Here is a 57,374-nt window from a genome sequence, read left to right as displayed (position 1 = left end):
GCCACATTAGTATGTCTTTCACTCAGCATATTACTAATTTAATTTGTGGACACTTAGATTCACGTGCATAATTTCTTTATAATTGAATTTTTTCTCCAGTATGATAGTGGAGAAAAAATGAATCAAGACCTATGTCACGAATAATAGTTTTAAATGCAATTTCAGATTTCATTATATACATAACTCGATTAATTTACCTGAATGCCTTTGATTATTAAAGCGTTGGTGTCTTTTTAAATTTCTCAAAGCATGTCCAGATGGAATAATAGTTGATTCATGATCTCCTAAAATAAATATATACTTTAAAAAAAATAATGTTTGGTTTATGTAAAAAATGTTTATTAAATTACTGATTTAAAAAGTTTCATATAGTATCTCAATAGACTCCAAACTTTATGCTTATTTAATTTTGAAAAGTCGTTTTTATATTTTTAACCCGCTCCCCCAAAAAAAATAATAAAATCATAAGCCATTTAATCAAATATTTTTAATTTTCAGTCTATAGAATCTAGCTAATGTTGAATGCATTACTTATTTCAAAGCCAATGGATAGCGGTATGCCGGTATGCAGGGTTCGCCTGGCCAGGGCCGGAGGGCCGGGATTCCTGCCTGGGCCCCTGTACTGGCTGTACTGTGTTACCCCAAAATACAGTATGAAATTATTATTGGGCTCCAGAAAATAATTCCTGCCTGTGCCCTCAGGTACCCAGGCCGACCCTGCTGGTATGGCGATCGCCCATATAGATTTGATTTTATACGTCATACAGTAACAAAAACTAATTTACTCACCTACGTGCTACGACCTACGTTTTATACTTAAAACAATATCCTAATGTACATTTATAAATGATAGATTTTTTTTGGTTCACTATTTTTCCATAAAAAAAATCTCAACACAAAATACTTTAAACAACTTGTATGCTATATGACATTTTAATATATTATTATATTGATATTAAGATTCAAAGTATATTATGTTGATTTTTTTTTTGTTATTCAACTTAACTTGCCAATACAAATTAAATTATACAATTTTTAGGAAATTAAATCTAGAATTTAAAATATTTCCAATTTTCTGTTTTAAGTCACTACAATGTAATGCAAGTTTTGCTGTACATTAGGTTTTGAGTGGGCCACTACCATAGACGTGTTAAATTTGAAATAAATTATGTACCTATCATTGTGCATGAAACATAATTTTAAATTAAAGTCTGTTAGTTTATATATCATATGAACATTTCATGATATTATATTTTTTTAATATTTTTATTTAAGTAATTCATTTTCCTTTTAGTGTTACGGACTTACGGTAGATTGATTTAATTTTTTCCGAAATCATTGCATTGATTATATTATTAGTAGAGCGTGGATTTTTATGCACTAAAAAGTATCAATATATGCCATATATTATGCAGTCAAAATCATAAAAATATGCAACAAATATGTAAATACGCGAAAAATATGCAATAAATATGCAAAACAATTTTAATCATTTGTATTACAATTTTTACAATATTAATATTGGTACTTATAGTTAAATAATGTAAAAAAGATATTATAAATTAAAAATAAATATATATTTGCTTATATATTATAGTATATAAATATATTTATTATTAAAATGAATAAACATATTATGCGTTTCTAATTTTTCTTCAATAAAGCTACGACGTTTTTTGTTAATATATTTTTGAATATAGATGAGAACAATCGTTAGATGTCAAACCCAAGTGGTTAGGGCATATTTGAAGCAACTTATGTAGTTAAATAGTAATAAACAATAATATTAGCTTACATTTTTTCTTTTATTTCATCAATTATTTAAATATTATTATTATTTAATATTCATGTAATGTCATATTTTGAGTTTCTCTATAGGTAATTACTTTATTGCTATCGCTAAAAATTAATTACTATAATTACTTCTAAGACTAAATACAAGAATACATTTACTTTAGTTAAAAAAATATTATTATGAGCATTATATTATTAGGTCCCAGAAAAAAAAATCATTTTCCTTCCTATTTTTACAAACTTAGAACTGTCTATATGTATAACTGGACATTTATTTAAATCGTTCTTCGTCTAGTTATTTATATAGATAATAAGTTAATAATTGGATTGAAACTTATAAAATACAGATTTAAAAAATTGTTAGCAATTAATTTTTCCTAATATATTTCCTATCATTTTTTCCTTTATGAAATTTTTCCTTAGATATTATACAGTTTCTTCTTCTTTCCTATGGATTTCTCATTTTAATATTAATATTAATTTGAATATTTTTAAAACGTGTATAAATTGAAATATATTTAGATGAGCACAGTAAAACATGGATAATTGAAGTGTGAATTAAAGGACTCGCATGCATTTGTAATTCTTATTGTACTAGACTTAAATTTAGACCATAATATTGGAGGGTACTTTATGTCAGGATTAATATATTTCTTAATAAATCGTTCCATGCATATATAGTTTGTCATTATTGCTAAAATGGTAGCGCCGAAAAGTCCCAATAATTTAAATCAATTTTTTGGAAGATTCAAATTTTTAGATCTCAAAATTGTTAAAAAAGAATTTAAACAGATTATTTAAATTCAACACATATTGAAGGTAAAATAAATAATGGTGAAAATACTAAATTGAATGTAAAAAGTATCTCTAAATGTATTAAAACATTCTCAGTCTAAAATGTCCATGATGTAATGCTCAATTATAAAGACTACTATAATAATCAAACTAAAATTTAAAATCGCACATCTATTTGATCGTTAGTAGAAAATATGAGGTTAAATTTAGAAACTATGAGTTGAAAGAATTATAAAGAAAAATTGGTCAGTCACTTAAAAAACCAAAAATGATTTAAAATAATCATGTCTTTACTATAATGAGGGAAAAAGAATTAAGTATTGAAAACGTTTTAAAAGCGATAGGGATAATATTATGAGATGTTTAAAATATTAAATTAATAAATTGTTTCATTTAAAAACGAGATGAGGTAAAAAGCTTTTGGATAACATGTATGATTTTTTTTAATATTGATTTTGAGTTAAAACATTTTAATATTAGGTATTATATATTTATATATCATAATAATACGTAGCCCGACGTAGGCCCATTATTACATAATGTAAGTACATGTACATTTTTCGTTTTAGATAATATTTAATATTCCTTTTTTTATTTTTGGTTAATATTTTCTTGTATATTACAGATATATATATTTGTGTTATAGATACTCAAAAATCTCATGTTTGATAAAATATTCACCATATATATTTTTTATAATAAAAAATAAATAAACACAATACGTTTTAATAGTTTTATGTTTATAGGTATATATAATATTTTTAATTTGCAATAATTTTATATCTCCCCGTGAAAATGTACACAAAACACAAAGTTATTAAATAATCTTACAATAATAAAACAAAAACTTATTTTATAAACACAAGGTACGAATAATAATAATAATAATAAATTGTTATTGTACAAGATAATTTTGTATGTACGTAATTGAGCGATATATGACATACTCGGGAAAACGAGCGTTGAATAATATATAGGTACACAAATCTTTTTTAAATTGTAATCATATTGTACTTCAAACGACGAGAAACGAAACCCGAAAACCTCGACCGCATGAGCGGTTAATCAATAAAATTATTTATATATTATATTTTTTAACAATAATAAAATCATTATATCATAATGTTTACGTTTAGAGCGCATGTTTGTTGTCCCCCGGCTCATCAAATATATATATATATATATATAGGGTAACCTACTAATTTTTCTTTATGAAAGTGTAAATATCACGTTTGCACCTCTTAAGTTGATCATGGTGAAAACAAACTGCACAACGTTTACGATAATAAATTATAGAATATTTTAAAACCTAATAAAAGTATAAGTTCCTCCGAATAATTACTATAATAATATTAACTATATACACGAGTCAACGAACGAAAAAAAAAACACATAAAATAATAATAACCAATGACAAAAAAATAAAAATAATAATAATAATATGAGCATTTTTCCACAAAAACAAAAATATTAATCATAATATTATATTATATTAATAATAAAAACGTTAATTTTTTGACAACAAAATTTCGTTCTATGTACAAGAAGACAGTATTACACGTCACATATTTCTCGTATAGATACGTCCGGATAATTACATAATAATAATAATAAAGATAATTATTATCATTGTCGAAGTCGAAATATGTCGACGCGGAGAAGAAATGACCCGTTGGCACAAACAACCATCATCGCATTTTTATACAATATTTAATATACGCGATTATGATCGTTTTCGTCACTCAACTTGTCGACCACGTGCACTCGCGTATTATACAGTTGTAGTAGTCGGTTGATAGAGAGAGAGAGAGTTCAGTATTTATATAATATATAATAATAATAATAATAATAATATAAAATTAATAATAATAACGACAGACTGGTCGAGTCATCGCCAGTCATATCCATTATATATCATCATTAATGTATGTACATCGCGATAGATCTCATATTATCTAGAGCGGCATCGGTAGCAGAATGACTACATGGGCGTCACCCAAGCGATGGGTTTTCGGTTTTCTCGTCCGGTGGTCGTCCGTGCAGCGCCGTCCCCGTTGTCTCCCGAACTACTGGAGCTATTCGTCGTCGGCAACGTAACCGGCGTTGGCCTTGGCGGCAGTCCCGTTACCGTTGGACAACACTGTGGTGCTCATGGGCGCGGGCGGGATCGTCTTCTTGGGTTTCTTCTTTTCGTCCTGGCTGTAGTGCGCTGTCCCTTCGAGGGACATGGTCTCTTGACGGTGCGAGTTGCGCACCAGACACCCGAGAGCCAACAGCAGCAGCACGGCTCCCGAGGCGAACAACGCGTACTGCAGTGCAGCCTTAGCCACTGGCGGCGTTTGCGTGGCCAGCTTGAGCAGTTGGATCACGTTGTCGGGCAGTTCATCGATACCCTGAATTGGAAATAGACAAACACATATTATTATATTTGACGGGTACGGAACAAAATAAACAGTTAATATTAACTTAATATAGGTAGTATCTCGTCGATATTATTATTATTATTAACTATAAACAAAAAATCACACACAAATACGAGTGTTTTTGATTGACCTATTTGGTACTCATAATAATTAATCAAGTTCAGTGGCGATTTTAAAGGAGATCAAAGAGACTCTTTCCAATATGTTAGCGCTTGTATGAGGGTTTAGGGTGAATGTAAGTTCTCTCACGAAGCATACTAGGTAAAAATTACTGATACGTGTGTCAAGTTTCTTCGCAAAAAAAATACACTGAAAATATCTATACAACAAAAAATACTACAATATGTGAGTTTCTACACAAGTAACTAATACAATTAAAGATAAAAACTTAAGATATGTTTCAAAAATATTTAGCATATTACAGCCGCGAGATCATTATAATTTTAATATTATAATATCGAACAGGGTCGAACTAGCTCAAAGAGGCCTACCATGCAGTTTAATAAAAAAGGCTCACAAAAAAGAAGCTTACAATTCAAATACAAAAAACAAATCCATCTTAGTTATTACATATTTTACATATCATTAAAAATGAAATCATAAATATAATTACATAAAATGTATACTTTTATTGTTCAAATAAAATTTATAATAGATTTATAATTTATAAACTAGGTATTTAAAATAAAATTTTTAGAATTTGCAAACACACGGTAACACTTCTTACAATAATTTTCAGAAGCACACGGTTTTATGTAATTTTCTTCTTCGTTATCTGATATTTCTTCAGAATCAGAATTTGATTCATTCGGAGTTGATTTATTAAGTTTATTTAAGTTTTATGATGGAGGCTGCTATTTAGTTAACTAAAATATGTAGTTACAAAAGACTTCAATTGATCAACTAAACAATCGTTTTTAATTCTTTTTTATTCCACTTATTTTTGATAGCGATTTTAAAGCATTTTCTGGTAAATTATTTTAACAGTTATCACTTATCACGATATAATATTTACAATACTACCGTGTAAAATTATGTTATTGACTGATGACTGAATAATAATATAATTATTGTGATTTATCATTTATTTTAATGTAAAGTGTGCACTGCACGCATATATGGAAAAGCTGTGAGGGCCCACACGTTTGGGGGCCTGCCGTGCAATTGCACGTTTATACCATAGGCCAGTCCGACCCTGATATCGAAAATACATACGTTTGCTGGATTTAATATTTGTTTTGAGTAAAATAACGTATGTCTTCTTAATTATTTATTCCCAATTATAAATTTTATACTTGATTGATAGCAACAATATAGAATACAAAATATATATATTTTTGTGGTGTGCATTACATTATGTAAAAGTCAAGTTTATCTAGTTAATTTTTTTTTATTATTATTAAATTTGGTTTTATGAAAAACGTTTCCGTGTAAAAACTCAGAAAACATACTTAAGTTTATTTTCTCAAGTCTGATTCATTTCTTTCAATTTTATTGGGCACCGAAGTGTCATATACTCATATTTTTTTGTTGTGTAAAAATCGTTTAAAAAATCTTTCAAGCTACAGTTATAGTTAAGAAACTAAATTTCTGCACTATACAAAAGACAGTATTTATTCTTACGTAATATTTTCACTTTTTTAATATTATTAATTATTACAAAAATAGTTATTACTTGATTTTTCAAACCAAAATAACTTTATTTTGTTTTAATTATAAATGGCAGCACACAAAAAAAAATTGTATTTCTCAACTTATTATAACTGAGTATAGCTCGAGTGGTTCTTTTTCACGAGAAGCTGTTTATTATGTATTTTATCTCATAATTACGCAACGACTAAGTATGTAGGTACTGCTGACAATTGATTACTTTTAACATATAAGATATTAAATTTAATTACTGAATAAGTATTAACATAAATTTAATGTTTTGATTTATTCTAATATAATATCATTGCCTATATCAAAATTATGTGAGTTGACAAATTTTTGGGATGACTGTACTGATGTAATATTGTATGGACATTTAAATACATTGGCAAAAATAGTGACCGATACCCTGAATACTCTATACATGTATCTTAATTCACAATACATACCTCTTCGAACCACATAATCGGGAACACGATGTCGGGAAATGTGGCAACTTGTTTGATATCTACTACTTGGCTCACGGCCAGATTAATTTGCACACGGGCTCTGGCACGCATAGCCACTCCCATTTCCTGTACAAACGAATATTGCAAATTATTACTGTTGGTGATTTAAATCATACGAATATCATAATATAATATAATGGACTTACAGGTTGCACATCTATGTAAAACTCGTGGCGTTCAGCGTCTGGCTCGTCCATGCCAAGGACAGCTTCTCTGAGTCGTGGATCACCCATGTAAAAGTGAGGGAAAGACAACAACACCGGAGAGTCTGCAAACAAATATAGCGTTTATATGAGCGCGGTTAACTCATGAAGATTTCCATGCGCATGCGTAGATAGAGTGACTCACCGTATTGACACAGGCTCACGTTGAACGTGCCGTGAGGTGCGCACTGTGGAGAATTCATTTTTGTCGACACCATAGGCATTGCTGTGGTTGAACTGCTGGTACCAGAGGTACTGTTGCCACTGGGACTGTTCAGTGAAGGGCAGTAGCAACTATTCTCAGGCTCGTGGTCGGGGTCAGCGAACGCTCGATGGTCAGGACCGAATCGGTAGGCTTTCACTCCTCCCTTAGCTTCAACTTGCTTCTTGAACCTGTACGGAAGAAAAATCAAGATTTTTCATTAATATATTAAAGTCGTATTAATTAACACCAAAACGCGCTTTTAGTAACCACCTAATTTGGAGAAAAAAATTAGTAAAAATAATATATCTAGTAAAGCTAATATTTCTTAATATGTGTAGAAACATCGCGATTACTATAAGTTTCATAAATCACTAAATACGAAATATTATTTTAATTTGAATCATCCGAAGTTAGCATGACTGATAGAATTACAATAATATATATATATTATATTAGTGGTATGGTATGGCACTCACACTAGGGGCAGTTTCCGGCACATGTCCTTATCGAAGACGTGTAGAATTGTGTCTGGTTGGATCCTTGGAGGGAAAAGGGAACCGTCGCTTCCGCCGGACATACGATTGCACGAATCGGTGGTCCAGTGTGGCAGATGTGTGCGTCCATTGAACTTGTCTAGAGCGGCAAAGAGCCGGATATCTGTGGCCCCAGTGAACACAGTCATATTATCACGAGAAGTTCCGTTTTTCTGTTTTCAGAGAAAGTCAAACAGGAGAACCCAACATAACATGCAAAGAAAAATAACACGTTTTGATTAGTTCAATGTATAGCACACAAACAAATTGTATTATGAATAACAATGCAGTGATGGCAGTGATTGCGTACAATATATATATATTTCAAAACGACAAACAAAAACAGACAAATGGTGAATAGTGCGCAGCGGTTGCAAAAAAAAAAAATTGTAAAACCAACAGTGCAGTGTGGACTGCAATGAGTCTTTGTCGGCGGGTGGGTGGGTGGAGTAAAACCAACAGTGGACTGAAAACGGCAAGAGATCACGTGTGTCTGCAGGTTGGTGGTCAAACTGCCAGCACGTGACACGGCTGCGGTGCACGTGGTTTTGATAAAATTTTTTGGTCCTGACCGGCCGTCCCATTAGTGACATCCTAGTAATCTTGGTTGGATGCACCACCTGGTACCCGCGCTCTGGCTGTAGGTTGAAGTCCTTAGAAATCGGAACCCTCTGGATGGCAGTTGACCACTTACTCCCACCAAGTATAATGCTGGTACCGGCTGACAGGATTCCGTCTAGCAGTGGACCGTCCGCGGATAGCAGTCGGTCCAGACGCAGATATCCCAACAGTTCGGGCAGTGTCGTCACGTCATATTGGTCAACGATATACTGGAGCTATTGTGGTATACACACGACGTAGTGTAATGTACATGTTTATCATCATTACGAATTTCAAGGGCGGAGAAGTGATAAAGGTAAAATATGTGCTCGGTAAAATACATTTCAGTAATAGGAGCACTCGGAATTAAAAATTATAATAATATCACGTTAATTGGTACAATAAAATAAAACATATGAACTTGCTGTTACATTTTTAAAAAAAGTAATTGGGTTACTTATGTCAAATTTATTTTAATCTACTTTACAATACTACCCAACACTATGCATATCACATATATTATTAAAGTAATCAAATATAGTAAAAATTGCGCTTGCTACAATTTCCAATTAATCTTTTCCGTACTCCCGTTACAAACATAGTAAAAAAATTTAATAAAGAACAATAGTTCTTTTTCCACAGTTTCATAAAATATTTTACTCGATGAGTACACGTATTTAAACCGTATATGCTATGTAAGGGGGTGGGGTAATGACTAATTAATACATCATTTTAAATCATATAAATCTACATAATAATTTCTAAGAAAAAATGTACAGACATAATATTTTAAAATTTAATAACTCGATTGAAATAATAAGTATTTCACGGGGATATATTTAGGCAATTTGAATACATTGTTTTAAATGCATGTTAACCAATATGCTTTTAACAACATTTGGAACCAGTCTCACGTTAATACTGCTTTTTGATTTTGTATACTGTTGTATGTTGAACAATCTTAACTTACTAAGATTACAATTTAAATCCACAGAATAAATTTAAAACGGTTACATGGAGGAAAATTAATATTTTAAAATCAAAACTACAAAAATTATTGTATATACTGACCCCATACAGTAGACCAAACTCTTCGTACGGCAACTTCTGTTCCTTGGGCACCACATCCTTGGCCAGTTTCAACAGCGGGTCTTCGTAACCCCACAACAGCTGACCGACGCTCACCTCGACGAACGGTTTCACCTTCAAGATATCCATAATACTGGCCATGGCCAGTCTCAAGAATCGGGCAGCGTGTTTGCTCTGTGACGTGGCTGACTGTAATAATAATATACCGTTTATAATATTTCTAACTCATATTATGAAGCAAGTCTTTATGGAATCAGTAAAACTGCAAATATATAACGTAGGTATATAACTCACCAACATCGGAATATTCGGTACTACAACTATATCGTCTTCGGAACCTACGCTCTGTTCGGGGTCAAACCTGTAAACCTTTTGCTGGTTGTACGTGAGCGTGCCGTTGTCATGGAATGTCAGGTTGACTTTTTCCCATGTTTCCCTGCAAGGGTAGATATCAGTTAAAGGTTAGTCGTTAGTATGAAATGAGACAAAAATGTTGAACAAATATACAACCATACTACAAAGACTATGTCCACACAGTATAATATATATTATTTTTTATGACATTATACTATTTATACTCACACGTAGACGAACGGACCCAATTCATCCAAGACCGGCTTCTCGCGTACCTCACCTGGCGCGACCACATTCAAAAACTCGTCAGCATTAGTGACATTGTATATGTACACTTTTAACAAAGGTCGTACAGGCGGTTTACGCCACATCTCGAACGTCTGAGAACCGGGCCGTAGAGTGATTTGCTATAAACGACACGTGATCGATATGAGTCATAATAGTTTTATTTTTCAAAGAATTATGTAATAAAAAGTTATTTATAGTGACGTGTCTCTTCCTACAAATTATAATGTATACGCCTTAAGTACTTCATGACTCGTAAGAATTAGATAACTTTATAGTATAGGAAGTATAAAAATTCTAGGTTTTAGCTGTAGTTCATACAAATACGATTTTTTTAGTAAATAGGATACTATATATAGAATTACCTATCAATTTTAATTTATCTAAATTGTGATATTAATTATTAATTAAGTTTATGGCTGGTAAAAGAGTACTAAAATTTAAATATATCGCCTCAATGCCCTATAATTCAAATAGTTTAAGATTTAAACCGATATTTCCAATTTTCGGACTCTTATTAAATTTTCAAATAATCTAAATTAATATGACTGCACATTTTATAAAATAATAATAATCTAATCAACGAGTATCTATGTAAACAATACGCAACATTCATTCATCTTAAGTGTATTTGTTAGGTTGTACACAACATTTAATAAATTACTAAAATTTAATTTATCAACTATTATGGGTCATTTAAATCATATTCAAGTAACCATTAGATTACTATTTATTCATTAAATGTTTAGTGATTATTTATGCAACTCGGCAATAGAATATTGAATATATATTTATTAAATATATTAAAACCTAATTAATAATCTATACTCTATATACTACACATCTGCAGACTTAGTTAAACGACATTGTACAGAACAGTGTTCCTGTTTAAATTTCTAGTGCACAGAACAATTATTATTATCATAGTTTAAGTTACTTTCAATTATTTAGTTAACTACCTCTCCCTCCCTATTTTTTGGCCGTAAGACAATTTGACGGAAATTATGTTTTTGGTACAATATGTATGAATAATTATTAAGATACTCACGTCATCGATAACCAGTTCAACTGCTGCCGTGAAAAATGCCACCACTAGTAAGCCGCCGACTAATAGTGCTACGGCTATGGCAAGTACGACCCCTGAAAATATAAACAATTATTAATTTATAAAATAACATTGATTTTCTAAGGGAATTTATATATATTATCTACAAAGGTTAGGAAAGTATAAAACACGGTATATACAAATTAAAGAAGCGCTGCAAAATTTGTTTTAAATTGATAGCTATTACACAAAAATAATAATATTCCTTTCTTAAACCAGTTCACACAGCACACACACACACACACATATAAATATTAGGTACGTATAAATAAGCTTAATAATATGCGCCGGGAACGCGGAACGAAAGTGGATTCTAACCGTTAAGGTAGTTTATATAAGTTGTAATGAAGAAACCAGCCACCGAGTCCTTGCCGTGGCACGTAGATGTCACGAGCGCGGAAGCGGAAGTGTCGGCGGCCAGGTTACTTGCCTGCCAACCATTCATAATATACGAATTGAGGGATTGTACAATAACGCACGACGACATAGGTATATTGTTTGTTATTATACATACGCAAAGCGTGTGCTTTTTTACGGCGCTCAGCATTGAATCACCATCGACGGAAATATGGATTTCAGATGATTTCCCATGATGACCTTTTCCCACAATAATCGGTCGAGCTGAGTCATTTCCGCCGTCCCCGAATTATTACTATCACGCGGTATAACTATACGTATAGTCATCGTCATCCGAGTGCTGACAGTTCTGGTTTGGCGGGAAAATATGACGCGAAACCCGAAATGATTATAGTTAACATATAACGAATTATTTTATAGCATATTATTATCCACATTTTATAAACAGCGTCGGTGATGCTTAAATTATAATAATATATTATATTCAACGATCGCATATTCACATCTACGGTGCTATATGATTATAATGATTTTTTTTTTATAATAACATTATTACCATCACGATAACGGCCTTATAATAATAACAATTTTTTTCATCGCGATAACACAATAATTATGCGTATCTACCGCAAGTCGATTGAAAATGAAAGTTACTTTTCTATTAATTTCAAGTGTAATGATTTTTCAAGTATTAATATTATGATGAATAGGTAGAACAGACACATAAACGAATATCAAAAAAATATAACAATTATAGGTAATATATGTACCTTATTATGAATCCATACATTTACGCTCACAATTCCTTTATTAGGTTTACTTTAAAATAAAAAATAAGGTTCAACAATTGCCGAGAACATGCATATTATTTACATTGATAATGTACAAAAAGTTTATTTTTTTACTAGAATTCCCTTACTGTTGTACCCTCATAACAAGTTAACTGCCTTGAATATCATATTTGAATCTTGGGTTTGATGTAACATGATGATAAGTGAATATTATTTTTTATACACAAGGTTAATTTTAAATGTTAATTTAAATAATAGTAAGGCAGTCAACTTGTTGCAATTCTATAGTTTCTGATCGATGTGAGCTCTATAAGGTTAAGTATATTATATAGATCTAAAACCGCAAAGAGTACCTACACAAAAATGTTACAAATTTATTTGATCACATATTATAATCAAAAATGATTTATAAATATTATTGTGAACATCGTAATTGCATCTTGAGTGGTTAAAGGGACAGATAAATAAGTTTGTTAAGTTGTCATAAGCTTAAGCCAAAAAAGCAATTAAATCGAGCTGTCAAAACATGTTTCCGTCGATGGTGACTTGTAATAGAATAGTAATTTATTTTATTTTTATAGAGGTAATCTTAATTTATGTTTTGCTAGAGGCTTTTTATCACATATAAAAATATGTACATATTATTTTAATTTATAATTAAAAATGGTGATAATTATGTTTAAAACATAAACTAAAAGAACATAAACAGAATAACTCGCAAACAAAAACAACCTTAGCCGAAAAAAAAATAACAGATTAAATTCTATTCTTTTCGACAAATTAAACAATTTTAATCTACTCAAGTCACGACCGATGAAATGTGTAACACGTGTTTTTTAAACAAATTTCATAATAAAATAAAAACGTAAATAAAATAAACTACCACCGTGGTGTAGATTTCTTTGAAAAATGACGTATCAACAATCAACATGTACAATAACAATATTATAGGTACTCGTATTTCAGTGTACGTCGGAAATTGCCTATGTAAAATCCCTTAAGAATCGTAGTTACACTGTTTCGTCCGTAATACATCCACCTTAATATTGTTCACGGTCGGTTTTGCGAGCCATGCAAGGACGATGCGCCGAGTTTTATTTCGGCGTTCACAATTAGGGAAATTAGCAGTTCGTTAAAAATTGAACTCGATTTGGACATGTGTTGTAGTACTACACGCATAATATTATAAATGTATATGACAGATATTATTTCATATTATAAGTATATACTTTCTGATTATAACGAGCGTGAAGCAAACCAGTTGTTATATATTAAAACTGTACTGCCGATAATGATATACCTACGTATTATATTATGGAAATAGAAAAGTATCTATCACATCGTTAGCCAAATCGTCTATATATATATATTTATATAGAAGTATAAACGCCATTCGTATTCAATGTTTGTATGGGTACAAACCACGCATACCTATAACCAAACCGTAAAAACAAATTACTCGCAGGTCCGTACACGCGCGAATAAGGAGTTATCTAGCGACTCGTTATAACCACGTTTTTGTGCATTTGGACGTGAGCGAGGGGGTCCTCCCTACGATTCATCGAGTTCAATCCGAATACTGTTTGCGCTAACGACCATGATATGCGACATAACGCATTCGAGTTGAAAATATATGCACTACAACATTACGACCATCTCGCGATGAATAAATACGTCCACTTAATATTATAATATTAATATGCTACGTATTTTGGACGTGCAGTACTCGTCCTCGGACCTGATTGTATAATATACACACACACAATCGAGGCAGTCGTCGTGCGTTTATACGGTCGTAAATAGTCGTGTAAACCGCACCGACCTGCCGTATAATTATTGATATTAATTTATGATGATGATGATGATGATGATAATATAATAATATGCGATATCTGCCGAGGACATCGCGGACGTCTGCGGTCGCCGCGCATACCTATAATACCTGCAGTATATGTTATACCATTAGTTCGCCTGACGTCCTTCTCCGCGAAAACTAGTATAACAGTGCCTAGTTATATTATTGTTATTATATTATTGCGAGTGCCAGAACGACGGCGATGACATTCCGGTTTTCTTTTTTTTCCCCGTACCGCGTAATATGTATCATTATTCATTTTTAATATAATGTCATTATATTATTATTATTATTATTATTATTATGTACATAAGCGGTAGAAATACGCTTTCCAATATGGTCATAATTTTTTTCACTCGTTCGGTGAGTAGTGTTCACCTCCAAAAAATAAAAAAAAAATATGAACACTGCCGAAAAACAAACAAACAAAACGACGATTTTCCGCCGGTTTTTTCGCGCTTCCGTCGCTTTACCGGCGTAAAAGGCCATCACATAACACCGTCGCGTGACAGTCAGAGGTCGACCGCGTTTTTATTATCGTCGAAATTTTTTTCCACCCGCCACGTTTCGTTCCACCGAGGAAGGAGTGTGCAGTAATGAAAATAAAATCGGAAATACGACAAAAAATTGTCGCCCAACCTTCCGCTTTGCATACGGAATATTATACGAAATACCGGCAATGTTATTATTATTATAAACGAACAATGACTGTATACGCCACATACTTGCAAGTTGCAGCAATACAACAATTATACGCGATTATTATATTATATTATTATGTTCTACTGTGTATTGTACACACGCGCGCTATAAGTCGACATTTCCGATCACGCACCGTATCGTCGTAATACATTTATCATTACGTACGGCGATGAGATCGGATTATGGTTTTTGTGTCATCAGCGCGCGGTGTCCGTGACCGATATGAAACGGCGCGGGCTAGTTGTCATGATGAAAACCAAAAAAAAATATGCAATAGCAAAAATATGCCGCTGAGGCTCGACGTATGATGTAATGATTGTGTTATGTTATGATTACAACGCGAACGGGGGCCAACCGCGACTCAAGTAAAAATATATATAGTTTTCGTTATCCAGCGAGGCGGCGCTGACCGTCATTTTGCCACGGAACATTTATAGAAGTGGTCTATGACCCAAGAATTAAAAGATTTTGTATAGTGATTTTTCAGAAAGAATTTTAGCATAATGGTTATTCAAATATTTAGTTGAAAAAATTTCAATATCTACTTATTCGTAAGCAATCTATATCAAATTATTCACGACGTAGAACCTTGATAATTGATGAATATTTGTTTGTTACTTATTAATTTAGTATATTATCCTTAAATTCAATCAAAACTTAATAGAATTATAGTTTATGTTTATGTAGGAATTATGACTTTCTAAGTAATTTTTTTCAAGTACCTAATCAAATTTTATGATAAATCAAAGAATTAGGTACAAGTATTATACATTATGAACGTTTTGCGTTTCCTAATAAACACATAGAGCCTTTTCTTTGGTCATGTATATGTATAGCGGCTGACATAGCTGATAGCCGATAGGTACGTGATAAAATTAAAATGAATTCAACCGAAAATATAAGAAAATTGTTGCCACTGTTGAGTGTAATTAATAACTATACTAATTAACTACTTACATTATACGCAGTAAATAATAGTTATCTATAATAATAAACTTAAAAGTTAAGACTTATTAATGATTTTCTGATCTTTTTCCATACCTACTAAAAAAAATATCAAAACCCATTTCGTAGGTTGTATAACAGATAATTAAAATGCATCGTCTTAAGGACCTAAGGTCTTAGGTGTTCTACTTAAATTAAACGTAATTAATTGTATTGGCCGTGATGTGTGTATATATTCGTTAGAAAAGCATAATAATATTATTATTGAACTTTTTCTATGAAACTTACAATTTGATTATATTTTGTCTTGATTTTTTTTTTTTTTTAAACATATTTTGAAAACAATATTTTGAGCGCCACTGATTATTTATTTACAATATTATTATATACGTCACAAATACCGTTGAATGTGTGAGCGGAACAACGTTTTACTCTACACGATATTGCAGTGACGCGCGCGTGGGAAATCCACATGGACGGGGCCAATAACCGGTCGACTTCCGCGATGTGAAAAAATGTTATCGCACAACGTAATATACGTAAAAATATCTACGTTGATAAGTACGCCGGTGGCTGTATTAACGTCACATACTAACTGGTTACGATATATTATATGTATATATCATATATATGCTGTGCGTCCCACGTGGTTTGTCCTCGTCAATAATTTTTTTTTAATGCTCTTTTCCCGAGGTGCTAAAAACAGAAAACATTTTTCTGATTTCTTAAAAACATTAGAGCTCAAACTTCGGATTCCAATAATCGGCGGATAGTATTGGAAAGCCGGAAAGGTATGTATTTCAAGTTTAGAGAATATAGTGCCAACGCCTATATAATAATGCTGAGTGCTAAGTATACGGCGAATGAGTGTATAACATGACGGTATATTTGTACGAGCACCGGTGACGTTGTTGAGACACCCTGTGCATACAATATTTATTGTCATTTTAACCTACATTATCATACACGGGGACGACATATTATCGTACACACGTAGTAAGTATACAATAATAGTCATTTGAGATACCTATATACAGGTGATTCCTACGTACCTTTACCTATATACCGTTCGTCGACTAACATATATATATTATACTCGTATATGTAATATACGCAATGCGTGTGCGGTTTGACCCGGCCCGACCGGAGACCGTGCGAATCGTCCTCGCGCCACAGTCTTAAGAATACTATAAAATTTCTATATATTATTCAGTTCGCGTACCTACACCATAATATACATACATATTATATGCTACAACTCACAAATGTACTTATATATATATATATATATATCGTATACTGTGGCACGACGCGTAGGAACGGCTGGAGATTATATTATTATTGTTATTACTGAGATACGGTGGGTCATACATTATAGTGAGTGTACGTATAATACACGAGTACCGTTACGCCGCCAACAATATTCATAGGTATACATAGGTGCAATCGAACCGCGAGCGCCGCGCTGCGTTCCTTAATCGTCGACTTCGCGGTGTACACGGGTACACCTAACCTATAATACTGGTGTTTCGATGATCGCAAGGATTTGATGAAAATCTCGTACACGCTAACGCGTATCGCATATAATTATTTTGATTATATATTGAAGATGGCGTGATCGTGTCGACGAGTGTTTTGCTATTTTTTTTTGTTATTGTTGTTACTCGAAGTATAGACACGCAACGCTAATATTTTGTTCCGCAGTCGTACGTCGACCCGTAGAAGATTATGGCTACCTAATGTTTATTTAATTTTTTCGCGTTCTCTCGAGTGGGTATTTAATATCAATTTTTTTCCTTCTTCGCGAAAGCTTTCGTCGAAATCGGTCGTGACGCAGTTTTGCGCTTTGCCGAGACAGAACTCTGTAATTAACAGAATATAATATTATTATCGTCGAGATAAAACCAGAGAGGGAGGGAGACTATCGTCGATACTATATAATAATAATATAATATAAACCGATACTGTCGGTCGGGCTTACACGCAGCCGCCACCGCGGTCTTTGCATAACGTCGACCGATAGAGGTGACAGAGGCCAAGCGACACGGTCCTTCGTCCTGGCTGCGACCGACAGTTTTCTCTTGCGGGCACACGCCAGCGCTGTCGCATACATTACATATTATTATTGTAACGGCGTTGTATACGCGCGCGCGTAGTCGTTATGTTCGCGACAACGAACGTCCGTTGTTGATATAATATAACGTTTGGGTCCAATAGCAACGGCATTAAAGCATCGTTGTACGCGTTTCTGCGGTAGGTGTTGTAGTAACGCTATATAATATTCAAATGATTAATGCTCGAAATGTAATTAAGACCGGCGTCACCTCAGCTCATTAAATTATTCTGATCTCGAAACGGTCCGATTACTGCGCGCAATATATATTATGAGTGCGTCAGGGCGAGACTAGACGTCTCGATTGTCTCGGACTAACCGGCATAATAATTGACGGTCTCGAAAAAAAGAAATTGAAAAATAAAGCGTATAGACTATAGGCACACACAGTATTTAAAAATCAGACTAAATAATAAGTCTTATATTGTGCTCATCTGGACCTTATACGACGTCTTTACACGACCACTATCGGTCACAAACGATAATCTTTTTTTTTCTGTACGATTGCTTTAACGCTTGGTCGGCACTTAGTTTAAACCGGGAAAGATGAGACATCTATATAATTATACTATTATAAATATTATAATACATTACATAATTGCACAGAACGTATATTGTATAGGTACCGAATGTCAAATTTGACTTCTTCGCGTTCACAAAAATCACATAATATTCTGACCTTATTCGTATTCTACACCACGCCATCACTAGCCAGATTCGAATAGGTGTATCACGAGATACGCCTTTATTACCAGAGCCACCGCTTATTATGCTTATAAGTATAAACATACAGAAATAGTGATACCATATTTAAACAAATAGTATACTCGCGAGTACGTGCCGCGCCACAGTTACACATATTATTATATTAACCGCAATCGTGTATCCGATGCGAACTGTTACGATTCATTCATCGGTGTATTGAACTTGAACGATTTCAATTTCTCTGTTAATTCAATTATAAATAGGTACTTTCAAATACCATAAAATAAAAATAAAACGTTAACATCCGTGACACGGTTGTTTTCCCTGTTCGGCCTATAGGAAATATTACGAGTATAATAATATATGTATACGCGCCGCCGTCGTCTCATCGCCCATCGGTGTACGATTAATGCGAATCGAACAATTTTTTTTCTTTCGATCAGCGCAAAACAATAAAAACAAATTGGTCACTCGTCGGTCTACTCGGATGTGTACAACATAATATTATATACCTATAGACGCGAGCGCAACACGGAGAAAACATAATAATATTTCATGCCACGCGAACGATGGGAAAATAAGTACAGATGGTATTTGGTATTATATAGAGATGGCGGCATTGACCGCGATGTCTTGCAAAATTATTCGGACGACCGACTCATAAACATGTTTGTCTTAAGAGTACGTTATACCCGCAGGCGTTGTCTCTGTCCTACTAATGTAGATCAACATCAAATTTTCGTTCAGCAAAACACATTTTGTGATGCCTTTTATCAAATTTAAAGGTAAAAATATTATCTAAAAAATGTGATACGTTTTTATCGATATCGTCATTTTTAAGTGAGTTATTAAAGCTGTGTAAAATATTACAAAACTTTAAAACACTCGTACCACTCGCTTTAAACTTGAAATATCAATAAAAGCACACGAGAGATGGATAACACCGTTACCTTTAAGTTTGATAATAGTCGAATCGACTGATGTTAAAGCTGAAAGCATAAAATCGATTTAAATCCGCCGTGTTTTACGTCCGTAAGACGGAGTCAACGCGTCCGGGTAAACTTAAAACATTATGTTAAAACCTGGCGAGTCGAACAAACGTCGTTATTTGTGTATAAGTAGGTATACACGACATTCGAATGGAATATTATAATAATATAATATTATTATACAGCGATAATGCGTGTGTAGGCGCGTGTGCGCGCACGTACGGAGAAATTTAAATATCTTATTATTATAGGAGAAAATCGAAACGAAACCGAACACTGAGACGGTGGCACGCGCCCCAAGGACGCCGTCGCCCGTTCGACCGTGTCGCGCGCTACACGCCAATTAACCCGCCGCCGCCGCCGCCGCTGTGATACATTTTCATAACGGTCGGTGTTGTACTACACCACAACACAGTTGTTGTCGTTGCGCGCGGAAATCTGCGGTGCGGGGGCGCGCGCGTGTGGGGTGGCGGGTTGCGCAGTGGCCACTACTGTATGGTATAATATTAATGTCGTTACATCGGCGATCGCGGGCGCGTGACGGCTCGCGTGGAAAATCGGTTTCGTAACGATGCGACGGCCGGTCGCGGGTGTGATATTATTTATAACGATAACAATGCGGGTAACAGTAGAATAGAATAATACGACGTATAATATTTCGTACGCGCGCAATATTTTTATTGTGATCGATTCGGAGGCGGATCGATTTCCCGGAACCGCCCGCGGCGTGTTATCACGATAATGAGTTACGATCGATCGTACGTGAGGCGTATTTCGTAATCGACACGTCGTCATAAGCGCGGTCGGGGGGGGGATTTTTTTAGCGTTTCGGCAACCCCGAAGTATATCGGCGTTTGCGTCGTGTCGTGTGTCGACCCCGTGATGTTTTGCCCGGACCTTTAAAACGAAAGTACACACATATTATATTTTGGTAATAAGACCGTAACCGTCGATTTTCACCTATTCGCCGGTAACGGATATATGAACGGTGCGAATCGTGACGTGTATGCCATGTACGCTGTACGAGGGCGCAAGTGTGTCGGTCGTTGTATAATATTATTCTTATAAAAATTGAAATATTGAGTTCAATTCGAATTTCATCGTTATCCCTCGAGAGCACGTTGCACCCACACGCGACGTGTTTTCTTCGTATCGTACATAACAAAGACAATTTTCGTTAGGTAGAAGCATAGAACCGTTTTTACGTCGTTAGCTTTAGTGCAGTATTAGAGCGAATTGGCCTATTATCAAACTTAAAAACATTTTTTGCTACCTGTCTACCTCTCTCGTCGACATAGTACGATATTTTGATTGTTAAACGTTTTATGAACATGCAGAACACTGCGATCTTTACCGGATTAATTATTTAACGACGTCAAACACACCTAGTTAGCTAGAAGAGGTGGTTGTGAGAAGGGTAGGCATTTAGTTAGCAGAACAGTTATGTTTAAAACGTTAAAACTTATGATAATTTATTACTTGTGAAACAATAAAACAAATTAATACGGCTTATACTGCTATTACAAAAGTTTACCAAGACTGTGGGAGTGGCTATGTACTCGCGGTGACGTGGCTGTGACAATGTCTTCGTCGAGCAATAGTCTTATGTATATGGGGTCTTTACTGCTGACTATTTAGTCATTCCAGAACTGTGACTACCTTCTGGTTAAAGCATCGAGCACTATTCATAAAAGTCTTATAACTGCTGTATAGTGGCTTGATGTTAATAATAATATGCCTATTATGGAAATCTACGTGGTGTCCCGCGGTAAATTACAATACTCGGCGTAAAACGGAAAAAACATGTTATTGCAATGTTACCCTTTAACCTCTTTATTTTTTGGAATGTATATCTTACTTGCATGTACACCGTATGCTAATTTACTGGAATAATGTACTATACTATTGGGGGTTTACAACATATATAATAAAAATTAAAATATATTGTTATAAAACCGATGAGAAATAACAAACCAAGTTCTTACACCTTTACATTTCATCGTAGGTCAGTCCTGTCTAATACTAACACGCTAACAACGCAAAAACGGTTCCATACTGGAAGCCAACACGTCGCTGGTGCGGGTGTATGCCGATCAGTATTTTTTAAAAATACTCTCTTCCGGTATCTACATCCGACGTACCTATATTTGCGTAGACGTTCAAAAATGTAAACGATTTATGCGAAATTCGACCTGCGGGTTGCTTACTGGGATCCCGTTGGGCCTGCACAAACGTAATCCGCGAACGGCCCACGACGGTGACCGCCGCTCTGCCGAGTATGAACAACAGGTTTTTCTTGCGGGACCGCACGCGACGACGGTTCGGCGACGGCGACGACGTCCAGCGCGACCGCCGACGGACAGGGCCGCTCCCCGTCCACGGGTGCGCCGAAGTCGTCGCGTCGCTGGCCCGTCGCCGCTGTACGCGCCGGCGCATCTTCTGCTCGGCGCGGGCGGCCGGCGGCCAAGGCATACAGAAATCGGAGCGCACCGCGGAGGAGCCGGTGGACGAGGTGTCGCCGTCGCTGCCACTTTTCACGTCCAGCTTCGGGCCGCCCGTCGCGGTCGTCGACATCGCGCGAAACGAAAAACGCAACGACAACGCGGTAACGATGTGTAACGATAAAAACGTGTGGTGCGTGCGCGCGCGCGCAGATGATGAGATATCGTGTGCGACCGTCTCGCCGTTGTGCCGTCACTGCGCGACTGAGCCTTTGCGGGCGCGCGCCGCGGCGACTGCGGACGGGACGTGCGCTAGTAACACTTACGGGTTTTCCCGGGACCGTCACGTCACGGTATACTCAGGCTCGGGCGGCATTACGACGAATTCGTATGCCGAGACACATATTCGTCTAATGTCACGATGTTAATGTATTCATGTGATTCCGTCGCAACGACGACAACAGCGATCGTAACAATGTATAATATAACACGTATAGTGTAATATATAATATTCGTGGGTCACCCACCCCACGGCGGTACGTGTGCGCACTCACGACATTAAGTCTCCGCGCTGTGTACAGATTTACGAATATGTATATATATATAGGTTTTGGGAAAAAAAGAAAAAAGAAAACAAGACTCGCTCGTTTTTTACCGGTCCGTTTTTTGTGATGTCTTTACCTGTCGTGTGCACATATATATATATATATATTATGTATAGTATAATATAGTAGTAAGTAGTAGGTATATACGTTGCATTGGTTTTTGGTTTTGAAATATCAACATCGCTTGTAAAATCGAAATCTGCAGCAGTATTTACCTACTGTATAATTATCATAAGAGAGTACACACGGTATGATAATATATTATTATAATTTATAACACAAAACGGTGATTGATGGACATTTTTATTTTATCATTATTATCATTATTATTATTTTTTTTTTTTTTTGAAAGAACGCGCAACAATTTATTTATATTGGACTGAGAAATGATTTGTGAATTCTGAAAATTGGCGAGGGACACACTTTACTACGCGCGTTAAGATCTATATCCATAAACTATTTACAATAACCTATTATGTTCTAGAAAATAAAATTGTTGATGTATCTCTCGTTAGTGGAAATTACCGTTCATTGACGTAACTTCAGTAACTATACATGGTTAGGTCTAAATTATAGGGTCACTACAAAATGTTCGTTCGAGGCGACAAGGATGCTGCGAGTCTTCACGTAGATAATTAAAAGCCGAGTTCTCGACTCGAAATTAGAGAATCCGAATATTTGTGGGATGACCGACACATATTTCACGTAAGTACCGGAATGGAACGGTTTTTCGAAAACGTACCTAACATAAATTATATCGAACACCCTGTATCCGTTATAACACCATATATATATACAATGTCACACGTGCACATCAGCGCAGTAGTAATACTATAGGTATGCACGTCGGCCGTAAAACAATACCGGTCGACATTTTTACAATAACGGTAAGTACGTATATTTATTATTATTATTATTATACATATTGTATTAACACGGAGATAATATGCAGACGACTACGACGTTATCGTGTCGACGGAGTACCTATGGAACATTTTACGGCGATCGCGCGCGCGGCACTGCAGCACAGCGTGCGCTCACCTTAAAACGTTAACTGTTATATCTACGCGTTTCGCGGTCGAAAAAAAAAATCGCGAGTTCCTATCTATAATAATTTACAGTATTATGTATATACACTCACGCACGCACACGCACACACACACGAGATCATGCGCTAATATACTCGTATTTTTAAATTATAATATACGGTCGTGCGTGTGCGGCACGTCAAAAGGCGTAATATAATATGATAATATACGATAATCTCTCAATTAACGACGACGGCTGCGACGGGCGAAGATTCGACTGGTGACCGTGGCCGTGGCACCGCTGAGACATTGTTCGCGGGACACCGACGACGTTAATAATAATATAATGTCGCATATTATAATAATATGTAATATTATATAGTACGTGTATTATAATATTATAATACATGATATATATATATATAAATATGAATTATATTGTACGTGTATAGGCAGATTTAAATATATTATTGTGTTGAACAGTGTTTTACACGGGTACCCGCGGCGAGGGTTGTGCGTGCGGTGACTAATATTGTTGTGTTACAGCAGCAGCAGCGTCAATATAATAATGTGTAATCACGATCATTAACGCGTCGAGTTTGCCTCTATGCATATATTATATATATGTGTATATATTACATTTTTATTATGATTTAAAGTCGGAACAATGAGAGAGGCACGCGCTATTGTGCACGACCTACCCGTGACACGGGGTTGACTATAAGTTCGATTATTTTTGTTTTTAATATTATTTTAAACGTTCGACTAGCGTTTCCGACTAAACTCCGAACGCGTGATATGTTTGATATTGTAACGACGACAATACTAATAAATTGTAAGTTTTGCCGTTATTTTGCCAGTTTAAAGATACACGCGTCGCCATTTCTACGAGAAATGCTCGTTATCACACTTCGTCGTTATACATAGGCTACGATAATAGTATTGTACGATACGAATATTATCCTTTGAATTGACATACACACGAGAGGAAATCTGTATTACGTTCACGACTGTGCACCATTAGTATACTTATACCTAACTATACTATTGTCTTATTTTCCGTTTATCTATTGTCATCCGTGATATAAAATGTTTTGTTTCGTTCAGTGGGTTTTTTTTTCTAGTCATTTGATTGTTCGTAGTGGTTTTTGTTATAATGAATAAAGAATTCCCAAAATTGTCGTTCTGTAGAAAATGTGATATTTCGCAAATTAACTATACTGATAAGAAACACTGTTTATATGTTTACTGTTTAGTCATTTAGCATACTAATGTGTATGCAATGTTAATGGTATTCATTATTTAATCTTTTGGTCGGTACGTTTTATTTTCTTAATTATTACTGTACCTTTATACCTGCAGCTATACTACTTTATACCGATTTCGCGTCGGTTTAAATAAATACATTTTTATTCCACACTGCTTAGTAATTTACACTCGTAAACATTCTGAATCGAAATTCGTAGCGTGCGAGAAATAACTCAACAAAAACCTGTAACTACGTAAGTGGTACCAAATAGAAAGTATCGAACTAGTTGCGCGTGCATGAGGATATAACAATTTATACATATACTATGAAATGCGACGTAATAAGTCGGATATATTGTAGGTAGGTACTGTAATTAGTATAATTGCGGATAGTTAAACTCTTTGTTAAATTGAAAATAGGCGTTTATTGCAGGTATATAGTGTGACTTGGAATGCAACATCATGTCGATTCAGTCGAAACCGCATATCAGCACACTAGTTCTATGTGTAAGCAATAACTAATAAATATTATGTATTTCTGTAAATTTGTAACATGGTGTTCTATGGGTTTGTTAGGTATTAATGTATTATAAATTAAAACATGATGAACACAAATTATACTTAAGTCACTGGGTTTTGAGAATTCAAAACAGCGTACACACAATATATATATATAATACATTTATTGCTTTTAATATGTTTTGCTATGCTTTTATTGTTAAAAAAAAACTATAAAACAATCTGCTACAGTATGTGCAGATTATATATGACAACTTTAAAACGTATACTAAATTGTAGCTTTTACCGTAAGTCTGCTGGATAACTGTATTCGATATTATGATGAATATCACTACATCACTAAAGCGACTATAAGGCATTAGATTATGGTGTTGATAAATCATCAGAATTAGTTTCTATCTATTTTGTTAAATCGTATGAAATTGTCATTTACAATGTTGAATATTATCAAGTATTTAACAAAATCGTCATAGCTATATGGTCTAGTTTTATTAAGTATACATAAGGGTATATTATAGTGTAATTTAAATGGTCGAAAAATGCATTATTTTTTTATTTTATAGTATGATATCAGTATTTGAGAAAACGGAGCGAAAGATCGAGTACTTTGTATGTCATGTCAATCCCTTTGCACCCTTGCTCATGTACATTTGCGAGCGTTAAAGTCATTGATCGTCACATCATGATATGGTGGAAATCGTAATGGGACCCGTCCCGTATGGAACAATAATGCGTGTAACCGAAAACTTCTATGCACATAACCCTATGCATATATGTATATAAATACGTTAGTGCAGTACGTATAGTCGCTTATTGTCGTTATAAAATTCTACGACAACGGCAGTGGTGCAGTTTTTGAGCAAATAAGGGTTGTACTCTCTTTTGGGTGATATGATGTTACTGAAAGTCATTATTACTAACCAGTGATCGATAAATGATAGAAAATAATATACGGTAATAACCAAACAGAAATTACAGAATGTAATTTTATTAATAGTAACTTTAAGTTTACGTAGAAACTATTGACAATATAAATACATACAAAAATGCAGTGGTATTATTTTAGTATGTAAGTATTAGGTGAAATATCAAGACGTGAGTACCTACCTACATAGATATCTTCTCTCGTCATCGTACAATTTACTACTGACGACCGTTCAAAAACGCGTTTAAAAATTGGTCACCGTATGTATAGGCACATCAAGAATTATCAGTCGGGATTATTGGAGATAGATATAATATTATGAGCATCACGACAATATTAACTAAAGGCAAACGTAGGAAGAAATGAAGGAATCGAAAATAATATCCTAACCTAATGTGTTAACACGATAACAGCCCATTAACGCGGTGGTTCACCCAAACTATTACGCACTCTCCCAGTTATAAATATTATGTTTTTACGGCGAAACCGTGTATAATAACACATAATAATATTATAATGACATTATCTATCGTCTGGTCAACGCGCATTATAAATTCCTCGTTTATTGCGGCAGAGTGTTTATACGATTTCATCCAACGAGCTCGTTAACGGACGTCAAAAAAAAAAAAAATCAACGCGTCTCGCTCACGTTTTTAGTCCGCGACAAGACATGTTTTTTTGATTTCGAACACGACAAGGTCAGCGTGGATGTCGATGTTCCTCCGACATAATATAATATTATAACTTGACACTATCGTCCAGACGTATAGGTACGATGTACATGTATTATATACACACATCACACACACGCGTGTTAAATAGACAAACTGTAAATTCCTTTGATTTCCGGCTTTGACTTGTAGTTTATACATAACGTACCTTCTTGTGAAGGTAGACGGGAGATGGTTATAATATAATATATTATTATAAAATATTGATATCAATAAGTAATAACTATAACATGTGTACAGTGTACACCGTTTGCCGTTTGGTTACGGAGTTTTATTTCTTTACCGAGGGACGGAAATCTAGTAAGCTGATGTCGGCGGACACGAAGCGAGCGAATATAGCTCTGTATAATGTCCCGGCTAACGCGGATCTTAGCAAGACGCCTCACAAATGCATTGTCTCGTCTCGAAGACAAGACGGTCGACTTTTATTTTCACGGTGTAGCGTATATTATGATAGAATGTCGGTATGGGCTATGATAAATATTTACGGCGGCGCGATGCGTCACAATATGATCATTGTGTATTATAATATGTGTTTAGTGCACGAGCGTGCCATATTTCATAAACAATTTACTGGAAATAAAAAAAATTTAACCATCGTCACTCGTCGACTCATTACTAATGACACAACTAGGTGTGTTGATATTATATAGATTATATATTATTACTTTACTACGTATGTTGTGTTTTTGATTCCATTTTACAAATACAATATAATAATAATATAGTGTACGTTCTAGACGAAATCCAACAGACCTACAGTCCATTAAATCATACAAAAACACAATCGTACGTTCATGATTTATTACACTAAACTGCTGAACTGATGACGACCGCTGATAGAGTCTAATACAACTTTTGATAGATATTTTTTCTTTTGCTACAATAAATAAATATTATTACTCAAGATATTTTATTATATTTTCGTCTTTATTTATATGTCATATAAAGACACATATTTTGGGAAAACATTTCATTTAATAAAAAAAAAAATGCCACGCCAACTTACCTCGTGCAAGTCGATCTTTTAATAATACACTCATCGATAATGTCTCTCACCGACCTTTTCCAAACAAAAGCAGCGCATTCACAATTAACGATACTAAAGGCTACATTTTTTTATACTCGATCTTAATATTATTAATGTTATCTGTAGTGTAGATTCTATACAATCATTATCTATATTCATGGCTGTCGACCGGTATGTTTATATATATCATATAGGTGCATAGGTGCGGCCGTTTCACTCGTTTCGTGCACAGAGTTCGTGGGATTGCGGTTTTTTCGTTTACGGCATTAAATCGTTGTCGACTCACGGTGCGGATAACGTCGAACGCCGCGGCGGCTGCAGATAAGGCACGCGCGCGGGAAGTGCATCGGCGGAAGTGCGTCGTTTCTACCGTGACGAAACGGCGAGCCGCGGGACGCGAAGTGACGTGGACGGGACGATAAAATATATATTTTACGCGATTAGGTTGAAAAACTGTCGATAATAAGAAGAAAAAAAGTTTATAAAAACCGATGGCGAGCAGACGTGAAAACCGAAAACGAGAACGTTTGTACAGTCGTTTTATATAGTCGTAGTACGACGACGACGACGTTGTTATTGTTATTGCGAACGTTTCGGACGAATTTCGATTTTCGCGCACGAACGACAAATGGAAAACATCATTACGGCGACGGCGTCGAGGTCGTATCCGCCGCCGCCGAGTCTATAACATGGGTGCATTCGCCGGTCGGGAAAAAAGTAAACAATATTACGTTATTTACACGTTATTGCGTCCCGGCGGCGGTGGCGGCGGTGGCGACGACTTACATTAAATAATATAATATTATTATGTTATAACGAACGATATTATTGTGGCTCTTCGACGACGCAATATTTATGACATACCGCGACACGTCTCGACAACAATCCGATAACAATAATAAAAACAACGGCGGCGGCGGCGATGACAATGCCCATACGCGTCTCGTTAAAATAAGAGCATATTAATATTATTGTGTCGCGCGTACAACGGCGGCGGCGGCCGACCTAACCGTATACGGCGCATATAACGTCATAATATACGGCGCGCGCAGTGCGGACACGCGACACGACGATACATAATATTGTCGCAGTCGTGTACGTGGCGTTTTCGTCACACGTGTGTGCGGCTGCTGCGCACACGAATCGGACGACGGAGACGTTACGACACGGCGCGCCGAGTCTTGTGACACGACGGCCGCGGATCGCCGCCGCCGCCACCGCCGGTCGAACGGACACGCGAGAGACGACGAGCGGACCGCACCGCGAGAGAAAGTGTGGCCGCGAAAGGCATCGGATAGAGAGAGAGAGAGACGGAGAGAGTGCCGGCGGTAAAAAACAGTCGTCGTCGCGAAGGTCGATGAGTAAAAAAAAAAAATTAAAGTGCTCACAGTTATAATAATAATAATAATATTATTATTATTACATTATGTAAATTTCACCTCCGTATGGTCGAAATACCGGTAGTACTGGTATAACGCGGGCGGTTCTTAGATATTTTTATATATTATTATGATATAGGTACTTATACGGTACGTGACGTCGCGTATACGCGAGTCGGTAATATTGTGTATAATATGCATTTACATATTTAATAAATACTTAATATTATTATATTATATTATATTATATTAAACATGTATTATGATGGCGGTCGTCCTCGGCGCGTTCGTCGAGCGACGGGCGTTATGTAACTTTACTTTTTCGTGTGCGAGGAGACTGCACCGAGTAGCCGGGTGGCCAGCGACCGGGGGGGGAGAGTGTCTCGGCGGAGCAGAGAAAATCGGATCCGATCGTTGTGTAGCTCGTTATTACATATTATTATATCTTTTATTACGGTTTGCTAATCAATACCGTTGTTGTTCTGCCGTCGCCGTTGTCGTTTAAAAAAATCGATCAATTGTTCAATAAGTATATTACACAGGTGTAACTATTCTCCGTATACGCTCCTCTATATCATTATATGTTATACGACCGTGTGGATTACGACAGCGAGCTGTGCGGGCGGCGGCGTCTGACGAGGATGTAGGAAAATAATAAATATAAATAATATTATATCGTTATTATATTATTGTTTTTTTTCGTCGGCACGCGATGGCGGAAAACCGCAGATGCCTTTTACGACGACGACAACGACGACAAAGGCTATACAATGTGAAATAATATCATAAATCGTGCTTATTCGTCGTCGTCATTGCCGCCGCCTACACCGAGTGCGGGTGACTGCAGCTGCAGTAATTGCATACCTACCGTGGTATAATACAAACCATGTATATGGACCACTGTTTACGTACAAGTGATGGGGTGCAGAAAAAAATTATCATAACATCATCGTCAATTTAGTCACTACGTATATACCATAACGAAGAAATCGTCCAAAAGTCCGGTCGGTTGGACGCAACCGCGATACAGTGATAACACATATTGCTATTGCAGGCGAGTGAGATGGTTCGCCGAAGCGCGACGACTGCAACTTACAGTCCTATGGCGTATCGGTCTGGCGGGCGGGTGGATGGGTGTGGACTGTAGAGATGAATATTGACGAAACCGGTTATGTTATGAACCTTCACGAATGTGTGTGTGTTTGCGTCGATCGGTTAGTCGGGAGAGAGAGAGAGAGAGAGAGAAAAAAAGAGATATGTGGCGATGTCAGTGGTGTCGCAGAGGACGGTTCAATGAGACGAACGGATGGAGAGCAAGAAATGTAGATGGACTGACAGCGACTGGGAGAGAGAGAGAGAGAGGAAAAGAAAACTACGAGCGGTGCAGGCTGGTTCTGCTCTTCGACAACGTTCCGGATCGCGTGCACTCGGACCCGCGACGACGGGTTCGTACGTGTATATACTATGTGTGTGTGTGTGTGTGTGTGTGCTTTCCGTACGATTTACGTTCGAAAAACACTTAAAACGTACGTTAAAGCACTCGCCCACCTACATGCTCAGTAGTATAATATAATAACAACTTTAACGCTACCCGACAGCCGATAACGACGATATAATAACACGCGAGCATGATAATAATATTATATTATTACGGCGATAATGCCGGAGTGGCGCGCACGCGTATGCACCGCCGCCACCGCTTTAGATTTCTCTTCGCGGGGCCGGTTGACCGTGTCGGCCGGTTCCAGCCTGCGCGGGTATCTGGCGCGTGTGCTATTATAAAACCAACTAATCCGATCGACTAACTCTATACGGTTAACTAGGTAGGTAGGTAGAGGCAAGCCGTCCGCACAGCGTCGTGGGGTATGTGTGTGTGTGTGTGTTTTGAGGGGGGTGGAGAGAGGAGAACTGGAAAATCGAAGCAAAGTCGCCACCGCCATATAATGTTCGTGGACGCAATCGCCGCGTTTACGCCGAACATCGGGAGGATGAGAAAACAACGAGAAACGATAATAGAAAATTTACCGCGATTTAATGAAATATAATAATTATAATTATAATATTTAGGTAAAATAGAATATATTATTCATATTATAAATCGTACTTACACCACTTGCGCAGGAAGCTACTGGTGAGCTTGGTGCACAGCTTGCCCTTTTTGTTGTGCATCTCGACGGCGGCGGCGGCGGTCGGTCGGCGTGTACGTGTTCGTGTGTGGCCTCGCGGGCTGCTACTGCGGGCTGGCGTGCGTGTCGGTCGACTTATCGACGAGAGTGTTCACCGCGAGAACATCAATCCTACGACGACGGTGTCGCGAGTGTTATAATTACGGCGTATGGGGCGCACCGCGAGGCGGCGGGCTTTCGGCGGACTGCGATTTACGGACGATATTACCGTTGTTGTTGTTGTTGTTGTTGTTATATTGACGATCGTGCGGCGTGCGATAGGAATAAAACGTTACGCGACGGCGGCGGTGGCGGCGCCAAAGGAGAGAGAGCTGCTGCCGTTGCGGCGCTGAAAGTGATCGGTGTACGACGAGCGCGCAGGGGAACTGCTGTGTGCAGTAGGTACGTCGCAGTCGACGGTGATGTGTGTCGGCGTTGTTGTCGCCGCGAAATGCAAAACGATTTCGATGACTTATATATCGGCAATAATAATATTATTATTATTGCGTTTGCTGTGGTCGGTCCGCGCGCTGTTCTGCGCTGCGGTATATATGGTCGGGCGGCGGGTCGCGATAACAGACTGACTGACTCGACTTGACCGACGGACTACAGCGGCGGCGGCGGCGGCGGATGGCTCTCGCGGCGCGCGCGACCTCACTCCCTCCCTCGCCAATGGCCGACGCGCTCTCACCGCCACGACCGCCGCGACCGCTCTACTCGCGCACCACAAGAATATATAATTTACAAGACGAAGACGAAGACGAAGAAGAAGAAGGTTACGTCGTCGCGGCGGCGATGTTGACACGTCGATAACGTACCAGTTACACACACACGCGCGCACACCGGTCCGGTCGTCTTCACTCGTTATAGGTCGAACGCAATGAGAAAATTATTGAGAAACGTATACTTAAGTGCCCTAGTGTATAGTCATCTATAAAACAATGTACTCTACTGTAATATTGTATATGTACATCACTTTACCGGTCATTAAGACGGTTAACGACTGAATATTTGAATGTAAAATATTTATCGTCACGAGAACACGATGGTGGACATGGTAGGTATATAATAATAGTTCGTCACAAAAGTCGCATATCTCGACGAGTATCTTGCTCGGCAAATGATGTGCGACTTTTGCGATGGCAATCGGTAGGAAAATTACAATTGATAAAAAAAGACGTCATGCAATCTAGTTTTTAAAATGTTCGAAAAAGCTATTGTTTATCTTAATTTTTTCTTTTTTCTTTAAGACCAAATTATTATAAAAACTGGCAAATTTACAATATCCGGTCAAGTTAATGTTTTTTTTTTGTCAGAATCATAGTTTAGTTTAGTTAAATATTAAAGAAGTAGGTAGTCTAAAACATAGTCAGTTGATGGTTGAATATTACACGAAAGTTAAGTTTCGTCGAAAGAATTATCATACGGAAATCCGGATTACAAATAATACAAATTACGATTGATTGAACACATATTTGATAAATACAATCAGTTAAAATATTTGGCCAACATGACCATATTGTTTTTGTAAAAATAAAAAACTTGACCAACTTTATTTTGATTTTGATTTTTGATATACCTACATATTTTTTATTATTTACATTTTACGTCATTGAATGCGAATTTCCTTATAGATAACGTTGAAAGACATTTTGATACATGGTTATGTAAAATAATGACCTTGTTTTTCCGATGAATATAACCTCGTGATTGGGGACATTTAAGGGTAAACAATTGATAGAAAACTTGATTAGAACCCACGACACCGAGGAGACAAAAACAAATACCAGTGACTGTATTCTACAGCTGTAAATATTTTCGTCCTATGATAATATTCGACCATACCGCCGTAACTTATAACTAGATGGTTAAATCCAAATCGTTCTCGGATTCGTTTTTTATTATTGTTATCATCGAGGTATATTATGATGATCGCGATCGGTTGAAATACTGGTCGTTTTGTTGTGGCGTTATTGTAGCGTGAAGGCGAAATGATCGATAGCAGCAGTGCATATACGGATTCAAAATGATAAGCTGGCGAAGGCGCCTCGCCTTCAACCAGACCTTGTGTATATTTCGTGTATATACGCATGCAAACATAAAGTGTTGACGGAAAATCAAAAATACCACTAATCAACTTGACAGAAAATTATTAATATTTTGTAATATTATAATACATTACTTTGCAGTATTCTTACCGCGCGTTTATGCGTTCCATTAACTAACTTGGAAGTTAATTAATTCCGCATGCTTCAGTAATGTGCGTATACACATATTTAAATAACATTAAAAATTTAACTAGATTTGTCAAATTGAAGTTATTCTTGATCCGAGATTAAAAAAAATGCATGTAATTATACACAGTTCAATGCGCATTAATATTTTTTGGCGGGTATTTTAAATTCTAGAGTTCCATAATACTATATGCCAATTATATAATATCATGGAATAAAATATTTAGCTAAACATAAAAAAACTTTCACATCGGTAATATTATTTCATACTTAATTCTAATATGTTTAAATCAAGTCTAATTCACATTAACTAACGTGTAAAAACTTGGTAAAAAATATGAGTGTATCATTTTGAATAAAACGGATTCAAATTGTTTCGTGTAATCCACCATCCGCCCCGCGCGTGAAAAATAAATCAATCTAGATACTTTATTGGACAGTAAAAGTGAAAATCAATACTAAAGGACATCAATATTTGCACACAATAATCATTAATAACATATTGTAGTAAATGTGCCTGTACCGGCTGTAACTATATAATGCATTCGTTAAAATACGATTATACGTTGTACATTTTTACGTAGCAGATGTAGTATTATTATTAGATAACGCAATAAAATAGAACTGCAAAACGATACGGCGAAGAACGACAGACGTAAATAAAAAAACGAAAAAAAAAGTAAGAAATATTAAAATATTATCATTATTATTATTATTATACAACATAGCTGATGTATGCACACGTATTATAATGGTTTGGCGACGGGTGAGAGGACGACCGCGCCGAGGACGTCGTCGTCGTCGTCGGCAGCGGCGAAAGTGATTCGAAACCGCGAATGTATATTATACACGTGCACCAACTACCTATAATCATTAATCATTAACAACGGAAATAATAATATTTTTAATATAATAATAATATTACTAAAAAAAATGTAAAACCATATGACCGTCGGACCAAGACAGTGTATTATTACGTAATAATTATATATATCATGTATAGGTGGTGTAGTGTATGCAAACGAAAAAAAAAATCTATTCACCGATAATCAAACGACGACGGTAAAATATGAAAGTAAATTAAAATAAAAAAAAAAATGGTAAATAATGGTAAAAACATTTATTTATTGTTCTTTTCTATTTTGTCAGTTTTACCTCAGCATTGTTTTTTATACCTACAATAAGCTAAGAATGGTATTAACTATTAATTAAATTAAACGGATAGTGCCTATTATATACGTTTAAATTTGAGGTTTGATGAAATTTATGTTTGATTACATTCGAAATAAAATAAAATACATGTTCAGTAATTGCAGTTACTCATAAGTCATGATATATTATATAGTATTCAGATTTTTTTTTTTTTTTTGAGATAAACGATTTTCATGAATTTTCAAGGATAGTTAGTATACATAAATATGCATATAAAATGTGATGTGATTAACGTAATGGTTAGGCAAGGTAAAAGTAATTATTGTATAAAATAATACTAAAATATTATTTCAAGTATTAAAATATCAACACCTAAAGTTACACGTCATATATTATTGGGTATACGTTCCTAATAAAAAAATCAATAAAAAGTACTTAATCAAAGAATTATATACACTATAATTTACAATTTATAATTTTTAAAGTTATTCTTAGCTTTTCATAAGATTTCTATTTGTACAAGTAGGTTTCTATAATAAGAATGGTAAGCATAAATGCTATAATTTATACAAGTTATTAAAAACTGAAATTTAGAAAAAAATAATTTTGTAAAATATATACTTTCAAGGAATAAGAATTGTTTTCTAAAATTGCATAATTAATAAAATAATGTATACATTATTATAAAGATATAACTTTATTTTTTAAATAAGTCCAAGAAAATATGATTCACCATAGTTTGGAAGTGAGTAAGTTAGTAGTTAGTAGATATTATTTATGTATTATATTTTGCAAAGTACCTACTAAAAAATTATGATAAATATATTATAGGTACATTCTACATATAGGCAGGTACTTACGCAGAATTATAATTTATTACTTTAAATTAATATTATTTGTAATATTTAAATTATAAAATCATTTTCCTTTGAAGGCAAATCATTTTTTTAAATTCTACTTATTTAAAAGTTTAATCGATAATCATTTTAATCTTAATGATGTTATATTACATCAATAATCAATTGTATTAATTAAATTTGTTTAATAAATGTAAAACAATTTATATGAACCCTTTATGGGTTACCATGAAGTTGACACATTTTAGCATGTGAAATTTGAATTAAACAATGTTCACATTACTAATTGGTTAATTATTTTATAATTCGTATTAAATTCTATGAAGACGATTATAGGATATAGCCATATAGGTCATAATAAAAATATTGATAGAAGTGTATTGAATTTTCCGTTTTCGTAATGACCTCATTGATAAATGAAAAAAATTACTAAAAATTAAATGAATTAAGTAAATAATCATACGAATACCATTCCCATCACGTAAAATAAAAAAAGTAAAACACACATTGAAAATAATTATAACGACTATTGCCAAGGAGAAACACATTTTGTTTATAACACAATTGGGTAAACGAATTGATTATAGGTTTATTATAATTATTATGAAATGATAAAACATATATAAATAGTAACAGAACACGAGAAAGTGGCCAGCTCCCCAATTACTATTTACATGGTCCAAGGATGTAAAAACAATTCCATATTTTATTTAATGTAATAATTAAACTATTATTACATATTATACATATTATAATTCTGTGTTTGTATGCCTACTATTAATATTATTATCATAGTTATTAAAATATGAAATATTTTTAAATTCAGGGAGCGTGCTCTTGATATTACAACAGGACGGACGCTATAGGCAATACTATTTATGTCGAAATAGCTATATAGATGATAAGTGCCAAAAGGTAAAATGCCAGAAATCTCTTACCAGTGCACTATAATAAATCAATAAATAGTTCGCATACACGTCACATGACTAGAAACGTATTCACTATACGTTTTTCGTGAGTATTGAAAATAATAATATTATTGAAACATTTGAAACCTATACTGAAACAGAATAGTATTATTTCATTATTGTATATTTTAAAATATTAATTAAACACAAATCGACCAAGTGTATTAAATATTATACAATCCGCTAAGAGAAAATTGCATATAAACAATCGTATTTTATTGCACTGATTCAATATAGTGTGGTGCCTCACGTATTGTTGCATAAAGGTGACTTGTATTCGTAAATAAAAAAAAAAAATCCACACACACCAATTAAAAACTGCTGTGCATAAAACAATTAAATAAAAGTTTAAAAAAATCTTTTGATGTTATACAGGTTTATAATTTACTACTACTGCACAGTATTATTTATTATAATATAGGCACCGCGTGTTTTATTATTACCATTATTACCAATCTGTGTACGAATGCGAGTACCTAGCTATCGTGTGTACGCGTACACTATAATAAAACATATTATAATATCATGGTGGACGAACAGTGTCCATGGCCGCCGCCATTGACGGCTAAATAATAATTACAATAACGAAATAAATAATAACCACTATATTATATTGGCTATATCATATATATATATATGCACATAAATATCTGTTCACTGTGTATATGCAGATAATACGCGTGCGAATGTAAATTAGTAATTATAGCTATAGATAGGTATAGGCACTCTCACATGCGGCAATAATGATCAAATGCAATAAAATTCAAATTACCTTTAATGTACGGCGACGATAATTGTTGTGATTAGCGTACTTGTGGCCAATATAATATAATATATTTATTTCTCATCATCGTCGTCATCGTCGTCGTATATACGCATATCATTGCGCGTGTATATTTTATATACATTGTAATTTATAATATTTTATCTATTCCCATATATTATTACATATTATTATATTGGACAATGGACATATTGTAATATTAATAACGCGCGGATGATGCCAGTCCACCGTCGGCGGTTTTTTTAAATTTTTTTTTTTTTGTTGTTTATCATTACGATACTGTTTAGTAAGTCCGAAAATATAAAATCTTAATTTTAAAAACGTTTAAAACGAAGTGCGACGGAGTCAAAACTATATATAATAATATAATATAATATGTATATATATGTTGTGGCGCACCGTTCTAATAAGCGATTAACGCGCGGCCATACCTAAAGCCTTATAATAATACGTATAAATAATAAGGTGTGTGTGTTTGCAGGCAATTAGCAGCGACGCGATTAGCGCGTAAATGTATTTGAATGACTGTGGCAAAATTTTTTTTTTTTTTTAAAATTAAAATCAAAGAAAACGCGTAAGCGCGTCTATTATTCGTAATTAACACGTTTACAGTATTTGTCGCCATGTCATCGTCGTCGTCGTCGTCAAATAACAGACGCTCGCCCGCGCGTTCGTATATTATATTGCGTGTATGCGAGCGCGCGTGTGTGTGCGTGTGAATGAGCGAGCGCGATGGGATTTTGTTTCTTTTTTTTTTTTTTCTTTCCGTTACTGACGAGTGACGACTATACGAATAATTCGATTATCGTTTGTTTGGATAAATCTATATTACATATTATACGCTTTAGTATCAATTCGTTTTACACTTAGAACTGTATACGTTTTTACTTTGTTGGACGGCCAACATTTTTAAATATCAATACACAATAAAAAAAAAAAAAAATGTTTGCCTCGCTTTTCTTGAAAAAAAAACATTGATATTATAGTTTTGTGAAAAATAACATATCAAAAAAGTTGTTTTGGTTTTTACGGATTAATGAATATTTTTTTCGAGTGTATAAACTTCCAAGACACTTAATTATTGTAGCATAACATAATATAATTCTCCGTTCTTCGATATCGTGGGCGGTTTATGGTAGTAAAGGGATTTAGCTTATATTTCGGGAAATAAAAAGAAAGGTTAAATTAGATAAGTATTATTTTTAAAACCATGAGTTTTTTTTTTAATTAATTTTTAAATTTTAGATCTATTATCACTTTTTGGAGAAAAAAATACTTCAATCTTCAACTTTGTGCGTATATGCTGATGTAGCAAACAGTATCTAGTTATTGCTTTAAGAAGTCAAAAGTAAAATCTTTCTAAAATCATCAGAATAAATAAATGAATAATGAATTACTAAAATAATAGAAATATTTACTTAACATGAGTTTTTGACAAAATCGATTTTGTTGGATTACTATAACTCCAAAATGAGAAACTATAGACATGACATTTTAAACAAAAATATATGTTATATACATATATAATGAAATATGATGTATGATCATACATAATGATACATATTTTGGTTCTTGTTGAGATATTTGTAGACATTTTAAAATTTCTACTTTTTAGATTATTATAGGGGATGAATGTATTAACAATAATTTATTTCGGCCAAGGTAATATTGAAAAATTTGTTGACTGATTTTTTTATAATAGAAAAATAATTTTGGCGCTGTTCACTATTGAGAAATTCTTCTAATCGGTGATACAGGAAAAATTAATTAGAACTCTTAGCAAGTATAGTTTCCCCTTAAAATAATAAATTATAGTAGTTATAAAATAATGTGTAAAACAAAATTGAAAACAAAATCAATATAAGTGTATAAATTTAATATTAGTTGCAAATACATTAAACTTATAGACTTATAGATAACCACTTATAATACTATATAATTTATAGACATTTTTAAAGTAGCGTATATAACCATTTTTTCAATAATTTTTTAAGTACATACATTGATTTAATATATAAAATATCGGCATACTTAAGTGTTTGAATAAAAGGTATTATTAGATTTTGATCTTGACATGTGTTGTAATTATTATGTTTATTATGTTAAATAATTTTATTATAAATATTGAATGGATTAACAGAAGTTTCACGTTTAATTATTAGATACTCAAATGGGTAGGTTTTTGATTTTTATAATATTTTTATGTGTACTACTATAAATAATTTATTATTCAAGAAGACGCCATACCCGCATCTGTTTTCTCCATCTTACAAAATATACATTATGGCGAATTTTCATTCATAAAAATCCATTTTATATTGTTAGGTTTAATATTAGAGTATATTTACCTATTATCAAACTTAAAGGTAAGAATACTATCGAGGGAATCTCATGGGATTTTATTTATATTATATAATATTAAAGTGAGTTATTGAAATTTTAAAGCTGTAATATTTTACATAGCTTTAATTTGGTTTAAAATGATAATATTTCACAATTATTATTGCATTATCGTCTGTATATAAGAAAATTTCACCCTGTTTCGGGTAGGTATACGGTATATTTTAATTAAATTTATAATTATATTTAAAATTGGTGATTCTATGTATTGAATTTAGAGGGATATTGTTTTACAGCGATATATTTTAATTTTATTGTTTTTGTTATCACTTTTGGATCAGTAAAAATGCTTAGAATTTGAACTTCAATTATCTTTTTTTCTGGTTGGTTAGGTGATAGTAAATACAGTTTTTACTTACATGTCCTGGGTAAAATTAAAAATTTCACAATATTATTTTTATAATTGTGGGAAAAAAAAGAAAGAAAAAATATGAATTTTATACACAAGCCCAATTTTTTTCTTCTCTTGTACCTAATTTTAAAACGAATAACTGTATAAACGCTAAATATTTATAATTTTTTACACATGCTATAATTTTCAATATATAAATATGGTACTTATACAGTATACACAATATAGTATTTTGATACTTTTTGAGTTATTTATAAAGATTTGTCATTTTTAATTTTTAATTTTTGGTTTTTTTTTTATAAATATCGATAAAAAAATATTCAGTTGGTCATAAACTTAACAATTATAAATTTAATATTATATTCCTTATAAGTATTTTATACTAAACCTATTTAAGAACCATTTTTTTTTTTTAGACATATTTGAAGTTTAGTTTAAATTTGTACGAAATTAGATTTAAATAAATAAATACGTATTATTATATTATTTATATTTTATAAACAGAAAAACATTTTCAAAACATTTAAATTATATTGTCTATTTTTTTAAGTAGGTTAAACCTCAAAGATAACATAATATTATATTAGATTTATAGATACAATCGTTTATAATAATTAGTAGGTACTATAATACACGATGGTTTTTGGCAAAAATAAGTTTAACATACTTATCTATCATATTGCTAGAATAAAAATATAGTATTAATAGATATTCAAGTAAGTATAAATAAATTATAAAATATCATTAAAAATAGAGGTTGACACATGCAGTGACACATCGTTTCCGCTCAGAATCGTTTTTTATGCAATGATTTATCATTAAATTATATATCTGTATACACTCGAAACCTATTATATATACAGCTGTGTGGCTTTCCCGGAATCCTGGTTCAATATATATATAATATTCCATAGGCATTTTTAATCATAGTGATCGATAGTAGTTTTCCCAACGTATTTTATATAATTTAAAAAAAAAAAAAACAATAACAAATGGTTGCCGTCTACGCAAGCAGTTCATTTAAAATGAAGAGTTGTTTCAGTCAAAATATTTACCACTTTACCAACCTAACGACGTGTTTAATACGATGAAAATATTTAATACACACAAGAAGTCGTTTCGGGCAACCCTTTTGTAACCTCAAGTGTTTGCATGAGATCATATTATTTGTACAATCTTAAATCTTCTTAAAAAATCGTTGATTTTGGCTGTTTTATAATTGATTCTAGTTTACGTACGTACCTACGCTATACGTAATGTCATTAGCAGTGTTGTTGTGGACTAATGTGTTTATGTTCTAAAAAAATATTCACAGGAATATATTCTAAGAACTAGCAATAAATGAAACTAGTCGTTAAAAAATACTGTGTTTACGTATACATATATACTATATTATATATGACTATAGATGTTGTTGTTTGGGAATAATCTATAAATATTTTATGCTGAAATCGATTATTTTATACGAATAGTCTTAACGTAATATTCACAATAATAATCTAACTGGGGATTAAATGAAATGTTGTCATAGAAAAACAATTAATGCTGCTATATATACATTTTTTGAGAAACATATTATTTCTTCTAGCCGATTTATTCTGACTACTAACTCCTGACCATTCTTCACGGCTTCCTGCAAATATTTGATTTCTGCAGAAGCTGCTAATTCTTCAGTTGACTTTCTAGGCAATTTAGGCCAAATTTTTTTTCCTACTCGAAAGAAGAGTCCATCAGACGTTTTAGGCAGCTCTTCCGGTTCGAATGAATTGAAATCGATGATGGGTTTAATTGGGGGCGTAGGAGGTTTCATAATAATAAATTAAAATTACTTGTATTTCTTAATTTTATTCAAACAACGATAGGTTTTTCGGGTCGTTAGGATATACATTTTTTGAGAAACATATTATTTCTTCTGGCCGATTTATTCTGACTTCTAACTCCTGACCATTCTTCACGGCTTCCTGCAAATATTTGATTTCTGCAGAAGCTGCTAATTCTTCAGTTGACTTTCTAGGCAATTTAGGCCAAATTATTTTTCTTACTCGAAAGAAGAGTCCATCAGACGTTTTAGGCAGCTCTTCCAGTTCGAATGAATCGAAATCGATGATGGGTTTAATTGGGGGCGTAGGGGGTCTATAATTCATGTGTACATTACCTGTTAATTTAAAAATGCAAAATAATATAATAATAAATGATTAGATAAAAATATTTGAAACAACTTTATAAGTAACATACTATTGTTACGTACTATTTAAATTTTATGTAAAAGCTACTGACTTCTTTGGTAACATAGTACAACAAATAATAATAATAGCCTTAATTTTTACAAAACAAAGAATATAATATCATTTTATGTAATCATAGCAATTTAATAGAATTGCCTTTGAATGCTTGATTAACATTGTAATTTTTGTTTTCATCAGGTAACATTTTGATAAGGTCTTTGTAAAGGTAAATCATCACTTTTAAATACATCAGTATAAATTTCTTTTAAATCTATGATCAAAATCCTAAATATTTAATTTTTTTTAAACAATAGTACCTATACAATTTTTATACTATACTTATACCTAATATTAATGATTCAAACTAAAAATAATAATATACATGACCAATATTGTTATGAACATTGAATAACTTATACTATTTACCATAATTATTTGTGTTATTTTTAGGAACTATATCTTTGTCTTTTGTACATGACTTAATCCCTAAAACAAATTGTTTCATGTTAATTTAGATTTTAATAGTAACAGGTATCTATAACCTCAAGATAATATTATAAAACAAGATAGAGGAGCTTCAGCACCCTCATTTTTTTCATTGAATTTCGTCCTTGGTGACGTCACATACGTTAGCAATGCTTATCAAAATTTAATTTTGAATCCAAACAAAAGAAAATACTCATGTAAAATGTATGAAAAAGTAATAGACATATTTAAAATATTAGACCCTACCGCTAAAATACGTATATAGAACTTTAATAAAACATATTAGCTATTTTAAAAGTTGTTAAAATTATGTTTTATTATTTATTATGTATTCTTAATTAATTTTTATTATGTTTTCTTGATCGTTAAAGATATTATTATTTAAAACTCCTTTGGTAATTTTATGTTTAACCTAACTTTTAACCGTATAGAACAATACAATGGTTTAATAGAACCTTATACTTGATTTTGTGTGAGGATTTATTTTAATTATCGTTGTCTTACATCAATGTCTTAGCTGTGAAAAATAGGGGGGAGGGGTTTGGAGTCTGGACCTCCATAGTTAAGGTATTACCTCCCCTGCCAAGAAGACCTGTGCACGCTTATGTTATCTGTACTGTCGTATTATACTGTTTTTAAAATTAATCTGTAATGTAATAACAAAATATTATGTAAATCCAAGACGTATGTCTATAATAATTGTAACTGGGTTCGCCTGTTTAAATAAATAAATAAATTAATTAAATGTGTAGCTGAGAAATTACCAAAAATACCTTATACGATGAGCATATTTCATAGTCAAGGTGTTATTTTGATTATATAATAATTAATAATGTATATATTTTATAAATAAATTACCTAAATATTTATAAAAAAAAATAATACAACTAATAATATTTTTTTATTTATAATCAGTGAAAACTATTCATATTTTTCGATATCAAAATAAACGTATTTTACTGATAAAAAAAAAAATTAACTTGATAGTTGTATAATGTTTTTTTTATTAAGTTGTAATGCGGTATCATAATAATATGAAATATTTATAAGTCTAAATATACGTCCTCTGTGCGTGGATTAAGTATAATATTAATTGACTGCTGTAGCATAATGGATCAGCTTGCCTAGTACTAATAATTGTATTAAAAATTGGTACAGTTCTAAAATTTAGAATTCATAATTTATATTATTTGTTGTATAACTAACATTTTTCACAGTCAAATATTTCATACCAATTTATTTTTATCATTTTCATTGTCATTTGTACTATTAAATACCTTCTAAGTGTCGTGTATATTATATAATATCTAAAAAAAGTAATCTCATCACTCTTCTTCCTAAGATAACAAAATAATTTAATCGCCACTGAAACTGACGAATATGTAATATCAAAGTTGATCTCATCAATATATGCATTGCATTTTTAAACAATGTAATCAGAGACAAGAATGGATAGAAAATATGAGTAGTTTCCTGAGTCCCACATTTAAAAAAAAAAAATGTAAACCTCTGAAGTTCTAAATTCTAAATTTTACTGAAGATATTATGTTCTATTTATGAAAATTATAATATACCATATAATTATTTAATATGCAATTATATAATTATAGCACTAAATGACACGCAATACTAATATTTAATTTAAAATTGTTACCGACATTCACAAATCACATTAAAACTGATTATTGGGAAATGAGAATCTCAATTATCCGTCATACCATAGAGAGCATATTATTATTCTACTTCTAAGTTATAAACTGAAATTATTTTGAAGGTAACCAAAATGTATCAATATAGTATAATGTATTAGTCAATTTACTATTTTATTTTATAATTTGCTATTTATTATTAGATTAAAAAAAAACGCAGCAACTAAAAACAAAATATTATATTCAATAAATAATAATACTTTTTATATTATATTATTTTCATATCTGGTTAAATCAATTTTATATAAATTACTCACGTAGTTTTTGACGAGTTAAAATTAAATCACGTTACACAACTGTTACAACATGGCACACGATATGCAAATCCATCTATCAATCGTTTGTTAAAATTATTAATATAATAGTGGTACCTGTACATACCTGATTAAGAATTACTAGCAATTACTATGTCTTATACAATGTTTAAATAATAACAGTATACTTACGAGTATACTTATATTATATAGTTCTGATATAGAACGCATATAAAACTATAATATTATGATGATATAATGATATAAAATTATAAGAAGCGAACTATTAAAAAAACATTATCTCCATCATAGTAATATATACCCTTGACACGTAAGTTAGGTGATAATAACTGTCCCATTTATTTATTCACAGTTCGTACCTCTACTACAAAACGTCTATACTTACAATAAACACCCATCTTTCACATGTTTGCATTTTGATTTTTTAAGAATTCTGAATTTACAGTGTAAAAATAAAGGATGATCATATTATAATAATCATATGAATGTTTTTAATTCGAGTCACCGGAATAACTATGAAATCAAAATAGGAAACAACAAAACAGCGACGACAAAACAATTAAACATACAATTTAAAACATAAAATAATGATATTGAATGTTCGAAATTACTAAAATGTTTTATTACACAGAATATTCTAGTTAAAAATACAACTATATTGGATATTTATTAATTATTAAAAGAAAAAAAATACTTAATATTTAAATATTAAGACTATTAGAATAATCTATAAGTAATGATGATTGACGAACCAATACTCGGATTTAATGAATATTTTAAATATCAATACGTACCCTTGAGGTACCTAAATCTAATTTTTCATAATAACTATTAAGTAACAACAAATTGTATTATTTACATAATACATTTCAAGTATTTTTAAATCACCCAAAATAGATGATTTGGGTGAAGAGCATTCGTCATGCCAATGAAATACTTAATAATTATAATACATCACTGAATAATTAATTTTAAATTAGATACACTCGTAAGTATACTTTGAATAGTATGAATAATATTTTATAGCATCGTTAATTACTGCAATATTAATAATAATTTATTTAGATTTTGTAGAAAATAGTTATGGCATTTTTTTCAATTATTCGAGTAATATTTTGGTATATAAATTTTTAAAATGTTTAGTATTTATTAGACTAAAACATTTTTCTATTTATGCAAATTTCCAGTATTACATAAACTCTTTGATAATCTGCTTCATAAGCACGTAATTTTTAAAAAATAAAATAAATGAGTAGGTAATCTATATTTTTCTATGCTATTTTTTATTTTTAAATAAAACAGGAAAGTCACTCATTGATTAATGTGCATCGAGTGTACCTCCTCGTTGATTGAATCAATGATAAATCATTGTATATTTGTATACAATAAATAAATCTGAGCATAAACTCTCTGTCGCACTAAAGGAGTGAAGAATTTATGTACATAAGTACTGTTATTATTTAATTAATTAAATATTAATTATGTGCACTAAATATTAATAGACATAATACTCCGTAGAATCATTTTCTCATGAAGATTATTGTTTTAATTACATTAAAATGACCTTATTTCTCGTTTAAATACCCAAAATCATAATTTAAACTTGAAATCGTCTTGTTAAAAAAAAAATGTTCTTAGATATATATTTTTGATATTTTTAAATTATCGTACAAATCATTTGTGAAGAATCTTTTATTGATTTTTCAAAATGTTTAACCTAGCTTAAATTTTTTATAAGCACTTACGAAAAAAAACAATATTTTCAAATGCCTACAAATAGTTAAAAATAAGTCTAAATATTTGGAAAATATCGTGTAATAATTTAAAGAATAATAGAATATTTTAAGTTTCTACGATTAGCATGATATATACGTAGTTTTAGCATTATAAGCAATTATATTATTAAATATTTTTTTTAATACATTTTTTACTTCAAAATAATTTGATAATTTTTGTGATTTTTAATAATTCTTAAAAAAAAACCGTGCTTTTATATTTTTGATATTAAAACTAACTATTAATTATTAAAACTTTGATATATAGTATAAACTAATAAATAAATCATTCCAACTAAAAATCATACAACAGATAAAATAATATGGAACATGTTTTCATGGTCTTCTAGTTTTTATTTAAACCCATATTAACTATTACGCTCGGTCAGTTGACGTTACATTTTTTGACAATTTGCGGTAGAATCGTAGAAATTTAAACATTATGTACAATTGATTATACTTGAGAATTATTATTTATTAATAATTATATTAATATACCACATACAATATCTGATAAAAATATTGGCACTTGAAAGAAATTGCATAGGGCATGTGCGTTGATTGTTTGTCTATAGCTAAAAGTAGGCAATAGCCAATAATATTCTATACTCGTTTATATAGTATATTCTGTCGTGCTATAATGTGGCCCAAGTAAATAAGTCGTGACAAATTATAACTGATAAATCAATACACATGTATTCGTAAACGGTTCTCCGCAAAACTGGTGGTAATATTTATCTATATGTAATATTATATGCCATTTACTACTTAATATCATAGGTATTTGTAATTTTGAATGCTCATAAAAATAATTATGAATAAAAACTTTTGACATTTATCGAATATAATACAACGCATGGGTGACCTTGTGTATTAACATTTTAGTATTTAATAGTTTAGTACCTAAAAAAACTATGATGTTTATCAGAACATATCTAAAAATGTAATAAGCGTGAAATGAATAAATTTCATAGTAATTCAACCTCAACACACATTATACCCATAGCCCATAGGTTAGTATATACACATTGAGAATTATAAAAGTTCTCGGAAAAATCTGTTTAGAAAATGTTAATTAATTTAATCTATTGCAGAAAAATTATTGATACAGTTTACACTGTACCTAAAAACTAAAGAGTGGTATACATTCTGTTTTTAACGACAATATACTCATATGTAATATGTATAGGTATTCTTTTTTATAAATGCATATATATCGCATTGCCCTAACAAAGTTAATTCATATTCCTTGTGCACCCTATTCATCAAATTTTTGTTTAATTTCGTAAATAATTTATAATATTTGACTATATTGTATAAAAATAAAGGAAAGTATCTTTTTGAAGGTGTTTAAAGGACATAATTTTAATCTAACTAAACGCACCTATTACACACATATTACAACACATTATACAATATATATATACGTACAAAATTAACAACTAATCGTTAAAATATACAAACAAATCGAGTTTAACAGGTTGAAGTATCTTAAAACTGAAATTCTAGTCGGACAAAAAAAATTCAGCATACATCTGCAGCTATGTTTAATATAATATATTTGATAGTATATCAATACTTATTTCAAAAATGTTTCACGTATTTTTTCGAGAGAGATTTGCCGAAATGATGTCCACCACTCTACTAAAATACCGGTGAAATCTAACTGAATAAATTAATATTTTCTCGAGTTCTTGTAGGAAATATCGTTATGATATTACACATAGGTACACTTAGAATTTCAACTATATTTCCTCCAAACACTACAATTTATTATTGCAGAGGATTCCAAAAATCCAAATACAGTATAACTAAAGCCGTATGGGTACGTTTCACGGTTAGCTACTGCAGTGTGTATATAGTAGTACGGTAATTCTAGTATACCTAGCTATTTTTCTACTATACGCGCAACCTATATATGTTACCACTTTTCGCGGAATATTACAAACATCATAATAATGTACACGGGAGATAATATAATTTTTTGAAAATAAATGCTATCTAAAAACACACACACACACACACAACATTGTCAATGTCATTGTAAATTCTGCGTACATAATATTATTCGCAGTAACATATTTATATATATATCTAAAATAAAATCGCAATCGTCCTCCACACATACACACACATACTCGCGCTTATTACAATACATAACGCGATTTGGAGTCGCGTATTACATAAAAATCTATTATGACAATAATACAACATCGACACACAAACACACATAGGTACGGCGGGTTTATCGGTTTCGATATTGCAAACATAGTCGTCGGGCGATCGCGCGCGCGTATTGTACACTTCGATGTTATACCGCGGCGATGGGCTACCGCGGACGGGCGCATACGCGGGGAATATTACGCGCGACGGCGGGCGCAGCCCCTCGAGCGATGGCAATCGCGGCGCGATGATGACACGGCGGCGGCGATGACAATAACATTATAATAGTACGTACGACATAATATAATAATAATAATAGTATGATATTATTGTGTTATTATCATCATCGTCAATTCATCATCGCAATAACATATTATACACTATATACCTATCCGCCGTCGTCGTCGCGTGTAATACGCGCGTATACCTATACGGCCGGACAAACGGCCTCCGCCAGCGCGACCGTGATCGGAATTCGCGAGCGTGCGTTTGTGTATTGTGCGTGCGTGCGTGTGCGTGTGTGTGTGTGCATATACGATACGTAATAACAATAATAAATATTACACGCACATACAAACACACACACGCGCGCGCGCGTCACACGCTGTGCAAACACCACAAGGTTATGTGCGCGAAACTAAACGATTACATTGCTGTTGCTGCTGTTTTTTTTAAAACGACGAAAAAAAAAATAATATAATAAAACCATTTTTATGTTATTATTATTATTATTATTATTATTGACGCGTGTTGTTTTCCCGGTGTTCATAAAAACGGCATTATAAAGAGACTGATTTATAGCGCATATATAATATAATAATATAATATTATAATACGCATCACACTTGCAGGTTTTTACGCCATATCCGGTATTATCCGGTGCGGGGTACATGAAATGTTCACCAAATTTTGATATTAGTAATTTTTTTTGCACGGTATAATTAAAAAAAAAAAAAAAAGTACATAAAACAGTATTGTCGTAATTTTATCTATGAAATACGGCTTATACATTTTGTCTGTGGGTCGTAGTATAATATACAACCACGGAGTAGATAATAATATAAGAATCATGTTACTTTATGATGTGCCTATATATACTCGAAACAAAACATTTTATAAATTTGAATAAGAATTTTGAATTTAAATTTTTATAATATTACAAAAAAATATTTTTAAAAAATGTTGATTTTCAACCCTGAATCCTGATTATTATTTTTATTATTATATATTATATTTTAGTATACACGATGACATTTTCAAAATATTTAGATTTATTCTAAACTATTGTCTATTTAAGTTTTAAATCACTGACCCATCATTCACATCGTTTGCCTAAAATCATAACAACTCAAAACTTAATAGGTAACAATAATATAAATATAAATAAATATAATAATAATTATTAATAATAATATACTAAATACGATATTTTAGGAAAATAATTAGTTGAACTTACCGAATACATATACTGATAGTAAGATATAAGTTACTATATATTCAAATATAAGCGTCTAGCTGATTTCGCATGGTGTAGCCCGTGACAAATTAAATAATGCTAGTATATCTATGCTCTGTCTTAAACTCTATTAAATAAAAACTACACATAGTTTTAATAGTCATTTGAGTGAGTTTGAACAAATATAAAATACATGTCAAAAATTATAAATAATTATTATATTAACTATTACACAGAGTATGTACGCCAAGTTAAAAAAAAAATTTACCAAGAAATCAGGTTTGCCATTTTTACCCTTTTTACACCTTTTAACACCCTTGGAGGATGATTTTGAAAAATCTTTTCTTAGTTGGTCTCTACGTTATAAAACGAAACTATTGGCCAAGTTTCATACCTACATAGCTTTAGCGGTTCCGGGTATAGATGATGATGAATCAGTCAGTTAGTCAGGACATGTTGTTTTATATATATAGATAAATAATAATATAGTTTTCTCAGTAGTTACTAATATACGCAATGACAGGTTGTCTCCGCTCGGAATTGTTTTTGTATGCAATGATTTATCATTGAATTTAAATTCATATATTTACACATCCATTACTGCTGTGACCTACTCAATGACGAGGTACACATCATCATGACATTTACTGTAAAGCTTATACTTAGGTACCTATACTTTTTATGTTTGGACTTTATAAAGTTCCATATGTTTCGTTTAATGATCTATTTGACAACCAATTGTTGAGTGTACGTCGAATGCTTAATCACTTGACTTTTATTGTATACAATGTAGGTAATACAATTTAATTTGTATTAAAATACTAGTTAAATCGCATAATTATTACAATCAACACTTAAATAACAAAGTTACGTATATAAATATAGCTGCATGTTAATAATAGTGTTGAACTCTCCCCACATATTCTATTATAAAGTCCAATAGTGCATATATATTATTATAAAATCTACACCGGCTAAGAATTAGCATACAGCGCTATTAGTCAAAAGCCACCGTCCTCCGCGATCACTGCCTAGAATTACTTTAGCATGACAAAACAGACAGGTATGTCAGAAACTTCGTGATACGCACAGTATCACATTTTTTGCTAATCGTAGTTATCTGCGAAGAACTACGAGTAATTACAGAGTTTGTATTAAAAATAGAGGGGATGCGCCAACCGGATGAAAACTGAATTTCTGCTGACATATACCTACATATTTATTTGGTCATGTACTTCAGTACTAGTCACAAATTATAGTTTACATTAAATTTATTATTGTAAAACTCGTTAATCGTAACTATATGTAGGTACTTACATTATACATAACAGAAGTAATTTTAACGAACGTAATACGTACCTAACGTAAACTGTACGCCATACAAATAAAATAAATAATAACTGAATTCAGTGTCTATATTTTAACATTTTTAACACTTTAAACCTACAACTTTGCTATGGTAATATAAATGCATCCATAAAGTTATAACTACCTTCCCTAGATAATTTATCAATAACTAGGTCGTCCGATCACGGTATATTACACATTAATACATTATACAAAACTGATCGAAATGTCGAGATGGCCATTATTTTTGCCAACTTTAATAGACATTTTTTATTATCCTGGCTAAAAATAACTGTAATCACGAGGTATGCTGAAGAATATTATAGATATCAATTTACCACAAATCAATGTTCTATAGATTTTATCACGCTGTACACAAATTATATATGATTTCCTACTATCAATCTATGGGTTACAGGTTCAATTTAAAATTAATTTACTTGAAGTTGGAAAAAAAATGTAATTTTGTTAAGAATAAATGTTTTTATTAGGTAGCTGCACTGCATAATATGCATTATATATTATACGTATTGTAGTAAACCCGCGTTTTTGCACAAAAACGTGGTTCCAAAGTACAACTTAATAACAACATCACGCCACTGAATCAGGCCACTGATGCTACCACCTCATTGGCTAGCACCACAACAAATTGCCATTGACGTCAGTCATCCTTTCTTTAATCACAGCATGTGCTGAATAAATAGGAGCCCTTGTTACACAGAGCTTTAGAGATTGTTCAACAGTCGTCCCAGTCTTTAACTACTTATATGAGTTGCGGAATTTGTTACAGCCGCATCACCGTCTATACGAGTACCTCCCCAGTGATACACTATACTAACTATATAATACATACTCTCCGGTAGATTTATAATTAAATCTGTCGAAACAATTCATAATACTTTATGAGTTAAATTTAATAAATACAGTTGTTTAAATTACGAAACGAGTTAACTTTATTTCTAATACCTCTACCTTCAACGTAACCGCAAACGGCACCAGTGCCGCAACTAGGTTTTGTAGGGCGCTGGTGCTAAAATTGTAATGGGGGCCCTGTTGTACTTGTATAATATAACGCTTTGTTTACACTATTGTAAATTGTTTCTACATGGCTCCTGCCTCCTAGGAATAAGAGCCTTAATAACTGAACTTGTTTTTATTACCTTGGGATTTGAATACTATAAATATATACAATTAGTTTATTTACATTATTCAAATTGTCCTTATTTATTAGGTACACTATTACACCCAGTCAAGTAATTCAAAAATTGAATTTAAACATAATATAATATAATAATAATACCTTATATTATTTTATTTTGTATTATAAAATATAAGTGATGTACTGATGTGGATTTAAAAAAAAATTTGTTAATTTACCAAATTTACGATAAAATTGGTAAATCTTAATTAAAATTAAATTTATAGTGTACCTATTGAATTTTTTTTACAATATTATGTAAAGAAAACAATAAAAATATAAAACAAAGCATTATAGTGTTTAATCCCTTTATTAAATTAACAGTTAATATTTATAGTTTTCTATCCTTGTTTAAGTAGAAATAATTAATAAAGTATAACAAATAAAAAACATCTTATCGGTCCTTATAATTTTATAAAAATCCTGATTTGTGTTATAATTTTAATAGCTTGATTAAAAATACAAAAAACATACAAATAAAGTGGTCAATCAACTTTTTGAACGGTTAAAAAAAATGTAAATCGTGAAATTTTTTTGTAAATTTACCTCATCAGTTACCAGTTAAATTTTACAACGTAAACTTACGAGACTCACATCACAATAAAATAAATTAAAATATGAGTATAAATGAAGTAATATTCATAAAACAATAAAATATTATACATACCTATGTAGTTAAAATTTAAAATATGTTCTTCAAAATAACATTTACTTATACATTTTTTTTTTCTTGCCTTTTGATTAGCAAAATCATCAATAATTGTATTTACACTATTGCTTTTTTTGTTTACTGTCTACTCTCGAATTTACACTTGAGATTTCTATAAATTTCGGGGCCCCAATTTATTATAAACTGAGGCTCCTTGGACCTTTGGTGGTGTTGAGCACACTCGGTCCCCTCGAATCTACGAACAAAAGTCCGGTAAAAAAAAGACCCGCGAAAAAAAGTCCGGTTTATTTATTATACATATTTATTTATAAGTATACATTTTTCAACTTAAATCAATATTATAGGTAGGTACAATAAAAATTAAAATATTACATAAAATATGACATTATAATTTTTTGGTCAGATTGATTGTTACTTTTAAATAAAAATAAAATTTCATGTCGTACAAGAAAACATTGATGTTATTAAAAATAATAGCAATAATTTATAATACAATTATTACATTTGAATTCAGAATGGAAAATCTATATCCTTAACCTGGTACCGCGAAAAAATAACCCCCGAAAAAATATCCCCATATGCGATTTTGTAAGATTTTAAATAATAATAATTGTATAATATTCAAAACTAAAATGTATATTCTAATAAATACGTGTATATGAATATTTTATAAACTCTAATAGTCAATATTTTCAATTACGGTCAATAATATACAAATAAATAAAAAAAAATGTAAATAATTTTAAACAAAATAAATAGTCAATATTTTCTTCAATTACCGTCAATAATATATAAATAAAAAAAAATGTAAATAAATTTCTTGGTAAAATCGCATATGGGGTTATTTTTTAGGCAAATCAGGTTTATAACCTTGGCCATGTCCTAATATTATGTCCCACTTGAGGTAAAAACTCTTCAACACTTAGCTCGGAGTTATGAATTCGCTTGTATAATGTTTCAAGCCTGATGTTTTTTTGATTCATTTTTGATTTTTTCATGGTTTGTCCTGTACTGTTTAATGCTATTTTTGCCCTATCGGCTCCAATCTCTAACTTTTAATCTCTAAACTTTATAACTTTTTAAATCAAATTGATACTAAAATGAGTATAATAATAATTAAAATAACACCATTATCCAATTAACAGTTTATTAAAATTAAAACTCTTATTAATTATATATAAATACTATTCATTTTACATATATTATTTCTAGGTAATAGAAAATGTATATTGTATATTTATTTAAATATCAAATATTGTCCTTAGAAATATGGTTTAATATGAATTTAATATCTAATATCTATATTTGTATGCATAATAGTTCCAAATTATTGAAGTACGATTAAAATACATAAATCAAGTGTTAATTACCCAGTTTAATTTAAATGTTGTATCATTATTTTACATCTATGAAAAACAATTATTCCTATATCATTTTAATTAAACCAAATTCTGAAGGCTGAAAGTCATTTTAATTATACGTTACAGTGTTTTAATATTTAATGTGATACTATTAACTGTATCGACTTATTGTATTTAAAAAAAATAAAAATAAAATTCACATAAATGTGTACTTGGTTTTTATTGTTTTAAAATAATTAAATACAATAAGCAACTAAAAGATTGTATAGATATTGTTAACGCTTAACGCTAAGATTTATATAATACAATTGATTAAAATTACAATAAGAATATTACTATTTAATTTCAACTACATCGTAAAACATTCTGGTCCCAATATTTTGTGCGAAGAAAAAAATTACTTGCTACTTGCTAGAATAGAAACAGATATACCCACAACTTATCGGTCTCACGGGTCAGTAGCCACCAATCTCACTTATGCAATATTATTATTATTTAATTTTTTTTCGTCCTATCAAAAACTATCATATTTCAATTTTTAACGTTGCAGCGAAGTAAAACTGTTAATGTCAAACATTACGGGTAAAAGTTTATTAATGTTTAAACCTGTATTAAGAATAATAATATTAGAACGGATTTAATTAGGTTGACATTTTTAGGAGAATCGATGTAAGTTGGTGGAAAAAGAAGTATAAGATATTTTTTTTTTAATTTAGTCATACGTAGTATGTTGATGAGATCGGGATAATTTATTAATGATCAAATGATGAAAGTCCGAGGTTCAACTCCACAGTTAAGGATGATTCATGAGCCATGGTTTATTATGAATGACTACGGTTTTTGGCACATTATATGTATTATACATGTATACAGTTATACCTAATATATTTTATTACACATAATGTCTATATAGAAACACTTGTTTTCATTAAAACTGTAGCTTATATAGTAATACTTATATGTATTAATATTTATTATATTATATTATACTTATACAAATATAAATTATAATTTTAGTTACATATTTTTGTATAATGTATATTGTATAGATACTATATATAGGATACTTACCAACAATTTACCTTGTGAATGTAAAAATAATTACAAAAAATTACTGCAGTTTAATTCTTACGAATGAAACAACATTATCAAGATAGCTATTAATTTTAAGACAGGTATACACATATTAATTAAATGCACTCATATCGTATATTCGGATCAGGCAGATAACGATGTAACGTTTTAAGTTTATTTTAATTAATAAAAAAATAAAGATTAATGGTAAACTGAATATTTTTAATTAAGATTTTTAAAGAATATTAAAATATTAATTTTGTATTTAGTTTTATTAAGTCATATAATACTACAGCTATCAACTAATAATTATAATTCCTATAATACTCGTAATTTATAATTCATGGAACTTATATAATAAATGATAAAATTTATTTTATACATTATTATATAAGATCGTTATTGAATCAAATTGAAGACTACTATACGTGTTATTTTTGCTAAAACCAGTCAAACCCGCTACAATTTGTTTACGAGCCGGAAGAGCTGAGATTACAATAATTATTACGGTTTGAATGTCATGATAGTTAACAGAGTAATCGGAATGGAATTTTAATTTTAGAGGTGGTCAGGCGCCCGGCATACTGTATAGTGCAATATATACAATATACATAAATGTAATAAACTAATAACTAGCATTAAAACAGTATTTAAAACTATCTAACGATTCTCATTAGCACTTAATTGATTATTATTTATAAATTAAAATATAACATTAATTTTTACTTAAAATACTTTAAAGTATTTGTGATAAGAACATCTTAACATACACAAATCCAGTACCTATAAAAGTAAAATTGATTTTATACGATATT

General features: G+C 32.1%; 1 protein-coding gene across 3 annotated transcripts; it reads right to left on the bottom strand.

Annotated features, from left to right (window-relative positions):
• Positions 1–3,248: 3,248 nt before the first annotated feature.
• LOC132923745 (scavenger receptor class B member 1) lies at positions 3,249–32,679 on the bottom strand. 3 transcript variants are annotated; one of them, XM_060987703.1, is made up of 10 exons: positions 32,017–32,679; positions 11,489–11,580; positions 10,384–10,562; positions 10,096–10,237; positions 9,784–9,990; positions 8,056–8,285; positions 7,520–7,767; positions 7,318–7,439; positions 7,112–7,237; positions 3,249–4,982 (listed from the first exon to the last, which is right to left on the bottom strand). In XM_060987703.1, exons 1-10 carry the CDS (start codon positions 32,075–32,077, stop codon positions 4,665–4,667), a joined length of 1,725 nt encoding a protein of 574 aa, XP_060843686.1. In that variant the 5' UTR covers positions 32,078–32,679; the 3' UTR covers positions 3,249–4,664. The 3 variants fall into 3 exon arrangements, with proteins under 3 accessions (XP_060843686.1, XP_060843683.1, XP_060843685.1); XM_060987700.1 differs by lacking the exon at positions 32,017–32,679 and adding an exon at positions 22,144–22,662; XM_060987702.1 differs by lacking the exon at positions 32,017–32,679 and adding an exon at positions 22,210–22,656.
• Positions 32,680–57,374: the final 24,695 nt, after the last annotated feature.

This window comes from Rhopalosiphum padi, chromosome 3, assembly GCF_020882245.1.
Source record: "Rhopalosiphum padi isolate XX-2018 chromosome 3, ASM2088224v1, whole genome shotgun sequence".
NCBI classification, from domain to species: Eukaryota; Metazoa; Arthropoda; class Insecta; order Hemiptera; family Aphididae; genus Rhopalosiphum; species Rhopalosiphum padi.
Note: the sequence above shows the minus strand (reverse complement) of the source record. Positions and strands in the feature narration are given on the sequence as shown.

Bases quoted from the DNA above. Each gene is read 5' to 3' on its own strand.
- LOC132923745 (XM_060987700.1), bottom strand. From the start codon at position 22,576: ATGTCGACGACCGCGACGGGCGGCCCGAAGCTGGACGTGAAAAGTGGC. The intron at 10,563-11,488 runs GTGAGTATCTTA...TGTCGTTTATAG, and splicing joins TTGAACTGGTTATCGATGAC to CAAATCACTCTACGGCCCGG. The intron at 4,983-7,111 runs GTATGTATTGTG...TTTCCAATTCAG, and splicing joins CGATTATGTGGTTCGAAGAG to GGTATCGATGAACTGCCCGA.